Source organism: Ahaetulla prasina, chromosome 1, assembly GCF_028640845.1.
Source record: "Ahaetulla prasina isolate Xishuangbanna chromosome 1, ASM2864084v1, whole genome shotgun sequence".
NCBI classification, from domain to species: domain Eukaryota; kingdom Metazoa; phylum Chordata; class Lepidosauria; order Squamata; family Colubridae; genus Ahaetulla; species Ahaetulla prasina.
Genome location: NC_080539.1, coordinates 229,816,437 through 229,888,525, shown reverse-complemented (window position 1 = coordinate 229,888,525; position 72,089 = coordinate 229,816,437). Strand labels below are relative to the sequence as shown.

Genomic DNA, 72,089 nt, shown 5'->3' with positions numbered 1-72,089 from the left:
CAGATTTAAAAATATGAATAAAATAGTAATAATATTTGGAAAAATGTTAAATGATGATTAAGTCTTAGGACCGGGGTACCTACGAGACCGCCTCCTGCCGCCGATAGCCTCCCAACGACCGGTGCACTCCCACAGAGCGGGCCTCCTCCTGGTGCCGTCAACCAAGCAATGCAGGTTGGCGACCCCCAGGGGGAGGGCCTTCTCTGTGGCAGCACCGGCCCTGTGGAACGAGCTTCCTCCAGGGTTACGGCAACTCCCAGACCTCCGGACCTTCAGGCATGAACTGAAGACTTTATTATTTCAACGAGCTGGACTAGCCTAAGAATAAAATATTTTAGTTAATTTTAATGGGTTTTAACCGGTTTTTACCGTTTTAGTTATTTGGCGATTGAAATATTTTGTTTTAATTGGGTTTTAAATTGCTTATTTATTATTGTTGTATTTTAATATGCCTGTGAACCGCCCTGAGTCCTACGGGAGATGGTGCGGTATAAAAGTATAAAAATAAATAAATAAATAAATAAAATAAATAAAGTCAGCTTAGAGTAGTTAAGACTACATATACTCAGGAATAAGCCCCCTTGAAAGCAAGGAAAATTACTATGTGAGATGTAAAATCAGAAGATCTTTATACATTCAAAAACAACGAAATATTTTATATTTTTGAATGTTGATATTACCACCAAAATCAATGGTTTTTCCCGTTTTTTCTTAAGTCTTAATATTTTATGCATTTGAAAACGTATTCTAAATATTATACCTGACAACTTCAATTAAAATGGTAACAAATCAAAGTCATTTGTAAAATAACAACAAAACAGTATTTCTGATTATGTTCCTACTGTCGTTATTGATAGTTCAATTTCCTGTTCAATAGCTATGTTATCAGATAGCTTTACCTGCAGTTGTTATAAAACTCCCATTATCATTGACAGTCAAATCATTCTCCAAATATAGATCTGTGGCACTGTACCCACATAACATGAAGGCGATAACAGTAGACTTTAGATAGTTCCAAAATTTGAAAGTATAAAGAATGTATATATGACACACAGACAATAAAGGAGATGTACGTAGACAAGCCCGTGACAGTTGAATATACTTGTTAGTCATGAAATGACTGGTTGATTGTTCAGAAGAATAAAAGGAAAAACAGAGAGAACAGACTGAAGTATCTTGGAAAAAAGATACTTCGGTAGTTTATTCCTATTCCTGGCACCGATTCTTTTAATTTAAGCCATTAAAGCTTTGGGACTCTGGAGAGAAGTTTTCCTTCCAAATCTGCTGAAGCTGAGAAGTAGCTTAGTACAATGTTTCTCAACCTCAGTCATTTTAAGATATTTGGACTTCGATTCCCAGAATTCCCCAACCGGCAATGCTAAAGTTATAGTTAAAGCCCACACATCTTAAAATGGTTGAAGCTGAGAAACACTGGCTTAGTAGAACTGAAATTTCTCAGAAGACATTTTCTGACTAAATTTGTCTATCTTCTTCCCTTTCTCTCCCCCCCCCCCGCATCCCTCTAGAAAATGAAAACCAGGTTGAAAAAATGCGTACCAGATGTCAGGTTCTTATTCCTCCAAATGCATTGTGTGGAACTCTGTAGAGGTTACAAAATGATAGCTAGAATGCCAGTGAAATTACTAGCAGCTTGCAAACTAAGAAAAACAGGGTGGGGAAAATGTAGCGAAGGGGAAAGCAGTTGTACGCCGTCAGCATTGCTAACAATGAATCGCATCCACATCACCAAAACTGGAGAACTTCATAAAAGAAGGGAAAATGCTATCCGTTTATGTTCAACTATGAACTCACCAGCTTTATGGGACTTTTTCCTAATTTGGCAATCATTATTATAAAGACTTAATGATTGCATGTACTTATCTGCCCAAGAAATTTCATTGTCTCTCCTAACCTTAGTAAACCATTTTGGTTAGTTCTTTGAAATAGTGCCCTAAGAAGATATTGCAGTTTTAAAAAAATATGTCATTTTTAAAAATACTGTCAAGCAATTTTTTAAATTATAGACAATACCAACAATATAAGGAGTGTTAAATAAATTTTGGGCAACCCCAGAAGCAGGAATAATTGAACAAAATAAAGGCACCTTTGTTCCTTAAATGAGGTTTAAAAGGGCAAGGAAAAAGGAGGGGGTAGACTCTGTTGATTATGTCAAAATTTGTATCGCTAGCTGGACATTTCTAGGCCATTATTCATCTAGAAAACGCAGTGTCCTCATAGCCACCAAGACTGCAACCTTCATTTAACGCAATCATGAGTAAGCTACATTGGGAAAGTCAATTTAACACTTGCTGAGCAGTGTGGCTGGCAGTGTTTAATCATGAAACACAAACACATCTACTTAGATTCGTATTTGCCAGCCATCCTTTTGTCCAGTGACATTTCCTATACGATTATGCTCCAGGCTTTTCTGATGCTCAGATGCTTGTGAACACAGTGTCCCGTTCAGCATCCATAGTGAGTATCTGTTGACATTCTGAAAAGATGTAATGCCATCTAAACCTGGATTCATAAGCTGGGAAGCAAGAGTTTCTGATTTAATAAAGCAGACAAAATATTAATATATCTTTTGAGCACTCCAGCCATGTTTATTATAGCACCATCAATGCTATAAAAATGGAGAAAATTGATCTGGGGTGATGGTTAGTGATAAACTTTAAACTAAACACACTTATAGCATATTTTCATGAAATTCAGCAGAAATTTAAATTGGACCCTGCAACAATACTGTGACAGATATCAAATATCATGTACTTTATTAATAAGGAAGGGTCCCCTCGTTCCCATATTCTCTTTGACCAATTCTATCATGTATCATCCTAATCCTTAAATTCCAACGCAATTGGTTGTTGTGCAGTGGTGGGTTGCTACTGGTTCTCCCCGGTTCGGGAGAACCAGTAGCAGAGATGTTGATGTGACAGTGAACTGGTTCGCTCCAACCGTCATCTGGGCCCTCCCGCCCGCCCCTGTGCTATACCAAACTTTATTCCTTCATTTTTAGCCCAGCTGAAAGGCATGGCAGAGTGGATTGCAATGCCACAGCTGTTCAGCAATTCAATGCACTTGCGCAAAGCGATCATGTGCAAAGCCGGTAACACTGGTTAGAACTCATCACTATTGCTGTGTCTTGCTGATGGACACGGAGAAAAGGACCTCAGTTTGGCATCTTCATTTAAGCATTTTGTGATTATTTAATACACATTATTCTGTCTCATTCTGGGATGGTCTTAATGGATGCATGGAGCAATTCCACTGATAGATGTGTTTCTCCTTGGCTATTCAGAAAGCTTGAAAGTGAATAGAAACACATTCATTTCTGATGATTATATGGAAATAATTATGTCATTTTCTTGGTTATCTGTGGAAGTGGTCTGTCCCTGCTCCTTCTGGGATATTCTTCAGTCTAGCCCAGGGGTCTCCAAACTTGGCAACTTTAATACTTGTGAATTTCAACTCCCAGAATTCTGCAGCCAGCCATGCTGACTAGCCTACAGTCCCGGTATTGTCAGCCAAGTACTAACCCAGCCTGACCCCAAGTTCAAACCATAAACAAGATAAACAAGATTATTATCTGCTAATAATATCACTCTGCTAAACAAATTCCCTCAAAATTATTTATGAAGTCTGCACTACTATTAATCTTCTCATCGTTCCCATCACCCATCTCCTTCCACTTATGACTGTATGACTGTAACTTTGTTGCTTGTATCCTTACGATTTATATTGATATTGATTGTTTCCTGGTTGCTTATTTGTACCATATGACTATCATTAAGTGTTGTACCTTATGATTCTTGATGAAAGTGTCTTTTCTTTTATGTATACTGAGAGCATATGCACCAAGACAAATTCCTGGTGTGTCCAATCACACTTGGCTAATAAAAAATTCTATTCTATTCTATTATCTCCTGAGATCAAGGATAGGAAAGGAGAAAAGAGAAGGAATAAAAATTGACTCGTTTCTAAGTATACATATTAAACCAGGAGAAGCAATTTCACATAAGGATAAAAAGCTGATTGAATTATCTTAACCCAAAGAGATGCCCTCTAGAAGCAATTCAGAGTTGTTTTGTTCTATAACTTCCCTTTCCATTAATGGGACGCTCAAAGCAGTTAACAGTAATATCTGTGACAGTTAAAATCCACTTGAGAAAAAAAAACAACCCAAAACTAAAACATGACTATACTGAAAAGATCTGAGTGAAGAAGATTTATATTCTTTCCTGAAAATCATAAAAGAGAGCAAAGAGCAACTCCCGAGGAGGTTTTTTTTAAAAAAAAATAACCTGATACACTGTTTCTGAGGACAAATACCTACAAGAAAATAGACTTATTTTTTAACAATGATTGGAAAAGAAGAAGGATGAAGGACAGAGATAAGGGTAAGAGCTGAGCAACTTCAAGAACAACAAAGGATGGTTCAGAACAAAAGGAGGACGAGCCTCTCCTTTCCAGCAGTGAAGTGTTCCATTAAACTTACATATTTTAGTGGTCGTTCTACTTTTCCCTTTTAATTTTATTATGTCCAAATCTTTCATTCTTCTTCTGCCATTTGATTGTTAGTTTGTTCATTTTGCAGCATTGCTACAACAGCCCCAGCAAAAATGTTTACATTTTTTTCATGGTTTCTTGTACGGTGGCTTTTCTTTTTTGGAATCAATGAGTTTTGATAGTGCTTCCTGTATGATACCCAATTTAGATTTCTGATCTATCATTATACCCATAAGAAAAAGAACAACCCACTACAGACCTTTTTAATGTGCATAAAGAGGGGAAGTATGTATTTGTGAGCTCCATGATTAAAAAAAAAAAAGCCAACACATCTGACGTGAGTATCAAATCAAGCATTTCTTTAGTATAAGTTATGTTAAAAAAAACCCCAATATATTTTCAAACACAAATGTACTTTCGTTATTATAATATCCCAGACATGGTTTGCTTCCAACAAATCCCATGATCTAGCACTTTAATGAAAAGTTTATAGAAGTTATTATTAGCTTCTCTATTGTCTATTCTGCTTTTCTTAGATAGTGGTTCCGTTCCTAGGACCTAATATTTAATCTGTCTATTCATTCTTAGCAGCCTGGCATAGTTCTGATACATGAGTTTTGGCAATGCATTCTTCATTGGCTGAATTCTGAAAGGTTTTGCTGACTGCTTGGGATCTGTTCCAAGACCGTCTTCCTACTGGATTCATCTTTAAGTTAATTTCTTCTCAAGACAGGACGTATTGGGCAGTAATCACTATGCACTATTTCTAATGGTATTTACAGTCTTGCTGCAGGGCTGTGAGTCCATTTGGGTAGCAGTCTAGTCGATGTGGTTAATTGATGAAAATTGCCATCAAAGTAAACCTTCCTCTCAAAGATAGTAATGCACACTTTAGTTTTCCACCCAACCCCTCCCCTTCAGGCTACATCCAATCTATCCATTCCCTTTGAATGCATATATCATGGCTTCTAGCATTCCACAAATACAAATATAGCAGTTTTCAAGATGATCACACGCTTGATAGCATACCGCATATATAATACATTGGTTGTGCTGGCTTCAAAAACAATTCAGAAGACACACTACGAGACTCGTAAAGCATAAGTACTGCATATCTGTTCTTTAAAGTAGTCCATCTTTTATCAAGCTTCTGAGCCCAAGACATTTTTCTTCTGAAGCAATTTAAAAGCTTGCACAACCTTACTGTGTTACATAGACATAAAAAGATGCAAACTTATAAAAGTCAGCATATTTTAAAAATGCAGTACAAACATCCAATAAACTCTCTCATTGAAATTAGGCAAGCCAGGTTAACCCTGTTTAACTTGCATTTTGAGGACTTCTATGTATAATTGCATTTTTCAGCTCCTGATTTTTCAGGTTTTTTTAAGGTTCCCCAGATGTTTTTGGCTTTATACAATTGGTACAGGGGTGAAATGCTACCGGATTGGACCTGATTGCATGATCCAGTAGCGATCACGGCCGGTAGTTTGGCGATCCGGTAGCGATGGTGGAGCAAAGCTCCGCCCACTCGCCCGGGTGTCATTATTTCCTGGTTTTAACTAGGAAGTAATGTGTTTTTTACCTTCTGTGCATACGCAAAAGGTCTGCATATGCATGTGCCACGTGTGGTGTGTGCACTCCTGAGCCGGTAAGGAAGGTAAGTAGATTTCACCCCTGAATTGGTACATATGTAAATGTTGATGAACTTCTTCTTTTGTACCCATTTCCCTATATCTGCTTTGAAGAATACAGTATGCCATAATGTTTTCTGCATTATATTGGGCTAGGCTTCCTGTCCTTTTGATTTGCATTATGAATCAGTTGAACATCTGGATTGGATGAAGTTTCTGCAACTGCTTTCAAAAGGAGTCCAATATCCAGCCTGTTGCAATAACCCAGGTAGAAGAGAATTAACCCAATGTTCACTGCAACTAGATTATCCAACCAGCTCCAGAGCAGTTAACACAATCTTAATTTCATGGAGGCCGCTCAAACATCTAATGATAATGATAGATTCAAAAGCACTCCAAACTGCATACTAAGACGGGTGTGTGTGTGTGTCAAACTCACAACATCACAATGTCGTCATGTGACATATCATGACTTTTTCCTCCTTTGCCAAACCGGGGGTGGGAGTGGCCAGTGCATGACCGCGAGTTTGACACCCCTGTACTAAGAGTACTGTACTAAGCTCAAGAAGAACGCCATTGTTGAGAATATTGCGCAGACCTCCACTGAAATTTTATTTGAAAGTAAAATTGGTCTATTTCAAAGTAAAGTTGAAAAGGATTGAGCTGCCTGTTTGAGCAGGTTTGCTCTCTATAGAGATGGGGTTAATAGGAGTGTCCTGGATGGATTAATATAATATAAATCATTACCTGTACTGTAGCTTCTCTTTAAAAGCAAAAGATCACCTGTTTGTGATTCTCTGTTGCTGATTGAAATTGATTATTCACTGCATGGTGGATGAGAGAATAGGTAAAATAATTCAAAAGGTCCACAGGAACTAAAAGTGTCTCATAGATCATTTGATCCTTTAAATATAGCATAAAGGTTGATAGCCTCTTTCTTTTCTCCAGCCATCCTTTGAGTGTCAATGGCTCAAAAGAAACTGCATGATTAATGCAGTTTGGTGAGTATAGGAAATTGAATTAGATGATAAAAAATGGGTGATTATGATGTATATTACTAAAATAACTCAGAAAGAATTATTAGATTTTGAAGTATTTCATATCTGAGCAGATAAATCTCATGCTCAGTTAATACAGTTGGGTTGTGACATGTCTAGAATCTAATCCAGGACAATCCAACTACTGCAAACAGACGAAGTCTACACTGACAACTTTAAGACCTGTGGAAACTTCGACAACTGTGGACTTCCACTTCCAGAATTCTCCAGCCAGCCACACGTCATAAAGTTTCCAAAGTTGGACAACCCTGGACTACATTATGTTCCACCCCACCTCTCCCCAATAAAAAGATATTCTATATGGGAGGAAGGGCAGGGACGTGGTGGCTCAGTGGCTAAGATGTTGAGCTTGTCGATCGAAAGGTCAGCAGTTCAGCGGTTCGAATCCCTAGTGCCACATAATGGGATGAGCTCCCGTTACTTGTCCCAGCTTCTGCCAACCTAGCAGTTCAAAAGCACGTAAAAAATGCAAGTAGAAAAGTAGGGACCACCTTTGGTGGGAAGGTAACAGTGTTCCATATGCCTTTGGCATTTAGTCTTGCCGGCCACATGACCATGGAGATGTCTTCGGACAGCACTGGCTCTTCGGTTTTGAAACGTTGATGAGCACCACCCCCTAGAGTTGGGAACAGCTAGCACATATGTGCGAGGGGAACCTTTACCTTTACTTATGGGAGGGAGAAAAAATATTCTGTTGAATTTGATCTTTGGGCTGTTTTCTTCCCCTTTAGAATGCCATGTAATTTTTGGGATACATTAGAATTTCTTTAGCTGATATTGAGTTAACATTATTGCTACAAAAAGGTGAAGGTAGCTTTGTTTCTTTTCTGTTGTATCTCTGTCTGTCCTCTGGAGTCTCCATGTCTTTCAACAATCTCTAGCTCGAAAAAGCCCTTTAGAAGAAATTCCTTCCTGCTATCTTTCTTTGGGACCCATCTGAAGTATATTAAGACTATGAAACTGTAGACTGCTAATCAGATGATGGTAGAATGACAGGGCATTCCTACACAGGACAATAAGGCAAATGGCATATCCAAACCATGATAAATTCATTGAATTTTTTTTCTTGTGTTCTTCTCTTTTTCATGCTTTTAGAAAGTTTCAGCTGAGTATTTAAATCAAATGTTAATGTATGAAATATGGTTATAAATAGAAAGAAATAAAGATGATAGACAGATAGATTGAGACATAGATAGATAGGTAGCAAAGACAGACATAGATAGATACCAAAGACAAATGGACGGGCAGAGAGAAAGAGAGGTAATAGATACAAAGAGAGATAAGAGAGAGGAAGAGAGAAAGAGAGAGAGAGAAAGGGAGAGAAAGAGAGAGAGAGAGATACATACAGTATAAAATAACGTACAAATATATATGTGTAAGTAAAATACTACAATCTCAGTATACCAATTTAGTATTAAGATCTTCTTCTTCTTCTTCTTCTTCTTCTTCTTCTTCTTCTTCTTCTTCTTCTTCTTCTTCTTCTCCTCCTCCTCCTCCTCCTCCTCCTCCTCCTCCTCCTCCTCCTCCTCCTCCTCCTCCTTCCTGCTCCTGCTCCTGCTCCTCCCCCTCTTCCCCTCCTCCTCCTCTTCCTCTTCCTCTATCCCTTCTCCTCCTTCTCCTTCTCCTTCTCCTTCTCCTTCTCCTTCTCCTTCTCTATCTGACATTTTACCCTTGTTTGTTTCTGACCAAATGCTCCAGGGACAAGTAGAAACCAAGCAGGAGTAATTTAAGAGTTCACTGAGTTAAGTGGTTTTTTCCCCTCCATGTTTCATTTACTTTATTTGAATAATATATAAAAATTCAATTTCAATCAAACATCTTTCCTGCGTATTGTCTTTTAAAAGCTGAGATTTTAGCCATCTCAGCCAAATTAATAACTTTCAATATCCATTCTTCTATTGTAGGTATCTCTTCTTTCTTCCAGTATTGTCCAATCAACAGTCTTGCTGCTGTTATTAAGTTCAAAATCAATTTAGTCTCAATCCCTGTACAATCCATTATAATTCCCAAAAGGAAAAATTGTGGCAGGAACTTTATCTTCTTCTTCAGTACATTTTGAATAATCCACCAAATTCTTATCCAAAAGACCTTAATTTTCTTGCAAGTCCACCAAATATGAAAATATGTAGCATCATCACAATCACACCTCCAACATTTCGCTTGGATATTAGGATACATACATGATAATTTTTTGGGATCTAAATGCCATCTATAAAACATCTTATAAAAATTTTCCTTAAATTCTGTGCTTGTGTAAACTTAACATTTCTAACCCAAATTTTCTCCCATGTTTCCAACATTATTGGTTCCTGAATATTCTGTGCCCATTTTATCATACAATCCTTTACCAAATCCTTTTCGAATCTATTTCAAGCAACACATTATACAATCTCTTTATATGCTCCTGGGTCTGATTTCTAATTTGCTTTATTAAATTTTCCTCCTTTGCATTATACCAATTTTTGATCTTCTTTCCATCTAGCACTTATTTGCCCATATTGAAACCAAGTATAATTCCTCCTTCTTCATTTAATACCTGTAATGATTTTAATTGCAATCTACCTCCTTCAGCATACAAAAGTTCTTTATATGTAATCATTTCCTGTTTCTGTTCTATATTTATATTCTCTATTGCATGTCTAGGGCTCGCCCATATAGGAATCTTGTAATCTAATTTATAGGAATATTTTTCCAGACCATAAAGAGCACTTCTCAACACATGATTCTTAAAAGCCCTATCCACTTTTTCCATAAAATAAATCGCATGCCATCCATATAACAAGTCATAACCTTCTATATTCAAAATTCTTTCCTCTGTTAAGTTAAACCAATCACTTATTACTGAAAGGGTTACTGCTTCATAATATAGTTTAAAGTTAGGCATTCTTAAACCACCTCTTTCCCGTGAGTCCTGTATTATTTTCATTTTAACCTCGCCTTTTACCCTGCCATATAAATTTATTAATCCCACTCTGCCAATCTTCCAAATTTTTATCCTTTTTAATTATAGGTATCATCTGGAACAGAAACAAAAATCTAGGTAACACATTCATTTTAATAGCCGCAATCCTTCCCAATAGGGATAACTGAAATTTCTTCCAGCCACTCATATCATTCTGAACTTTTTGCCATAGCAAGTCATAATTACTCTTATAAAGTTTCTTGTTCGATGAGCTAATATAGACCCCTAAATATTTAACATTTTTTACTACCTCAAATCCTGTCATTTCCTCTAGTTTTTGTTTCTGTGGTATAGACATATTTTTAATTATCACTTTTGTTTTATTCTGATTTATTTTAAATCCTGATACCTTTCCATATTTATCAATTACTTCCAACAAAAATCTACTTGAATTTATAGGATTCGTTAACGTAACCACTACATCATCTGCAAAAGCTCTAACTTTGTACTCATATTGTCTAATCTTAATTCCCTCTATTTTCATTAATTCTCGTATTTTATCTAATAATGGTTCCAGAGTCAAAACAAACAATAATGGTGATAAGGGACATCCCTGTCTTGTTCCTTTCGCAATCTTAATAACTTCTGTCAAACTACCATTTACTATAATCTGTGCTGTTTGCTCTCCATAAATCGCTTTAATTATTCTAATAAAACAGTCTCCAAATTGCATTTTCTCTATTAATTTAAATAAAAAATCCCAATGCAATCGATCAAAGGCTTTCTCTGCATCCAAAAAAATAAGTGCCGCTGAAGTATTCTTCTTTTCCAAATATTCCAATATATTAATAATCTGTCTAACATTATTCCTCATCTGCCTCCCTTTTATAAAACCAGATTGATCAGTATGAATTCTTTGTTGTAAAACTAACATTAATCTATTTGCTATTATTTTTACAAAAATCTTATAATCATTATTTAAAAGTGAAATCGGCCTATAGTTACCAGGTTTAGAGCAGTCTTGCTCCTCTTTCGGTATCAATGAAATAAAAGATGTTTTCCATGACGGGGTATTCCCACTCCTAATTGTATCTGATTAAATAATTCTTTAAGTGGGCCTAATATTTCATCCTGTGTTTTTTTATAATAAGTTGCTGTAAGACCATCTGTACCAGGGGTTTTCCCCATTTTTAATTGTTTAATTGCCTCCACTATTTCTCCAGTAGCTATCGGCCGGTTCAGCTCCTCCCTCTGTTCTAATGTTAGAATATTCATCTTATAATCTTTCAAATAATCATAAATGTCCCTATCCAATATTTTGTCTTTTGCATATAGTGCAGTATAAAATTCTGAGAATGCCTTTTTAATTTTATCCTGTTGGTATATCTCTTTACCTTTATATTCTATTTTTTGTATGACACGTGCTTTCTGTTTCTTCCTTAAATTATATGCCAACCATCTCCCAGGTTTATTTGCATTACAAAAGGTATTATGTTTAGCATATTGTATATTCTCTTTTTCATGCTTTTAGAAAGTTTCAGCTGAGTATTTAAATCAAATGTTAATGTATGAAATATGGTTATAAATAGAAAGAAATAAAGATGATAGACAGATAGATTGAGACATAGATAGATAGGTAGCAAAGACAGACATAGATAGATACCAAAGACAAATGGACGGGCAGAGAGAAAGAGAGGTAATAGATACAAAGAGATAAGAGAGAAGAGAGAAGAGAGAAGAGAGAAGAGAGAAGAGAGAGAAGAGAGATACATACAGTATAAAATAACGTACAAATATATATGTGTAAGTAAAATACTGCAATCTCAGTATACCAATTTAGTATTAAGATCTTCTTCTTCTTCTTCTTCTTCTTCTTCTTCTTCTTCTTCTTCTTCTTCTTCTTCTTCTTCTTCTTCTTCTTCTTCTTCTTCTTCTTCTTCTTCTTCTTCTTCTTCTTCTTCTTCTCCTTCCTGCTCCTGCTCCTCACCCTCTTCCCCTCCTCCTCCTCTTCCTCTTCCTCTATCCCTTCTCCTCCTTCTCCTTCTCCTTCTCCTTCTCCTTCTCCTTCTCCTTCTCTATCTGACATTTTACCCTTGTTTGTTTCTGACCAAATGCTCCAGGGACAAGTAGAAACCAAGCAGGAGTAATTTAAGAGTTCACTGAGTTAAGTGGTTTTTTCCCCTCCATGTTTCATTTACTTTATTTGAATAATATATAAAAATTCAATTTCAGTCAAACAGTGTGTTGTCTGGATATAGTTGTTTTTAGATAATCGTAATCAAAATATTTACAATAACATTCATCACAATAACATTGATACTATAATTACAATAATATTTTGTTTGTCTATTTTATCAAATTTTATCTTTTTTATGTCCCTGCATTTCTAACTTCTGTTTTTATTGTCTAACCATTGGTAAAATAAGTTCCATGTCAAGAAGTATTCAGTTTCTTCTTTGTCCTTAATAGTAAGCGTTAGTCTATCCATTTCTGCACATTCTAATATTTTCTTAATTATACTCTCATCTGTCGAGATCTCATCACACTTCCATTGTTGAGCATATATTTATTTATTTATTTATTTCATCAAATTTGTATACCGCCCTATCTCCCGAGGGACTCAGGGCGGTTCACAGGCAAATAAAAACATATAAATACAAATTAAGATCACAATTAAAAAACTTATTCTAAAGCCAAATCAATTAAAATGATATAAATATTAAAACCAATTAAAATCAATATAAATTTAAAATCTAGTCCAGTCCTGCGCAAATGAATAAATGTGTTTTAAGCTCATGACGGAAGGTTCGGAGGTCCGGAAGTTGACGAAGTCCTGGGGGGAGTTCGTTCCAGAGGGTGGGAGCCCCCACAGAGAAGGCCCTTCCCCTGGGTGTTGCCAGATGACACTGCCTAGCTGACGGCACCCTGAGGAGTCCCTCTCTGTGAGAGCGCACGGGTCGGTGAGAGGTAGTCGGTAGCAGCAGGCGGTCCCGTAAGTAACCCGGCCCTATGCCATGGAGCGCTTTAAAGATGGTTACCAAAACCTTGAAGCGCACCCGGAAGGCCACAGGTAGCCAGTGCAGTCTGCGCAGGATAGGTGTCACACGGGAGCCACGGGGGGCTCCCTCTATCACCCGCGCAGCCGCATTCTGAACTAACTGCAGTCTCCGGATGCCCTTCAAGGGGAGCCCCATGTAGAGAGCATTGCAGTAATCCAGGCGAGACGTCACGAGGCGTGGTGACCGTGCATAGGGCATCCTGGTCTAGAAAGGGGCGCAACTGGCGCACCAGGCGAACCTGGTAAAAAGCTCTCCTGGAGACGGCCGTCAAATGATCTTCAAAAGACAGCCGTTCATCCAGGAGGACGCCCAAGTTGCGCACCCTCTCCATCGGGGCCAATGACTCGCCTCCAACAGTCAGCCGTGGACTCAGCTGACTGTACCGGGATGCCGGCATCCACAGCCACTCTGTCTTGGAGGGATTGAGCTTGAGCCTGTTCCTCCCCATCCAGACCCGTACGGCTTCCAGACACCAGGACAGCACTTGATATAGCTTCGTTGGGGTGGCCCGGTGTGGAAAAGTACAGCTGGGAGTCATCCGCGTACAGCTGGTACCTCACACCGAAGCCACTGATGATCTCACCCAGCGGCTTCATATAGATGTTGAACAGAAGGGGCGAGAGAATCGACCCCTGCGGCACCCCACAAGTGAGGCGCCTCGGGCTGACCTCTGCCCCCTGTCAACACCGTCTGCGACCGATCGGAGAGATAGGAGGAGAACCACCGATAAATGGTGCCTCCACTCCCAATCCCTCCAACCGGCGCAGCAGGATACCATGGTCGATGGTATCAAAAGCCGCTGAGAGGTCTAATAGGACCAGGGCAGAGGAACAACCCTATCCTGGCCCTCCAGAGATCATCCACCAACGCGACCAAAGCCGTCTCAGTGCTGTAACCGGGCCGGAAACCGGACTGGAGCAGGTCTAGATAGACAGTTTCATCCAGGTGTAAGGAAACTGATATGCCACCATACTCTCTACAACCTTCGCCATGAGCGGGTTGGAGACGACGATAATTACCTAAAACAGCCGGGTCCAGGAAGGCTTCTTGAGGAGGGTCTCACCACCGCCTCTTTCAAGGCGGCCGGAAGACTCCCTCCACCAAAGAAGCGCCAGAATTGCCTGAGCCAGCCTCGTGTCACCTCCTGAGTGGCCAGCACCAACCAGGAGGGGCACGGGTCCAGTAAACATGTGGTGGCATTCAACCTACCCAACAACCTGTCCATGTCCTCGGGAGCCACAGGGTCAAACTCATCCCATACAATGTCACCAAGACCACCCTCAGACACCTCCCCTGAGTCACCGCAATTTTGGTCCAGACCGTCCCGAAGCTGAACGATTTTGTCGTATAGATAACCGTTAAACTCCTCAGCACGTCCCTGTAACGGGTCATCCCGCTCCCCCTGGTGAAGGAGGGAACGAGTCACCCGAAACAGGGTGGCTGGGCGGTTATCTGCCGACGCAATGAGGGAGGAGGCGTAGCAACGCCTCGCTTCCCTCAATGCCACTAGGTAAGTCCTATTATAGGACTTCACTAGTGTCCGATCAGCCTCCGAACGGCTAGACCTCCAGGAACTCTCTAGGCGTCTTCTCCGGCGCTTCATCCCCCTCAGCTCCTCGCTAAAGTTAATACATGTAAAGTTAATACATGTATTTAGTCCCTTTGTCATATCTTTCCAGCAGAATGCCCAATGGAAATATTTCTGGTTTCATGTATATATGATGTTTTATCATTTTTTTCCAACCAAGTTTGTATTTTCATCCAGTATTTTTTGGCTTTTGGACGTAACCGCCACATATGGTAATATGAACCAGGTATTTGGTTGCATTTCCAACATTTAACAGATCTATCCTTATACATTTTAGCCAGTTGGTGCAAAATGCCATCTATGGAACATTTTATACAAATTTTCTTTATATGCATCTGACACAGTTAATTTAACATTTCTATCCCACAATTTCTGTCATTTGTCTAGTTTTAATGCATATCCAATTTTTTTTAGCCCAAACAATCATTGTCTCCTTTATCTGCTCACTTTCAAGTTTGATACCTATTAGTAACAATATGTTTTCTTTATAAGTTTTTCATCGTTTCCGGTTAATATCTGGTCCAATTCTGTTAACTCTTTATTGAAACCATACATTTTAGAATCTTTCTCATATCGAGATTGTATCTGCATTTGTGGCCACTATGCGAAGTCCATCCCTTGACTACTAAGTTCCTGCTTTGTTTTTAATTCCCCTTTTTCATTCAAAATATCTTTATATCTTACAATTTTTTCCATGCTCATAACATTAGGATGTATCAATGCTTCCATTGTCGAAAGCCAGACTGGTATTTTCAAGTAGTGTTGTTCTTTAACTTTAAGCCATACTGCTAACAGTGCATTTCTAACATAGTGTCTTTGGAAGTAATTATGTATCTTATATAGAGGGACGCGGTGGCTTAGTGGGTATGAGACGCTGAGCCTGTCGATCGAAAGATCGGCAGTTCAGTGGTTCGAATCCCTAGTGTTGCGTAATGGGGTGAGCTCCCGTTACTTGTCCCAGCTTCTGCCAACCTAGCAGTTCGAAAGCATGTAAAAAATGCAAGTAGAAAAATAGGGACCACCTTTGGTGGGAAGGTAACAGCGTTCCGTGCACCATTGGCGTTGAGTCATGCCAAGCACATGACCATGGAGACGTCTTTGGACAGCGCTGGCTCTTAGGCTTTGAAACGGAGATAAGCACTGCCCCCTAGAGTTGGGAACGACTAGCACGTATGTGCAAGGGGAACTTTTACCTTTACCTATGTATCTTATTCTTCCCATACCATAAAAGAGCATGCCAACCTAGTTGAAGGTCATGTCCTTCTAAAGTTAATAGTCTTTTATGTCTCAAACTGATCAGTAAAATTCAAGAGAATGGGCAGGGATTGGGGGAATAATTGTTTTTACTCTACCTTTACTCTACCTTTCTCACTGTTCCCCAGGATAGCCTGACTTCCCAATGAAAAAAGCAGCAATTTCTTTGTGGTTATGGGATGGAGGGAGTGAATGGTAATCTCTGATTACTACTTCAGGTTTGATCTTCAGGCTTTGCAGCCCTTCAGCATACCCGTATCTAATATGACCAATTGATGACCTGAACCAGGTTGACTGAAATCTTTTTTCATTACAGATAATTGTCTAAATGTATGCCTGGAGAGAAACCCCAAACAACTAAAGCCAATTAAGGAGAGTTGTGACATCAAAGAGGCCTCAGCCAATTTAGAGAGAATCATTTTTTTTTCATCGATGATAGTCCCTGTGCATATGGAATCTAAAATCTAAATGTATTAACTATTGAGTAAATGTATATACTAAAATCTTTCTATGTTACCTGAATCTAAAAGGATGCTTAAACTCACAGTACTGTAATACAAAAGATCTGCTTTGCAGCAGCTGAATGATAAAAATCCATCTTTAAGGAAAAGATTTGCCATGTTCCCCCTAAATGTGGATGTGTAATTACTTCCTATAACTAAAATGGACTGCTATATAAATGTTTTAAATAACTAATGTCAATGGTAGGGGAAAGCGCCTGCTCTTTAAAAGAGAATATTTGTACCTCAGGGTTGAAATGAGAGGTACTTGGTGCTCTCTGAGCTTGGTTTTTTTCTTGCAGATGTTTCATTACCCAAACTAGGCAACATCATCAGTGCTAGTCCTGATGATGTTGCCTAGTTTGGTTAATGAAATGTCTGCAAGAAAATAACCAAGCCCATATGTTGATGGAGATTCTTAGTCATCCAGGTCACGGTTGTCCCAAAGGTGCTTTTTCAAGAGGCAACTGGACTATCTTGTTTTTCTTTGAAGATGTTTCACTTCTCATCCAAGAACTGAAGAACTCTGAGATAACCAAACTCAAAGAGCACTAAGAACACCCTCCACACCAACACACCCACCAGCTTTCGTATTTTTGAGCTGAGAAATCCAGATCCAAATAAACCATCATGGTAACCATCTTGTCTCTTCCAAACCTGAACTAGAATAGCTTTATAGAACACTGATGTTAACATCAGCCTGAAAGAGAATCATTGGTAGAGATTCATCCTCTGTCTTCAAATATCAATTATCTTCAAGAGATGAAGAGAGGCCAAGATACTTCTGAAAGTTAGACTATCAGCACTAGCTAGGAGGGTATACAATTATTTCCTGGCTCATTAAATCTGTATTTTTTTTAAAAAAATGGCCCTATTTATAAATAATGCAGAATTGACAAATTAATGTATAAATTCATATGATTTCGTCACTTTGTTAGGAGCAAAACTTTCTGAATTCAATTAAACATGTCTATAACAGTTCATGTGTAGAAAAAGTCTTTGTGTAATTTTGGATACTACCGGTAGTTTATATTAGATCTAAATGTATATATGTGGAATCATGACGTTCCTATTATCTTCCTATCAGGGAGAAATTATTTAGCTCTCTGAGTTGTTTGTCTTGTAAGACTTCAATGTGACTAAGAAAAGAAAGTCAATGCACTTTGGCCGTTGGTCAGCAATTAATTATATTGGAAACCACTTTGAAAACAGATCAAGCTTATTCAGCCATAATTTTCCTGGCTCAAGCAAACAACCAAAAATGCATCTTGCTGGACAGGCAGCTGGAGGACCAACTAGGGCTGTTACGATAGTCCTCAGATGACTTCCAATTGTTGGCCCCTATAGTTATAACTCCAGATAAGAGACTAGGAACAAACATTAGGCAATAATATTCCTCTCATATGATTATGATCTTCCCACCAACTTCTGGCCACTTACTGAAGATAAAGAGTTGGCTACGTAGTACCTTGTTTGATCCAGTAAAACAATAAAAGAATCAGACGTGAGTGCATAAGAAGGATGTGTTCCTAGCACAGTTGTTCTCCTTAGCATTAGGAAAACAAGCAGAAAAACAAAATCATGACGGGTCCCTCAAGGCTAAAGATTGCACTGGGAATTCTGGAGGTCTCATTTTCCAATTCCTGACAAAGGAAAAGGCAAACACAATGCTTTAATTGCAAGTTTGCACGGGAATCCCAAAATCAGTCTAGCTTCTCATGTTAAAAATAAAAATGTGTTTCTTGCATTTCTTTATCTTCTCCTAAAAATAGTTTTTTGTTTTTTTTAAAAAAATGACAGGTCATTCAGTTGGAAGAAGAAAATTAAGCTTCCCCCCCCCCAACTTTTAAAGCAGGGAAATGGTTGATACTATAGCTTCTTCTATGATTCCCCTAACATAGAACCAAAAAAATAATAAAATAAAATAAGGCTGAAATAGTTTTTCTTGACTTGACAAAAATATTTCTGAGTTTCAAAGAATCCACATAAACACTTCATAATTCAATTGTTGCTTCTCTGATTTTCTAATTATAAACAATTAGCAACATTAAAACAGTTGGAAGTTTCAGAAAATTCTAGTATTGTAGTAATTGTGATTCTTGTTATAGAACTCTTTCCATTTGTAAGCAGAGTATGTTTTAGAAAGCAGGTCAATACATTATAAAAACTCGTTGACCAAAAATCTCACAATCTGACTGCCAATGTCAATTTCCCATGTTTATGGCATATCAATTCTTTCAGATTTAGAATAAAAAAATAAATGTGCCTGTGGACTGCATTTTTAAAATGTCAGTGTGCTTTTCTGTGAAAAGTGAGTGAAACAATGATTAAGCTTCAAACCTTCTTCTCTTTGTTTTTATTTTACAAGATTGAGGTGCTTTGCTGATTGAATCAAGCATAAAATATAAAAAATAAAGAGAAAGATAAAAGAGAACCAGTTTGGTCCAGTGGTTAAGGCACCAGGCCAGAAACTGGGAGACTGGGAGTTTTAGTCCCACCTTAGGTATGAAAGCTGACTTGGTGGCTTTGGGCTAAACACACTCTCTCAGCCCAATTCACCTCACAGGGTTGTCATTAAGGGGAAAACAGGGAGGAGGAAGGAATAACTAGATATGTTTCCCACCTTAAGATACTGATAAAAAATAATGGTGGGATAAACAAGAAAATAAATAAAATATACAGTAGAACTCAAAATCTAAAACTTCTAGAAAAAGCACATCCAGTGACTGTTCTAAACACCCTTCATCTTAAAAATCCTTCCAAATCAAAGCCTAACGTGAGGTCTTTTACAGCCTGAGGCAAAAGGCAAAGTGGCACCAACTCATCCACTCCATCTATAGAAACTGACTAGACTGCTAGCTGAATGTTATGTCAAGATTGGTGGCACCACAGCGTTCACCATTACGCTTCGGTCTAGCCTGAAGAAGATAAGGTATAACCCAAACACTCTTATTTCTCAACACTTCCAGTATTACCCAACCACATTTTGCTGGTTGGTAGGACCTGCCCTGACCAATTGAACAGTCTTCTTCCTCTTTCTGCTCAACCTCCATCCTGGTATACAACCAGTTTCCAAGCTTTCTTCCTTGTCCAGTTGGTTTTCATACACGCTCTGCTTTAAATCTCCTTTTCCCTCAGGCTGCATATCAACTCTTCAGGTCCTTGGCTTTTATTCACCATTTTGCTCATTTCTTGTTTTTATGGCTGAATTGGCTCCTTAATGGGAAACAGCTTCAGGTTAAGAAGATGTTATTTCCTCTTGTTCTATTTGTATTCTCTCTGCCAGTGGCGTAATTGGGATATAGCTGTTTGTTTCACAAAGCACCGTAAATCTATTTCCTTGAAAGCCTTTGTGTAGAGACAGTATGGTCTTTGCCCTTGGGATCAGACTTAGGATTTTGTTTTTTTGTCCCAAATGACTCAAATAGAAAAGGGTAAGTAGCAGACCTGAAAGTGTCTTATCAACAGGCTGTAACTAGATCAGATTCAAAACTCATAATAGGTTCCAGGGCTGACAATAGGATTTGGGAAGAATATTTTCCAAAACGTTTCCATCGTTTCATCCAAAGAAGTGGCACCTGATGGAGTCTGTTCTTATTTAGCCAGAAGCATCCCTTGGTTACTAAGCAAAGTAATAATGTCTGGTCATCTGTGATCACCTATGATTATGCAGTCCCCCTATAGATTATGATTAATTGGCCAACACACAACTGCTCTACCTAATACTGCATCTGGTGATGGAAGCTGTTATGATGGTAATAGTGCCGGTCCCCAGAGTTGGCAAGCTTTCCTGTTTTTATATCCTTTTGCTTGATGCAGATTTAGGCTGTAAAATCTGGGTGGCAATCCACTTCCTTGCAAGGAAATCGATGGAATGGAATCCCAAAAGGTCATTTCTTCCCCTTTGTAGAAGAGTAGGCAGACCTGGGGGGAGGGGCGGTGTTAAGCACACCGTTAAACTAATTTGCATTCTTTCAAGCGCTCCATATCCAGCCTCTTCTGGATTCCGTTGATCCTTATCTAGCGTCCATTTAGCGTTGAACTTTAGTTGCTCAGATTCTTGTGTATAGACTTGAACAAATCTATTTTATTTTTATTTATTTGTATCCCACCTTTATTATTTGGGCAAATATAACATACACCTTTCTCCTCCTATTTTCTTCATAACAACAACTCTGTGAGACAGGGTGGGCTGAGAGAGAATGACTGGCCCAAGATCACTTAGCTGGCTTTCATGGCTAATGGCTAATCTTTCATGGCTAGTCTTCTGTGCTGCAACCTTATACACAGTCCTGGTTCTTTGGGCTTGACACCTTTCTTTTCAAAGAAATTGACAGACTAAATCTCAGTAAGTCTTTTCTGTCCCTCATCCAACTCAAAATCATTAAATGGGGATGGGGGAGGGGAAGAAGCCTCCATCAAGTTGATCTAAAAAATATAAATTAAGAGAATGGGTTTCCAGTGAGAAATCATCCCTTCCATTTACAACCAGCAATGGTTCACAAGGACCATTAATCACCTTAAGACTTAAGGCAGGTGGGAGTTGTGATTGAGCACATCTGAAAGGGCCAGTTTGGACAAGGTGATCTTGACATTTCAGGCATAATAAGTATTATTATTTTAATTACGAAGGTCAATTATGTGTAATAGCCATTTCTAATCTTTTCAATATGTAAGTTACTTTTCTTGCACGGATGAAGTAAGTCATGAGCAAAGTAAATAAACTGAAAATTTGCAACAGATCAGCAATTTTTTTCTTTTTCACTAGCCAGTCTTATTTCATAATACAGCCATACTACTAAGCCAGCCAAGACAATACATAATTCATGCAATTAGCTGAACATTTTCTAAAGGTAACTTTAGGCTCAGTATGTTCAAAGCAGCTATTCAGGAAAATTACAGCTTCTCAAAATACTATTGCGTTTGCTGTCATAACTTCCCCGCTCTAAAGTTCCACCACTCAGCTTAGTAGAGCTAGGATAGCACAGAGGTAGCACTGTCTTCTGCCTTGGGAAATCCCACAGTAGCAAAATAATCCTTACATAATCCCGTTTTTACAGAATTGAAAACTTTTAATGTTCCCTGGAAAAAGATCCGAATCCACTTGTAGGCTTGGTTCTCTACCTTTTCCCAATGTGACTGTCCTTCCTTTTCTTCTTTCTTTCTTTCTTTTCTTTCTTTTTTCTTTTTCTTTTTTTTTCTCCTGCCTGTGTCTTTTCAACAGCATCTATAAAAATCCTGTACCAAGCTGCAGCAAGTCAGGCAAAAATGCCAGGCATTTACCACAAATGAAGTAAAGTGTTCTGGTGCCGTCTAAACATTCTTACATAAAGTAACAAGGAACCAGACTGCAACTGTTCGCACCCATCGTCCTGACCTCTCTCCAAACACTGAAACATGTACAAGTTTCCCTTTAATCACTGATCCAAGATTTTTATCTCCGGGTCATCCAAATTACTCTTTCTGTTCTTTGCCCCTCAGAAATATCAGTGGTGGACAGTACAAAATAACATAGGAACACAGATGTAATCAACGACTAAACATTTTTTTTTTATTTAAAAGAAAAATAAATACTGCAGAAACAATAACCAAACATACAAAGTGGCCAACAATTGTTAAAAAGTGATGTTCTGCTGAAACAGTTACCTTATTTCTCATTTTACAATACTTAAATACGGAAAGCACTTGCCAGCTTTTGTGTTTATTTGTTTTTAATACTGCCATAAGCATACCATTGCATCAGTCAAAAGCGTTATCACGGTGGCAATAGATCTGGACCTTTCGTGTGGAAGTACTTCAAAAATGAAGCATTGGAGAAAAACACTGGCTTTTTGACAAGCCAGAGAGACCTTCTCGGCAGAGCTCTGCAGTGTCTTCCAAAGAGCAACAACATCTGCAAACTATTTTTGAGATTGGCTTAGTGGATGTAACAATAGTCATCAGTCAGGGAAAAGGAATTTGACAGAATCTGGGTCACCCAAGTAATGTTTAATGATCACTGTCTGGATATGCTTGCATTAGACCTTCAGGATTAATGCAATATCCTGTTTCCACATGGGACCTGTTAAGGCTCCACCATTCTTTGGGTCCCTCCTCCCCCATTTCCTCAGAGTGCTCATTACAAGTAAACAGAAATGTGTAATAAGAGACGGTCATCCATACGCAGCCATTTCTCTCTCTTTCTCTCTCTCAAGATACATTTTAATGGAGCTAATTGGAGAAGGTTGGCTCATGTGCTAGCCGAAACAGAAAATACCCAGGACAGAACTGTAGAAAAGGTCATATAGCAAAACAGCACTTACTCTCTTACACACAGTGCTGTGGTTGGCCTCCTTCATACTAAAAGAGCGGGTTAAGAGGGCAGTAAGACTAAGCTCCTTTATAACTAACTCTTAGCACCATTTGTTGGATGTTACTTTCCAACTATGCCATTCTTGTTGCAGACAACTCCTGAAGAAGCCATTGAAATCCAAGTTAATTTTCAGCCCATTATCCAAAATGATGGGTCAAGCATGAAGGGCAAGATGTCGTATCCAAGATCTGCTCTGAAAAAGAGATTCTTAAAACCCTCTTCCTTATCCATCCGTGTCTTCATAACAATAGCTTTTAAAAAGTGTTTAATTTCTTCCTTCACTCTAGTCCTCTCACACAACATATATTTTTAAAGTCTAAGAGCATTCTTCTCCAGAATGACTCTTCCTATTTTTAAGATTCAACTAAAAGGCAAAGATATATTCTTTGGAAAAAACTAAAACTGCATCACAAGGCCAACATTCACAATGAAAGGAGTAGGAAAATCTTGACTTTAGATCTGAGAGTATTGTTTAGAACGTAATCAGAATTGAAGTTGGTATTCAAAATAGACTGAAAATAAGCTTCCTCCAGAACATCATTTCCTTGGGTGCTACTTAATCCTTTAGCCACGTTAGCACATTCAAATAGCTTCATTCATATTTGGTATTTCATCCAAGTAGCTTCAACAACCCTTCAGGATCCAACTTTTCCCACTGATTCCCTACATACTGACCCCTCAAGTACAGTTCTTGCCTACTAAGGGGAAACTGTGGCCTCTAAGCATTGGCATGCCCATACAATAGGCCATTTTCACTGGGCACTTCTTGTTGAGTTATCATCTATCCCCCCAAACACATGGTCCTTGGCCATTTTGAGTGAGAAACTTGAGTCTTCACATCACTGTACAGCTCTTTGCTTTGTCCTTCCGCAGATCTGTGGTGACTGTGGTGAGTTCTGGCCGTCCTGGCATGTGTGAAATTCGTTTTGTTGCCCTCTGTGACTTGTTCCGCTTAACATTTTTATTAGTTTTGTTCACACAGGCTAGGGTCGCCACATGAAAAATGTCTCGTACGCTGTTTTCGGACTGCAAGGCTGAGCATTCAATGTAAGTGGCTGCTCCAATCTGTTTGGCCATGTTTGCACCCTAGGTTGAAAGACAAAGGAGAGGCAAATATTAGCACTTCAGTAAAAGTCAGTTCAAACCTAAACAAAGTCATATTTGCTTTTGGATAGAGCATTTAGCCAAAGAAAAACAGACTTCTACACCTGGGTATCATTCAGATGTGGTTAGGACTACAATTCCCAGAATCCCAACCAGCACAGCCAATTCTAGGAATATTAACCTCAATGAATTTGGAGTTCGCTCAACCGATAAAGGCCGATCCTAGGTCTTATTGTCCACATCACAGTCTTAAAGGATCTTTGACATCAATTTGGACAGTGGAATCTTTAAGCAGTTTGATAGTCCAACAATAGCCACATTTTTTTTAAAAAAAAAAAGGTCTTACTGAACCACAGCCATTTCAAGAGAATGTACTTATAGAGAAGTAACAGGGTCAGATGATAGTCAACAATCATCAGGTCCTAAATTCTGGTTCAATGGTCTGAATGTTTCATGTTCCTCTCAGCAGTCCTACAATGACATGTCTGTGTGCTCTCTCATTAGCAGAGCTTAAGGAATGGATTAGATATGACCGGCAACAAGTAATAGCAAGGGGGAAAAAAAGAACTCCTAGCACAATTTTGTATGATATACTTAAACCCAACACAGCAGACAAGACACATTTTCCTTCCCATACAGAGCAAATTGTTTTAACTACTGCGGTACAGACCGCTTTTTATGTAGCAACCAATGTAGGCTTTTGGGTTTGGACTGTCTGCTACCTTTCCCCCTAAATACAAGGTTGAATAGTTCAGCTAGTTTAAATTATGACCTATAGTTGTTGACTTAAAAAACCCAACGGGCTTCAAAAGACGAAGCAAGCCATCCAAATGTGGTGAAGTTAAGCCACCTTATCCGTTCTCTTAAAGGAATAGGGTAGAGCTCCTTGAGCTAAGGTTCTGGACAGCAGATGGCATCTTTTTGCATCGCTAGTCAAGACTTATAAAACCTGTAACCTGACTCTAAAACCACCCATATATGCTTCGACATAGAAAAGTCTAGCATTATACTATGTAGGCAAAGAAGAGTGTTTCTAGAAACCTTCAACTTTCACTAAGCCAACAATTAATTTAAAAAACTATATGTTGTTTATCAATCAGGTTCACAGTGGCATTCCTCTGAGCCATTTAGTGCCCTAAAGCATCAGGGAGGGATACAAGCCACTTAGAACTGGAAGAAAAACAAATATTTGACTTTCCTGTTTGGTAATAATGCTTATTTGCTCAACCTGGACAGGGGAAAAATGTTGTTCAACTAGAACTTAGAACAGTTTGCATATTCCGGTTGTACAAATACGCAGCTCACTAATGACGTTTGGAACAGTCTCTTGTACCCTGTCACTTCAAGCCTAATGGAAATGATCTGGAAGACATTCAGAAACCAAAGGTTGTTGGTTCTTTAGATAATAAAGAGCTGGAGCTTTGAGTTGACTCTCAGAAGGAAAGCTGGATAATTTTGTGCAAACTCAAATGTTTTGGCAGAAAAATAAATCAAGAGAATTAAATGGCTTGTCTCATTACAACTGAAGGGGCAACCAGATCTCTCCTGGATTATCCATGACAATCAATCCGCAGTGAGAAAGTTAAACTCACCAGCGCTACATGGGAAGCCACAGAGAAGTATTTGTTTCATATGTTATTTTACAAAACTCCAATTTGGTGCCCACAAAAATGTAGTCCTGAAAGGCATAAGATTGTGGTCATGCTGTACACCATAAAGCCCTGATTCAAGGCCGTATGATTCTAGTTTGAAACTACTATCAAGAGCAACCCACCACTATGAACAAAAAAAAAAAAAAAAGAGAGACCCTTTCTCCATTTTATCATAGTATTCATCTATGTTGTCAACTGAGGTGTTTACTCCTATTTATTCCTATAGATTCTGTATAGGAATAAATTTGTTCATAAGGCTCAATCGCAGCTGGATAAAGTTTAGAAAGCAAAGGCTGTGTGAAAAAACAAAAGCCCTCGACAATTCAAATGGAACTAATTTCTGTGTCTTCGGGACAAAAATGGTTTCATCTGTATTTCTTTTTTTTTTTAATAGGGAGGACTAATACATAAGCTACGTTATTGTTTTGCATCTCTGCTTTTAGCAGGTATCATTTTTGTAAACATTGGGGGGAGGGGAGGAAATGCCAACATTTCATGTGAAAGTTTTGTGAAAACTCAGCACCGTCTAACAAGTCCTTGTAATGATATTGCCAAGATCTCATCAGATGTGATAGACCTAAAGAAGGTTGACAAATATCCTGTGGCTGTAGGATTTGAAGAAACTGAAGACTGGCAGGGAACTATGTTGTTTTCCAGACATAGTTGGACTGCAGCTCCAAACATCATCATTATCAACCATTTGGCTAGGGTTGATGTGATTTGGCGTTCAACAACAAACAGAAATCCACATATTGTAAACCAGTTGTATGCCGCCTGAAATCAAGTTTTCTTAAAAGTATAATTACTGTTTTCAGTGCAGCTTGAATCCATTTGCCCTGGGGAAATGTTTTGGAAGTGGGTTATTCGATGCTTGTGTTACATCAAATTTAGGCTGATGCAGCTTTATAACAATACAGAAAAGTCTTCTGCCATCTTCATGGGGGAGAAGGGTGGTAATTCCCAGTTTGAGACATTTGTTAGACGTACTCCCTACTTTTTTTGCTTCTTTAAAGAAAAACAGCCGTTTCTGCCTTATTGCTTATCATGACAAAAGGAAATACACATTCTGTTCACTCTTTCCACAAAGGGAAAGAGAACCTTTTAAAGCCAAATGGACTCCTGCCCGGTTTAGCTATCCAGCTTGAGCAACAGAGAAAAGAGGGAGGGGGACAGAAAGCCTGCAGTTGTTGATAACATATTCTGCAGATTATACCCTGAGTTATCAAGGGGAGAAAACCCCATTCCTTTTGAAGTGGGTTCTGTTCACACAAAAGCTCTTCCGTGAAGTCCTCAGTTGTGAGTAATTGGATTCCAGTAGGATACATTGCAAACACATTTCTGCTATTTATCCTTCCTTTATATATTGCAAAGCTTGATTTCAACACGAGTTATGGAATAAGCAGCAATGGGTAGGCTCATATAAACCACCATGACTGGGTTTCACCTAACATGCTAATGAGTGTTGGCATAGCAACATGCAATCATTCACGCATAGACTATTTTATTTGAGCGTCACAAACTATGTAGCAGAGATGAGTTTCAGCAGGTTCTGTCCAGTTCTGGGGAACCGGTAGCAGAAATTTTGACTAGTTCGGAGAACTGGTAGTAAAAATTCTGACTGGCCCCACCCCCATCTATTCCCTGCCTCCCAAGTCCCAGCTGATCAGGAGGAAATGGGGATTTTGCAGTAACCTTCCCTTGGATTGGAGAGGGAATGGAGATTTTACAGTATCCTTCCATGTCATGCCCACCAAGCCATGCCACACCCACCAAGCCACACCCACAGAAGCGATAATAAAAAAATTTGAAACCCACCACTGCTATGTAGCGATAGTAACATTGTTCAAGTAAGTCCTTTCTACAAAAGATCATCCACTCATGTCTTCTGGTCCAATGTGGAGCCTATAGCATTGGATTGCCTTCCCTGAATCAATCCATTAGTCCATACTGGGCAACATTTCATTAGGAGCGTTTGGGGAACCTGAAGCTCAAATTTATTCTCCTTCAGGACTTTATTTGCAGCTGCCACCAGAATGAACAGGACCAAAACTGTAGACTTTCATTCATGTTTAGGGGAAGTCTTTAAAGGACAACAGGGGTACATACCCATGTCTGTTTCCCAAGCAGAACTCAAAGAAAATGTGCAAGTGCCCAGATGAAAAAGACTGTCTATTATTGCACTAATAGTTCAGAGTTCAGCTGGACACTCTACAAATTGAACCTGGGCTTTCTTAATTGCAGGGTGAGCTCTACAAGTAAGTGATGACTCTACGAGCACCATGAGTCAATAATTCCCAGTTTCCGGTTTCATGAAATTCCCAGTGCCTGTAGTAATTATGAATGGTGAAAATCAGTCTGGCATATATATCTGTCTTTGCTACACTGTATTACAAATATAGTGACGGAAAGCATCATTAGAAAAATCTGAAAGTAACAAGCAAAATATGGAATAGCCAGAACTTACCTGATCATATGACACTGGTGTCTGTCTGTGATTAGACAACTCTACAAGTGTACTAACATCTGTGCGCAGATCAGACTTGCAACCAACCAAAAGCATTTTGGTGTTGGGGCAAAACTCTTGAATTTCTCCTTTCCACTGTAAAAATAAGACATTCATGATCATGCCATAATAATGAAGTAGAGCATCTTGCATCATTGAGAAGTTTAAAGTGTTAATCCCTATCATGATTAGTTGTATATTTGAGGCGCTATGTAATAGTAAAGCATCCAATTAAAGTATTAAATAGTGTTGGACTGTAATCCTACACACCTTTACCTGTGAGTAAAATCATAGATAATAAAACCTTTTTTTTCCTGAGCAAACACGCATAGGATTGTAAGGGTTCAGCTCTATTTTGGACTCAAATCATAAATGTCTGCCTTGTGATGTTAGAATGCACATTCAACCATTTTTGCATCATTTACATCATCTGCATGTGCAGATGTCTTATCATTTAAATCCTTTTCTTCCGGTCAAATTTATACAAATGCTTAAATACGTATGGACCAGATCTCAGCTTTTCCCCCCACAGATTGAGCTTCTCAACTGCAGATATATAAGAGTGAATACAGTCCATGGACCGTATGTGGTCCATGGACTGTAGCATCCAAGATCAGAACTCAAGAGTAGTCCCAGCATGGTACATCAATATTCTGTGCTTTGTGTAATGAACAGAATAAACAGAGTAACAAGAGTTAGAAGGGACCTTGGAGGTCTTCTAGTGGTGGTGAACAAAGTCCCGTCCCTTTGGTACACGTATGTGAAAAGAGAGGCACTTTGATTTATTTTTTAATTCGATTTATATGCCATCCATCACATTATCTTGACTGACTCTGGTTGGCTTATAGTAGTATACTACTGGTTTGGCAAGATTTCCCTTTCAACATTTTTTTTACCTCTGCCCGCAGATGTGACCTTAATAACTTTTTCTTCTCATCCTCATCCTGTTCCTCCTTTCCCTCCTTTTTCCCCCCAATGTAAAACCTCCCAATCATGCACAATGCCAAATAACAGTAGCAGATGGCTCTGAAGCAAAGGGGTATATAAAACCTTTGGAAAAGTTTTCGTTTTTGTTTTTTTTAAAAAAAAAAAGCTCCCTAAAAATGAGAAACATGGACTGAAGGCAGCCCTGTATGATGATGTCATTATACCTCTTTCTTTTGCTCCCCTCCACCTCCCAAAGGGTGCAACCTTGGCTGAGTTTGACCATGCTGTATGTTGGAAGAACAAGCAAGTTCTGAAATGTGAATTTTGTTTCCCTAACCTTTGCCCCAGGAAGAAAAATGAAGGATGGCAAGAGGTCTCCATTGCATCATGATCTGATGAGAACCTTTAGATTAGCAGAAGGTTAGAGATATATACATGTGTGTGTGAGAGAGAAGGACAGAAAGTGGGAGAACTAGTCTATGATATCTTCCAGTTTCTTTAATTATCCTTAAGGCATATGTAGATCCAACAGCAGAGAATATACACATAGATATATGCTCAGGTTGAACTCTGAAGTCTTAGATGCTTACTATATCTAAAACGCTACCGTCCTATCTTGGTGCTACTGTATATAAACCGGGAGCAAATACCACACCTACTAATCCTGATAATGTTATCTAGTTGGGTAATGAAATGTCTACAAGCAAACAACCAAGCTCAGAGTTCACCAAGGACTCCACACACACGCAGTAGGCAGAGATGTGTGTGTATGATATTTGCATCTAGTATCTATATATCTTCGCTACCTGTCACTACCGCCGCCAGTGTGTTTTAATGCAGGGTTGTCTCTTATGGTTCACCAAAGATCAGAAGCCATCTTAAGGCCTGTCAGGACAAGCCTTACATGAAAATTAGTGCTGCTAATTTTAAACCCATCCAACTCCAGAGGGCTGAGAAGGGAAAGGCTGGCAACATGAAGCTCAGCATCCCCTGAAGATAGCCCAGCTGCCCTGCATTTGAGTCATCACATCAACCGACAGCACAGATCTAATCAAGGGAGTTTCTGAGAGAGCAGGTTTCAACTGCTCCCTAAATTTAATGTACCGTAATCGTTAGATTAAACTGTGGTCTTAACCTGTGTCACGCACATACACAAAATGCGGTCGGTACAATGTGAATACGGACTTGCTTTTTAATATAAAGCAGCTTAAGCACCAAGCCTAGGTGTATACTTCCTCCCACTGCAGCAGAAGGTGGAATGTGTTAGATCTGCAGCAATTCTAGAAATGGGCTACGTTACAAAATGCGTATCAGCAAGGCAGTGGGGGGAAAAAAAAGAATGTAATCCAATTTAGTCACAGAAAACACTGTTCAGGTACGCCTCGACTTACGACCATAGTTGAGCCCAACATTTCTGTTGCTAAGCGAAACATCTGTTAAAGCAATCTGCCCTGTTTTATGATCTTTTTTGCCTTGGTTGTTAAGTGAATCTGGCTTCCCCATTGACTTTGCTTATAAGAAGATCGCAAAAGGAGATCATGTGACCCCGGGACACTGCAACTGTCATAAATATGAGTCAGTTGCCAAGCATCTGAATGTTGATCCCGTGACCATGGGGATGCTGCAACAGTCCTAAGTGTGAAAAACGGCCATAAGTCACCTTTTAAAAAGTTCGTTGTAACTTTGAACAGTCACTAAGTGAACTGTTGTAAGTCAAGGATCACCTGTAATTGAATTGTATACAAGGCCTGGGCAGTTGTTCTTTTAATATATGTAGAAGATCATATGTGCATTCTCCTACTTCTCCCTATAGCTGAAGGTTTGTTTAAAACTAAAGGATAGCTACTACACATGAATATGTTGCTTTTTCAAATCCTTTAGTTCCTGGGATTCCCATCTACTTATATGTAAGATCTACTGAATATAATAGGCTCAATTTGCTTGATTACATTCCCAGTAAAAATATCTTCAACTGAGGGGGGTCATAACTTATAGGAGTTTAGCACTAACATTTCTCTAAATATTTCTTTTTGGAAAGTAACAAGAGATCTACTTTCCATGTAATATATCAGGCAAGAGGAACTTGGATGTTGGGTATTGAACTGGAATTCTTCATCATATTGCTTGGTTCAGCTTGCTTTTAGTGCTGTGGGAAGTTGAAATTCAGTATCATCAGGAAACCTCAAAGGTGCTTTTTTCTTCAAAAGGCAATTGGAACTGTTTTTTTTTTCCTCCCTTGAGGAAGAAGTTTTGCTTCTCATCCAAGAAGCTTCATCAGTTCTGATGGAGGGGGGGATGAAACTGAAGAAGCTTCTTGGATGAGAACCAAAACGTTTTCTTCTTCTTCCGCAAGGAAAAAAGACAGTCCAATTGCCTTTTGAAGAAAAAAAAGCACTTTTGAGACAACTATGACCAGGATTGCTGAGAATCTCAACAGAATATCATCTGGAAGAACAAGGGTTCTTAACCATTATCCTGATGCATTAATAAATATAGGGGAACAGTGTTCTTAGGCAAAAGCATCCAAGAAAACTAATGTTTCAAGTATTTCATTGGCTTGAGATCCCACCTTCATAGTTTTACAAAGGCTTGATTAGATATCCTCCTTTTCCTTATAAATAACACAGAGAAGAGGAGAATGTTCCATCTTTTTTCAGACAGGTTCTTCAAGCAGTGTTTCTTGGTCCCTCCATAATTCAAAGAAATAAAGATGGATCTTTCTAATTTTAGTCTCTTTCAATTACACTTCTGTCTGCTCATATCCTTTTTGTGTCATTTCTTCATTCATTTTCAACTGTTTTTAATAATCACCAAAAGCAGACATTCCTTAGTATGTTTTATTTATTCACACATTTCCAGTTAGCCTAATATTATATTAAAATGCCAGGAACAAGATAGGCATCAAAATATAGGAAATTATGAAATTCGGTGTATCGTCAATTTTTCATAATGTATGAGATGAGAAACAAGTCAGATCATACTGCAATTAAGAGATAAAATTCTACCCAAATCTAACAGTGATTAATTTGGGGCATAGACCGACCACCTTCTTTGAATCAACCAAATTAGTTCAGTTTCCGAGTCCTTAATTCATGAGTTATTTATCTGATTTCTGTAGCCACCCATCTGAAACAATGACTCTGGGTGGCACACATTATAATATATGGAAACAATTAAAAACAAATGTTATATTTAAGAAGGCAAGATGAAGAAGCAATTTTCCTTTAAGAAGTAAGCAGCTGTACAAAATTCACTATGTTAGTCAATTAAAAAAGACATGGGTTGTAATTTGATTAAGAGTCAGATATTAATTTCAGTATTCTCCTCCTTTTGAGGGCAGTGGCTCTTTTTGTTGTCAATAAATAGTTTAACAATAAAATTGCTTTTCACTAAACCAGAACCAGTAGGGAACCCGTTCCTCTTCAGATGTTCTTCAGGTATAATCTACAGCAGTTAGATCAGCCTGGCCAGTGGTGGGATTCAGCCAGTTCGCACCACTTCGGGAGAACCGGTTGTTAACTTTCTGAGCAGTTTGGCAAATTGGTTGTTGGAAGAAATCATTAGGGCTGAGAACCGGTTGTTAAATTACTTGAATCCCACCACTGAGCTTGGCCCATGGTAAGGATGCAGGGATTTTGACAATCTAATTTTCCAAGATTCAGATTATATATTCCTTTACTAAGATATGATTCCTGACCAACATATAGCTCAAAACATACATCCTTGACCCCTTTCGGCACTAAGCTCAATGTTTGAATTACAAGTACTATGATGGTAAATGCTTACTATCAAGAGCTGCTTCAGAATATGCTTGGGAAAATGATGAATTATTCTTTTTTTTATATTTTCAAAGTAGTCTACATAGTTGCTGCATTTTTGCAATCCCCAGCCTGGATGATATATTTAAATATATAAAAACGAAAACAGTAGCGTTTCATAGATAGGCACATTTCTAAAACACCTACCTTTTTCAATACGCTGTCAAGAGTTTCTGGACGGCTGATGTCAAAGCAAATTAAGACGGCATCAGAATCTGGATAGGAAAGTGGGCGGACATTATCATAATAAGGAGACCCTGTTAAGAATAAATTAAATCAGGGTTATACAATAGAAAAACACAAGCATATCACAAAAGTATTTGCCCCAAGCGTTTTAATCATGGCACATGACAATCATTTCTAATCCTGTGCTCCCCGAATGCATTAGATTTCAGCTCTGATGACAATGCCTACAGTTGCAACCCAACCCCAATTTGGAGAGATTACAGAACTCTCAATTGTCACATGTATCATGATTTCCTGATCCTCAGCTTGAAGTTTCTTTCATCCGTTAGAACAGGAGTGTCAAACTCGATTCCACTGAGTGCCGCATCAGGGTTGTGTTTGACCGCAGGGGGCCAGAATGGACGTGGCCATGGTGAGCATGTCCAGCTCGACATCACTCGTGTCAGGGGCGCCTGTGGTGGCCCGAGCACTCTGCCAGAGAAAACAGGCTCTCCTCCTGAAACCCTCTGCCAGTGTGTGGCCCTCCCAAGCTCTGTTTTTGCTGGCAGAGGCACCGCGGGCCAGTTCTTCACTGTTTCTAGGGTGACTCCATGGGCCAGATCTAAGCACCCCATGGACCAGGTTTGTCCCCTGGAATTAGAAATTAGAACCCCTGCATTAGAAATTAGTAGATCCCCATATTAAAGGTCCTTTCATTTAGGCTAGATTCAGATGAAACGACCACCATCTTTTAAACATGTTTTACATTTAGAGAAGGATTTAATAGAGAAGGAACATAGCCACATAAGGTAACCAATGGGTGTGCAGATCCTCTTCAGCCCATTTCTTATGGGTAAGTCACCTACCCATAAATGAAGCATGTGCTTACAGGGCTACCCAGAAACAGCTCTCACATACCATTTGGAAGGGAAACAACAATTTGAAATTGTTCTCGTCTCTCGGGAGAATTAAAACATGATTAAGCTCACTAAAACCTCTTACACTTATGCCAAGAGAGCCCAGGAGCTGTCTGCCTTCTTTTAAAAGGTCTACAGCTGTAGTAAAATGACACACACCTCTAATTTTCTGCTCCATGACTAATGTAGTAAGGTTCAGTTTGTTACCTCAGCGTTTTTCAGAACTTGATTGAACTCTAGATCTAAACACTACATTAGGTTCACTTCAAGCCTGAATCCTAGAGAAATATACGCTCAGCTTTACTTTCTCAATACCCAAGAGGGCCAATCACGCTAATGTTCCAAAATGGGAAAATATATACAATGCTTTAGCCTGTTCCCATAAATCCTTCCCAAGCATTATCTCCCTGTGAGATATCCAGCTACTAAACTTTTCATTACTCTGGAGATCTTTGTGGCTGCAAAGAAGAGTGCTGGGAGATCAGTTGAATGATTAATTAGCTATACCCTGTTTTCATGTTGAATGACCATTCATTCATTCAGTGACCATTCAATGGCGCTCAATGAGGGGTCCTGCTGCAGCAACCCACAGTCATGTGATTACCACTGGCAACCTTCACTGCCAGCTTCTGACAAGCAAAGTCAATAGGGAAGCTGGCAGGAGGTCACAAATAGCAATCACATGACCACAAGAGGCTGCAACCGCATGGGATTCACCTAATACATCAACGGGGACTGCTGCCACAACTGTCCTCATAGGTTGGTGCTGTCATTTACAACTGTGTTGCTTAAGTGACGGAGTTGCTGCTACCAGTTGCCACCGCTAAGCAAAGACTTTTCCTTGTAAAGCTCTCGGCACTTGCACCTTTAGCTTGTCACAACGTGTGACCCGATAATGCAACCACCAGAAACTTAATAAACAACTCATTTATGTTTCCTACCTATAACTGGTATCAACCTAACCAGAGACAATGTCTACAAAAAGAGAAAAACACTCTTGGATCAAAGCCATCATTCACTTAGCTGAGCATCCCATCTCCACAGAGTGGGCAAAAATAAGCTATGTGTTTGGGGACACAGACAATAGGACTTTTCTGCTGAAGCTCAGCAGTTAAAGTCAATCAGATTAGAGCTGGAAAGGACCCTGGAGGTCTTCTAGTCCAATCCTCTGCTCAAGACCCTATACCAGTGATGGTTAACCTTTTTGGTGCCGAGTGCCCAAAGCACACACGCACACGCATGAATGCATGCGCATGTGCCACAATCCCCAAAATGCAATGTGAGCACCCCTCCACGCATGCGCCCCCCACATGCACGCACATTCCCTGCGCATGTGCCCTCTGCGCATGTGCCCCAGGCCCCCATTTTGGCTTCCAAGTTGGTGTAGGAGGCTTTTCAGGCCCAAAACGAGACGCGGAGGGGGGGGGGCTCACGATCTCCAGAGTTTCTACCCCAATTGCGTCCTAGCTTTCTCCTGCATTCCTGCCTTCCACAATCTCCAGTTTCTCCCCCCTTCGAGTGATAGCTTTCTCCTGACGTCTGTGCCTTCCATGATCTTCACAGTTTCTACCCCCATCGTTTCCTAGCTGCCTCTTGCCTTCTGTGCCTTCCACGATCTCCACAGTTTCTACCTCCATCGAGTCCTAGCTGCCTCCTGCCTTCTGTGCCTTCTCCGATCTTTGCAGTTTCTACCCCCATCGCGTCCTAGCTTTCTCCTGCATTCCTGCCATGGAGAGGCACCTGCGGAGGGTGGAACCTGCGGAGATTGTGCCTGCGCGGCAGAGACCGGAAGACCAGGTGGCTGATGGGAAGTGCGCGCATGTGCGGTGGAGCGGGGCTGGGGCAACAGCTGGCGTGCCTGCAGAAAGGGCCATAGGTTCACCATCACAGCCCTAAACCATTTCAGACAGGTAGCTGTCTAGTCTTTTCTTGAAAAACCTCCAGTGGCTAAGCACCCACAATTTCTGAAGGCAAAGCTGTTCCACTTGTTAATTGTTCTCACTGTTAGGAAGTTTCTCCTTAATTCCAGTTTGCTTCTCTCTGTACAGTTGACTCTATACAGTCATCATGATAACACTGATAGAATTATCAGGCTACCCACAGCTTTGTGGGTCACCAGATATGCAGCAAGGGTATAACTAAGTCCCTACACTAACTATAGTTATCTGGCCACAGTCGCCATAAGTCTGGCCTGCCTTTACATGTAACTATTAATTTTCTCCATCCTATCTGTAGGGTCACTTCCATCATACATCAGTAAAAAGAATCCTCTGGAGCACCCGCAGTTTAATGACCTGCTCAAATCTATGATAGGTCATTAGAGAGAATTGGTCTTCTGGAATGCAGAATTCCACATCCCCTCCAGCCACACGGTCTTTGCAAGCAGCTCCCACTAAAAACTGGCTGCTTCTTGAAGAAGTCAATGGCTTAAGTATTTTTAAATGGTCGAGTGGTCTCTCTCTCTCCCAGGAATCTGAAGAATTAGACTGCATCCTTAAAAACCCATTTACTCCTACTTATCATTGACCTGCCACAAAACGGTGAAGAAACAAAATGTCCTTTTGTGGAGCTCAATCAACCAGCAGGATAATCAGTTCCATACCTCTCTCAGATCCTTTTCTTAAAAATAAATAAATAAATAAATGACAATCCGCATATGGTGATTACTGCATATGCTCATTCCTAGACCAGCTATATTTTATTTCCTGATGGATCCTTATTTTTCCTGATTATCTATCTATCTATCTATCTATCTATCTATCTATCTATCTATCTATCTATCTATCTATCTATCTATCAGTATAGTATAGCAATATATTTGTATAGCACACCCTAGGGCTTTTGAAAGCCAGCCAAACCTTAGCAGGGATGGTGCCGGGCTGACTCCCAGGGGGTCTTGTCTTGGCAGACATTCTCTATCCATGTGCTGGATAGTTGGCTGCATACTGTTTGCTGGAAGATGACACACAAACATTTGGTGCTCAGATCGCCTTTGGCTTTTTTGGGGGGACGACGAGCAATGTTTAATATTTTAAATCTGCAACATGCTACAGATGAGCTAGGGGTTGTATAAAATGATAACTGAGCAGAATAGAGAGGACTCTGCAAAATGCCGGCCCCCACCCTCCTGCTGGTTCAGGGTGTTTAAGGTAAAACTGCAAGAGGAACTCATCAGAGGAAAAAGGGGCAGCTGGACCAGAAGGAAGGAATTTGAGGAATGCTGCTTTTGAAGGAAACAGGAGCATATGGAGCAAAGCCCCAGCCAGGAAAAGCTGATCTGCAATTTCCTTTCAAGTTTAATTTTGGGCCTATGAATTGATTGGAGAAGGTTGCTAGGGAAGAAAGCCTATGCTAAAGTAACTCCAAAGGGGCCTACCACATTACAATTTTTAATGTGACAGAAATGTTTAATAGCCATTAAACATCTGTGGAATAATGTATTTATTTAAGCTTTAATGCGAACAGTGAGACAGACAAGTTGCCCCTCTCTAGGTATATTCTGTATATTCTAACATGCAAAGTTAAAATATAGCCCTCACCCCCAAAAAGTTATTTACTCTTGGAGAATACAGATTGTCTTAAATCAAATGAGATTATTTGTCCATCTAAACCAGGGGTGGGGAACTATGGCCTTTTTATGATCTGTGAACTACAACTCCCAGAATTCCTAAACCAACATAAGTTGTAAAAGGGCCATAGTTCCCCACTCCTGATCTAAAAAACATAACTAACCCTGCTTAGCACAAATTTATCCAGGACATCTTGCCAAGTTCTTTTCTATAATACGCCACCAAATCCTTTTCCCTGGGATATGAAAGTTGAAGTCTTTTGCAATTAAGTTAGTACTGTACTGACCCTACTTTTAAGACAAAAATGTTGTTGACTGGGCCTTCTTGAGATTACTCATTGGGTATCTGTAACTGACATACTATAAATGCTTATATTATATTCAGATGCACTATCAAACCATGGTTTCTTGTGATGAAGTAGAGTAGAGTAGAGTAGAATAGAATTTGTATTGGCCAAGTGTGATTGGACACACAAGAGATTTGTCTTGGTGCATATGCTCCAATCAGAGAGCAGAAGATCACTCTTTGCTCCTACCAAGGCTTTCTCTCAAGAAAAAGGCACAAACTGTTGGATTTGGCCATTACAATCTGCTTTGCATACCTTTAAAGCAGGGGTCTCCAACCTTGGCAACTTTAAGACTTGTGGACTTCAACTCTGGGAGTTGAAGTCCACAAGTCTTAATGTTGTCAAGGTTGGAGACCCCTGCTTTAAAGGACAAAGTCACTGTTCCCACCTGCCCTCTCCTGCTAAAAGAGCCTTTAAACAACGTACCTAAAACTCAATATTAGATATATTTTTCCTGGCAAGGCCATGGATTGGCGACCATTAATTGGCTGGCCAAAATCTAAGTTATGCTTTTATGGCACACCTACAGTCAATTAAAGAAGGTAATCAGGATCACAGATCTTTAAGCTGGTATTCCAACACAACTGTTCTCTCAAGTGCAACCCATTGATAACCAGATATTATGCTTTATCATCATGCTTTAAAAAAATCATCTAACTTTGGGGAAATGCACAATATTTTAATTTCCGGCCTACAGCTATTGTGTAGCTCTTAGCATGGGTGCCACCTTCTCTTCTCAACATTCTTAAGACAGGCACGGGCATGATGAAGCCTTAACTTCTAAGGTTCATTAAACTTTGGATAGAGATATTGCTTGCATAAGAGAAGAATGAAGTACCTCGCCCCAAAAATATAATAACAATTCTTTAGACACATACCTAAGTGTTCAGTCATCACCCAGGAGATTTACATACCATATATGTACATGTCTATGAATGATATACTGATATGCCAGAGTCACCTTATTTAATTATAAATTTGCTGAATCCAACAATAGTGGAAACCAATCTGGCGTTCTTATCTGGGAAAAAATGTGAGGGAATGACTGAGGAATGTTACTGTATGCTGCATCTTTTAAGAATATATAGTTACATTTCGTTTCCCAAGAAATGTATTTTCTTTCAAAAGCCATCTTTTATCTCTGCCCAAGTCAGTCAGCAGTTAGGAACAAAAGCATCAAGATGGAATTCAACAGGGCATTTTATCCTCCCAACCTTTTTACTTAGAACAAAATCCTCAGAGCTGAGGAATCTTGAGAATGTGTGCTAAATCTAAAAAGTCTCTTTTCAAGAGAGCTCAATAGCAGTCTGTTCAATCTTTCCCCAAGATGGTTTAAAAAAAACCCCTGAAACCCTGCCCAAAACAGAGAAATGGCACAGATTGAGATGATCACTGTACATCAGATGAATATTTGGATTCAGAATGTTTTATATCAATGAAGTTCACAGAGATTAGGGATCTGTGTTTGGTGTTGATATGGTCTTCTAAGGTCAAAGTTTACTGCTGGGAAGCTAACATTCCATGTCAAGCTTGCCTCCTTAACACATTTGTTTCAGTAACCATTTGGGGAAGGGGTTGGGGTAGGGGCTTGCTCCAGGTAAAAATCATTCTCTGTCCAATCTACATCATATACTGTAGACTACTTATTACAGGTAGTCCTCGACTTACAACAGTATGTTTAGTGACATCTCAAAGTTACAACGGCACTGAACAAAAGTGGCTTATGACCATTTTTCAGAGTTACAACCTTTGCAGCATCCCCACGGTCATGTGATCAAAATTCAGATGCTTGGCCATGCTAGATTCATACTTTGGACCATTGCTGTGTCCCAAGGTCATGGGATCCCCTTTTGCAACCTTCTGACAAGCAAAGTCAATGGGAAAGCCAGACTCCCTTAACAACCCTGTGACTAACATATCAACTGTAATACATCAACAAGCTAGAGTTTTCAACGTGTTCTGTAATATTTATCAGTCATTTTATCGGTTGAAACTGTTTTATCTAATGCTAAATTTTAAATCAGACTTGTACTTTGCTGTTTGGATCTTTTGCTCATAAATAAAGTTACTACCTGAACAATTTTTGATAGTGAAGTTGTCTATAAAGGGAAGGGAGACAAGGAAATGTGTCGTGGCATCACAGCACAAACTCTGTTCTTTATGCATTTGCATGCCAAGTTGCAACACAAATGCGAGAGAGCAGATCTTATGTCACAACATCTCAACATGCATTCCATATGTTGATATTCTTGTTATTAGGAAAGGATACTTAGGCTTCTCTATAGCTGAGACCTTGATCCCACTTGTCAACCTGATATGGCTAAATGCAGGTTCTCTAGCTTCATCCCAACCGTTTCTCTCTCAGGTTTTCCTTCTTGCTGCCTGATGAAAGTTTCCCTTGTTGCCTGATCAAGATTTCTAATAAACGTTCAAAAGCTTGTCCATCATTTTAGGACCATTGAAAAGTTGGTTTAATAAGCACAAGAGCAAAAGCACTTAGACTTATATACTACTTCACAGCATTTTACAACCCCCTCTAAGCTTTTTACAGAGTCAGCATATTGCCCTCCAAAATCTGGGTCCTCATTTTACTGACCTTTGGAAGAATGGAAGGTTGAGTCAACCTTGAACTGGTCAGGATTGAACTGCTGGCAGTGGGCAGAGTCAGCCTGCAATACTGCATTCTAATCACTGCGCCACCATAGCTAATTTTAAGCACAAAATGTAAAATGAGCACTAAGACCAGCAGAAAATACCATTGCTGTAGAAGTAGTGCCTGATAGTGTAACAATAATTTGTAATAACTGTTAATCACTATTTTGATCAGGGATCTGCCACTGATTTAGGAATGAAAAGCTGATCCATTGCCTCCAGTACCAGTTCCCTAAGCTGAGTGGTGATCTGTTTATATGCTTATCTCCCAGATGTCATTCATGAAAAAGCTTCTTAACCTCAATTAAGTTATCATGGGTGGCTTTTATAATGAAATCTAGCCCATATAACAATCCTGATTATTGCAAAGGAATCAGATGGTGTTCACCATATTCTTTCCAGGAAGCAGGAAGAGTTACCCAATTTGAGTTTATTAAGCCCTTTTCTTCAAGACTATGTGATAACATTTTGGAAGACTGACAATCCACAGTGATTAATGTTTTATCTGGGAAACTACTGGCTAATTGCTAATGTAATCAAGAAGATGAAATGTCCCCTGAAATTATACAATATTTGCAGGTTACTCCAACATTCCAAAAGGCCACAGAATGCTTCAGAAGACAAATTACTTTGACCTATGATAACATTCTTTGAGGATTTATGGAAACTGAAATCCAACCTATCTAGGAAGACTATGTTTGGATTTCCCTAGTAGATTAATATCAAAATCAATTAATCTGAAAGTTGTCAAGGCCCCTTGGTATGCCATCATGTTTTTCTTGTAATTAAACAATCAAAATTCACATATTAGCCACTTTCAATGGTTTAACACTGGGTAACCGTATAACTGTGAAATCTGAATGCCTGAAAACAATTTGAATAAGAGATTATAAAATACATCTGCTAGGTGTGATGGATAGGCTATTTAACATAAGAAAAAAAAAACCCAGTAAACATACATATGGTTTTCATTGGATCCCCCTTTCAGGTGCTTTGAATTCTTAATAAAATATAGCAAAATAAAGCTGCTAAAATGAGTTCATTTTCTGTGGCAACAAACTGTATAATAAGACTGTGAAAGAATAAATAATTTACTGCAAATTATTTTCCAGTAACTGAAACAACGAAGAGAGTCATTTGTCCAATCTGGCTAATACACTTCATGTGCAATTTAGATTAATGAGACAATATTATAACACACTCCTAAGGTGGGTACTTTGTGGAGTGTAAAATTAATATTTTAATGCATTTTAACACAGGTTTTTTGGGGGGTTTTTTGGTACCTTTGTATATCATGTTGACTCCTCATAACTGCCTGGGCAAAACTCTCCAGTTTTCTGGCAATATTTTGGAACTGGTTTGCCCTTATTATCTTCCTAAGGTTGAGAAAAAGAGTGATGGACCCAAGGTCACCCAACTGGCTTTGTGCCTCAAATGGGCCAAGAACTGAAGGGCTCCTAGTTTCTAGCCTTATGCCTTAACCATTACACCAAACTGGCTCTCATCTAACAGCATATCAAAAGTCAAGATTAGCAACTTTCAACCTCAGAGTTGTATGCAACTCCATTTTTTGTGGGGAAGTGTCCTCTGAGCAAGGTAACACAATTCTGCACAATTTTGAGTTGGGAAATAATGAGAACCTTAAGGTAAGATATAAAAGAGGCAGATTATGGTTTAAAAATAAACAATAGCATTCCCTTAAAAAAAAAACCCAAGTTCACCCACATGAATAATGGAGCCTCGTCAACTTTGCTATAGATATATCTCACCACACTTGGTCTCTTAAAGCATTGCCCACCCCTTTCATAAGTGGTCAATCCAAGTCAGGAACACCTAGTCAGAAGCTGGGATCCACCTTGATGGGAAGAGAGTTGCTAGGCTGCCTGCTCATATTATAGACGTTTTAAGTATATCAGAACACCAATGCTGCCTCTTCCCTAATTTACTAAATTTATGACACAAAAACACTATGAAGGCTGGACTGCACTCTCTCACATTTTAAAAATGGGACCCTGGCTTTCACAAAAATGGCTCTAAAGCAACTCCATTTGTTTTTATTTGAATGTTTGCAATCCCAGCAAACTAGGGATAGATTAAAGCATAAAACATTCAGATATTTATTGTACTTGTGGATTTCTAAACCTTTCCACGAATTTTAACCTCAAATGGATAGATTTGGTCAAACAGCAATTAACCCCTGTTAATTAAGAACACTACTCATTCAGGAATGCTCATCCCAAATGTACAGTGAAATAAAGTAGACACACTCACTTAATGAGAACACAAGAGACTAAGTCATATTGAAATGTTTTGGGAGCCTCAACCAACATTTGAAGGATGAGACTACCCAAGTGGTATAATTAAAAGTGAGGCATTATTTTTTTGAATTGTGCCCAATTTTATAGTAGACTAGTTCTGGTAGACATGAAGTCTATAAAAATTCACTGCATTTTAGCAATTTACTTAGTCTTATGCTGTAAATAAAAATACATAATGGAACATCGTATTTTTTTTCAATACATAAATTCATACCACCTATGGGATTTCCCAATGGGAAATTGTCCTTTTGTTCTTTTTATTCTGTTTTGCCATCCTTTTGCCCCAATTATCATCTATAGTCAAGTATTTCCCCTATTTGATTAACCAGGTTGATCATGTAGCCCTGTAGGTGCTGAAAGCCAGCACAGCCAGTGATAATAAACATGACGATGAAAGTTGGATTCCACTATGAGGATCAAAGGTTGAATACCTTCAGACTATTATATTGATATTTATTGCTATTCTGATGTTTGAGATATGTCCTACTCAAGCAATCACACTTTAATGCAAAGTTTATGCAGTTCAAAGTAGGCCGAGATTTTGACTCGGAGACATGCTGCAATCCTATAATCTCTAGATGAGAACAAGTCTAGTAAACAGAACAGTCCTTTCCTCTATAATAGGCTTGCAAAAGATATGCTAATCTTTAACAAAGATGAGAAGGATAATATCAGACTAAGGTTTCTCTACCCAGTAATTCACAGGTGTGAGTAATACAGATGAGGATTATCCCCACCCCCCAGTATAGTCCCTGCTTATTGTGCACCTAAAAAATTCCAGAGGGCAGTGTAGAAGAAATCTTAGGACACCGATGAGCAAAAGAACTCAAGATACAGAAACATAATAATTAAGAATCAAGGCAATCTCCTGAAAGTTTTTGAAGTCTGTTTCATCATATCCTGTTGGAATTGGAAGGCTATGTTTGATTCATGCCAGGAAGAAATTGTTCTATTTTGTTTAGTAACATAAAAATGCTGGGATAATTAACCCAGTAAATGCCAGATTTTTTAAACTGTTAATTCTCTTTACCTCCAGCTAATAGGGCATTAGGCCAAGAACAGTGGGAACCACAGCCCAGAATATCTAGGCAGCTGATACTTGACAACCAACTTATAACTCCAAGAATAACTAAAATATGTCAGTAGGATCCTAATCTGAAGTGGTTTGCTTAAATTTAGAATAAGGCCCATTGGGTTTAATGGAATTTAATTATCACTCATCATTAAGTTTAAAAATGCAATGTTTCTACAGACCACCCTAAATATGTACCATAGTTTAGGACAGGGGTCTCCAACCTTGGCAACTTTAAGATTTGTGGACTTCAACTCCCAGAGTTCCTCAGCCAGCTTTGCTTTGCTGGCTGAGGAACTCTAGAGAGCTTTGCTGGCTGAGGAACTCTGGGAGTTGAAGTCCACAAGTGTAAAAGTTGCCAAGGCTGGAGGCCTCTGGTTTAGGAGATCTCCCCCTTTGAATAAAAGCACAAGTTCTGAGATTTTTGTGTTAATTTTCCTTCACTGCCCTTCTCCATTTCATTCTCATTCTCCTGCTATGGGGTGGAAGGAGAGAATTTAATTTTGTTCTATCACAGTGGAGGGAGAATAGCAGCACACATTCCTCTGTAGGGGGAGGAGGAAAGAGAAAGAGAATCAGAGCTGCGGGCCTCCCAGCTGTCATCCACATCTGGAAGCTTGCATTCCAACGATGCCAACAGCAGTAATGTGCTGTGAAGATTGCTAAAGCAGAAAGGACTTAATTGTGGTGTCTTCAAAAGAGCTGTAGAAACATTGCCCAATGTACAAGACAAGCAGACTTGCCATTTGGGGCTTTTATTAACATCCTTTCCCCATCGGACCATCCTTTGTGCCACAATGGGATTTCATAATGTGCAACCGGCAGACAAACATTTGTTCTAATACTTAAAAGTGTTTTTAAAACCAGAAAGAACTTTGTACTTTGTGTGTTAGGCTGTAAAACAGGCGTCCTCTTCAGCCACTCTTTGGGTTTCTTTGCCTCAAAGAACGCTAACCCACTGGGTGGCCTTATACACACACCAGGCTCAAGACAATAGAGACAAGAGTTCAGGTTGTTTTGCCATTCATTCTCATCATCCTGTACCCTTCTTTGTCTCCCACCCCTTGCCTTCTTCAGTAAAAGCATCTTTTTTTAATCATCATAAATGAGAGTGAACCAGGAAGGTTTTATTTGTTCTGTACACGGAATTTTATAGGTCTCATCTCAGTAGTTGGATTTATATATAAAATCAGTCAGAAGAGAGGGAGAGAGAGAAGTATGGCTTTAGAAGAAAGCTACTCTGCTCATAGATCACCTGCATATAAATTTAATAAGAAAATACCAAAAGGAACAGATTCAAACATTCCCTGGTTTTGCTCTTAATGGAATGCTGTGCTTGAATGAATGTATTTCATTGCTAAATGGAGATGATTTTATTAGGCCATGACAGATTCTAGGATTTGCAGTGGTTCTTGAGAATACAAAATCCAGCCACTTCTTTTAGAAGAGAATTCAGCCTTATGCCAGTCCTGAAGGGCATCATTGTATCTGTGTACATTGCTTCTAGCATCTCCTTGCACAGTTCATTGCAAAGGTCTTTACAGATTTGGCCTGAAGGTCCAAAAGAAAGTTATAAATTTGCTCTATATTTACGTGAAATATACTCATTCAGCAAGAGACCACGGTGTGAAAACACAGATTATTCTCTTTATACGACTATTGTCTCAGTCTCTCAGAAATGATTACAATTTTTCTTTAATTTCTCCCACCATCTCAACATTATTATTGCCTTAGGATAGAACATGGGCTGAGATGACAGTATCTGCAAACCTAGCACTAAATCACAGAATGGTCTAGCGGAAAGGCAAACTCTCAAGGGGATGATTTATGGGGCAGAAAATTCATTTGGAAGACTGCGAGACAATCTGGTGCACAGCAGAAGGTGGGGGAACAGCAATGGTTTACACTGCTGTAATTTAGCAAGGTGGAGGGCAGGGAAAGAGAAGGGCTGTCATTCAGAAGTACAAACAATGGACGCTAGAGGCTCATGGTTCAAACTCTGATATCCCCATGTAGGGTGGGAATCATTTCTGTTTGAAAGCCACAGGATCATTGCTAGCCAATTCAAGCTATGTCAATCTGTCCTGCTAGAAAACAACAGTTCCCAGACTCAGCAAACAAGGATTCCTGGGCCTACTTTATTTTAAGCAGCAACTAAAAGTGACCAAATTATATCAGGTACACAACAATAATGGCTCAGTTGAGAGGAAATCCTGTCACTTATTTCCCTCAATAAACCTTACATATTGAGGTGAGCCGACTATGACAATTTCAAGTCTACATCCAAATTTCTAGAGATCCCAAGACAATTTTTACAGCAGGGTCCTCCTCTTAACCGTTGGTTAAACAACTAGAAGGTATAAAGTTTGTTCAGCTGCTGAAATTCAGCAACCCACTCCTCAATTATCTATCTTGTCACTAGCCCTTTTCTAGAATTACCTAGCTGCATCTTGAAGTATGCTCAGGCCTAAAATTCACTTTTTGCCTTTAAACTTCTTTCAGCTTTTTGTCAAATTCCATTTCAAAAGCTTTTCCACCCCCTGCTGGATGTATTGTCAAATCCTCCAGGGATTACACCCCCATGCTAAAATCACCTCATATCCACTAAATGAAGGACTTCCTACACATTTTGCGGTGGAGAGTATTTGGGGGAAGAAAATATGTGGGAAATGCATGCTGAAACAGCAAGGGGAAAAAAAATTCAGCGAGAAACACGTACACCCCCCCAATCTATGTTGGCATATGTGTATTTACTCATTTTCTAGCGGCTGTATAAATTACATATTACCAGAAGGAGAACACATGCTGGCTCCCCCCAGCCACGGAGGCAAATATTAAAATGAATGGCTCACAATAGGCCAGTATAACCTTCTCCCATCTGTTCAGCTAATTACCCTAAGACCCTTGAGAGAATTAAAAATAAGAGGGAAGTGGGGGGGGAGTCAGGTAAACATGATGGAAGCATTAACCACACTGCAGAAAGAGTTGCAATTAAAACAAAGGAAGGAGGGAGGAGGGGACAAATACTTTATGTCAAAATCTGACACATACACATAGACACGCACATATCCCGCTAAAAAAGGCAGCTTTCTAGATGGCAAGTAATTACTTCATCAACAGGGTGTTAACAGAGGTTTGAGTGAAGCCTTATAATTACGACACAAGGCAGCTATGAGTCACTGGAATGGCATGGAAACAGAAGGAGAGAATTCCTGCTGCACAGCTAGGCTCTTACCCGAAGTGTCCCAGAGGCTGAGCTCTATCCTCTGCGTGTCTATTTCAAAACTGGCGGTGTAATTCTCAAACACAGTGGGCACATAATTCTAGGCAACAAAAGAGAGAACAATGTTACGGTCGCTTGAAAGTGAACACCACATCGCTTTTAACATTTTTTTGTTTCTCCTTCTGGAAGATTCGCAGACTTGTGAAAGGGAACACAAATCTTTCCCTGGATCTCTCAGCCACCGGTCATGCCTTTAATTCAATACCATTTTCCTTTATTGCTTTAGAACATATGTACATCGCAGCATCAGGCTCTGTTCACCTCCCTCCAACCAAGTTTATACTTCTCAGATCCTGAAAGTCAACCCAGCCTCTCGGGTTGTTCACGCATGGTCAAAGGTCAGGGTAGATCCATGATGAACGTATCTTTTCTTTTATGTACATTGAGAGCGTATGCACCAAGACAAATTCCTTGTGTGTCCAATCACACTTGGCCAATAAAGAATTCTATTCTATTCTATTCTATTCTATTCTATTCTATTCTATTCTATTCTATTCTATTCTATTCTATTCTATTAGGAACTAATGGGAGCCATTCTTCAAAACGTTTCGTGGGCACCAGCTTGGGGAAGGACAAATTAAAATGGGATTCCGTCCCTGGATGAGAAATCTTGCCTCCTTTGCAGTAGCAGACGGGGCAGGGGCCTGGATCCCCCCCCCATTGTTCTTTGCTTCCCCATCCCTCACAAAATATCTTTTCAGGAAGGAAAGATAAATAGGTCTGTAGCTTGACAAAGTCCTGCTAGAGTTTTTCTGCATGCACAAGTATGCTTTAAACAGATTCTTAGGGCTTCATCCCCTCACTTAAACAAGTTAAATGTACTAAATCAAGGGGACAGGGGTCTACTAAATTTAACTCAACTTAATGCTATACATAAGTTCAGCAAAGCTTTACTCGGAGCATGGTTTCTAAAGAGTGGAGGAGGGATAAAGGACAGAGGCTAGAAGTTGCGGGCATCCAATCCATTTCCTCACTAGTGATTTATAAGGCAATGAACCAGTCCCGGGCTAATATATCAACCAAGGAGACAGGCTTTATGTCACCACCGGGGTGGCTGGGTGACACCATCAATCACGAGCGAGGAAGCGGCTTTAATCCGGACAGCACAACCAGGATCCAGAGCTACATTAAAAGTCTCTCAGAAGAAAGACTTGGGAGAGCAGCTTCATTGAAAAGCTGAGATCCTGAAGATCGCAGTCTTCCCTCACATCTTCACCATCCCCAACCCGGGTCCGGGACAGACTAATTTCTCGACCGTGGGATCCAGATCAGGTCGCATTTCTTTTGGCATTCCGCATTAACCGAGCGTCACGAGAGACCGTTCCCCGGAAAATCCAGCCGAAACGACGCTTAAAAAAAACAACCAAACAACTTCGAGCGGGATCCCCGAGGTTGGCGGGTGGCAACTTACCTCGGGAAAGCAGTCCTTGGCAAAGACGTGAAGCAACGCCGTCTTCCCACATTGCGTATCGCCCACCACCACTATTTTGCACTTCACATTCTGATTAGGGTCCATGATCGATTTGCTGGTTAATTTCTGGCTAGCTCTTCTTTCCTTCATTGAGATGTCCGTAATCTTTTGATTTCCTCCTCTCTCTCTCTCTGATTATATATAAAAAAACAACAAACAACCACGCAAGTTTGGAGGAAGGGGGCGGGGGTGGGGAGACGATCCAAAGGGCAAAAGGAAATCTCCTGCCGAACTAGGGCTCGCTCGCCGATCCTTTGAATCGCAGCTATTCGGCTCCCAGCTCTCCGCGCTGGATCCTTAAGGCAAACTGCTTTGTTTCACTCCGCCCTGCCGGAATTTATATGCCCCGCCGTCTTCCAATCCGAGGCTCAAGGAAAGAAAGGAGCGATCCGCCTCCTGCCCTTTTATGGTTGCTAGAAGCCGGCCAGGCACCGACGGCAACCGGCCGAGACGCGCCCTCTAGGGGAGAAACCACCGGGAGTAACCGGGCGACCGCGGGAAGGAGAAATGACCTCGGCCTGCTAGGAAGCGGCGATCAGGTGCTATTTGACAAAGGACCTCGCTCAGTTACAGGCGGTCCTCGACCACAGTTGAACTCAACGTTTCTGTTATTAAGTGAGACACTTAACATTGAGCTCAACATTTCTGTTATTAAGTGAGACTTTTGCCCCGTTTTACGACCTTTCTTGGCCACGGTTGTTAAGTGAATCACTGCAGTCGGTAAGTTAGTAACCTGGTTGTTAAGTGTCAGTGCGGCTTCCCCACTGACTTTGCTTTTTCAGAAGGTAGCAAAAGGGGATCACATGACCTTGGGACACAGCAACGGTCATAAGTGTGAACCGCCTGCCAAGCATCTGAATTTTGATCGCGTGATCGTGGGGAATGCTGTAACGGTCATAAGTGTGGAAAACGGTCGTAAGTCACATGTTTCAGTGCCGTTGTAACTTTGAATGGTTACTAAGCGAACGTTTGTAAATCGAGGATTACCTGTACCGATTATAGTTACCGGTTGTCCTCGACTTACGACCACAATTGAGCCCAAAATTTCTGTCGTTCAGCAAGACAGTTAAATGAGTTTTGCCTCATTTTATGATCTTTCTTGTCACATTTGTTAAGCAGACCAGTTCAGTTGTTAATTTAGTGACAGGGTTGTTAAATGAATCTGACTTTGCTTTTTCAGAAGGTCGCAAAAGGAGATCATATGACCCCAGGACGCTGCAATTGTTATAAATATGAGCCTGTTGCCAAGCATTTGAATTCTGTTCACATGACCATGGCAATGCCACAACAGTCATAAGTATGAAAAATGGCCATGTCACTTTTTTCAGTGCCATTATACGGGACTACCTATATTTTCTTTTTCTTTTTTTAAGTACTGATTTCAGTGACATTAACTCGAAGTACAACCAAGAGGGGTCACCTGTCTGCACTCTGGAGTGAGCTTACAGAAAGAACCCAGAGTTGAGCTTGAGTTCTTGGTATTTTTCTGGCAAAAAAAAATCCGAATCTGTTTGGTTGGAATCTCAATTTAAATGTTGTAGTATACAGCAGCAATGGTATGATTACCTTCCTTGCTGAGTGACCGCAGGTTTTGCTCTTCACCTTTCAGTGTGGATTTAGAGCAGTGGTGAAATTCAATTTTTTTTTACTACCCGTTCTGTGGGCGTGGCTTGGTGGGCGTGGCAGGGGAATGATATTGCAAAATCCCCATTCCCTCCCCACTCCTGGGGGAAGGATATTGTAAAAACTCCATTCCCTCCCCTCTCGTGGATATTTGCTGGTTCTCTGAACTACTCAAAATTTCCGCTACCGATTCTCCAGAACCTGTCAGAACCTGCTGGATTTCAACCCTGATTTAGAGACTTTGAGAAGGAGCTTTGTCTTGAAAGTACATGTCTCTTTACATGCAGTCACATAGAGATGAAAATAGAGGCAGTCCTTACAACTATTCATTAAGTGACCGTTTGAAGTTACAACCGCACTGAAAAAAGTGACTTAAGATCATTTTACCTGCTTAGGACCGTTGCAGCATCCCCATGGTTGTGTGATCAAAATTGGGATGCTTGACAACTGGTTCATATTTATGTCCAGGGTCACACGATCACCTTTGGTGACCTTCTGACAAGCAAAGTCAATGGGGAAGCTAGTTTCACTTAACAACTTAACAACTTAAATTCTTACTAGCTGAACAACTGCACTTAACTGTGACAAGGAAGGTCATAAAATGGAGCAAATTCACTTAATAACTGTCTTGCTTACCAATGGAAATTTTTGGGCTCAATTGTGGTCATAAGTCAAAAAATACCTGTAGAGATATAGATAATTGTTGATAGACCAGGACCAAAATCACATAGCCATGCATCCCAGCTGGCATCCTAGGCACAGTGGGGCAGAAGACACCTGACTTTTCAATGCTCACATATTACATCCCAGAAATTCCCTTGCAGAGAGTGTGCTCAACATACAGTGGTGCTTAAAGGTTTGTAGACTCTCTTGAATTTTCAATATTTTCTGCATAAATATGATATAAAATGAATATCGTTATCCACACAAGTCCTAAAACAAGTGGATGAAGAGAGCCTCAACTGAACAAATGAGTCAAAAATTATTATGCTTCTTCATTTATTTACTGAGAATGTTTTTTTCCAAAGCTACATATGCCGCTTTTCTGGACGTGGAGGGAGAACAATTTATCAAACTTCTTTCTATCTTAGACAAGATGAAAACCATACCTTAAAGGAAGGGATCCACAAAAATTGGAACTAATGTCATCCTTAAATGATTTCTAGTCCAGCCTCCTTTTCAGCTGCACCCAATAGAGAGAGAGACTCTTGCTAGAGGAAATTGCTCCTAGTAGATGACACTTTGAGGAAGTCATGTCCTTGGCAGCATTACAGAAATAGTTTGCCATTGCTTCTTTTCAGAATGAGTTTCCAGAATGTCTTTCCAGAATGTCTTTCTGGAAAACATTCTGGAAACAGCAAGAAGAAAATCACCAGTTTGATTTTGGGATAGTTCTCCCATGCAAATTCTAAGCCAGAAGCATCTTGCTTAGTTTTCAAGATCAGACAACACCAGCTAAATGAACCACTTGCTTAATAGGTACCAATCGGTGGGTTTCAAAAAATTTTACTACTGGTTCTGTGGGTGTGGCTTGGTAGGCGTGGCATGGCTTGGTGGGCATGGCAGAAGAAAGATACCGCAAAATCCCCATTTCCTCCCGATCAGCTGGAACTCGGGAGGCAGAGAATAAATGGGGGTAGGGCCAGTCAGAATTTTTACTACCGGTTCTCCAAACTACTCAAAAATTTTTCTACCGGTTCTCCAGAACTGGTCAGAACCTGCTGAAACCCATCTCTGGTATCAATATACAAGATGGTATTGTCATCTGCAGTTGATTTCTAATACACAGAAGTGGATGCCATAGCATATGTGTTTAAAATACTGTGTACGTTTGTTCTATGTACCTTGGTCAACATGCCTTTTGTTATAGTTGTAACAACTTCTAGACAACTTGTGATTACCATGTCCTGTCATCATTTTAAATTGAAGATGGATAAGGTAGATATTGTTCTCATTTGACTTGACTGTCCTTCATATTCTCTGTCTCTTAAGTTTTTTAGATTTTTTTTTCCAATTTTCTCTGCCCACAATCTCAGGCATGATTGGTAATCAATTCACATTGCATCTATTTATCAGTCACTAATTTTCATTTCATGAATAACTTCCAAAGACTTTTGAGAGAGGAATAAGGTAAAGGTAAAGGTTCCCCTCGCACATATGTGCTAGTCGTTGCCGACTCTAGGGGGCAGTGCTCATCTCCGTTTCAAAGCCGAAGAGTCAGTGCTGTCCGAAGATGTCTCCGTGGTCATGTGGCCGGCATGACTCAACGCCAAAGACGCACGAATGCTGTTACTTTCCCACCAAAGGTGGTCCCTATTTTTTCTACTTGCATTTTTACGTGCTTTCGAAACTGCTAGGTTAGCAGAAGCTGGGACAAGTAACAGGAGCTCACCTTGTTACACGGCAGCACTAGGGATTCAAACTGCTGAACTGCCGACCTTTTGATCGACAAGCTCAACGTCCTAGCCCTGAGCCTTTGAGAGAGGAATATGTGTCCTTTATTTAGTGATGCCTTGATTGCATTTTATACTACTGCAGTCTAAATCAGATTACTATATGCTACTGCAGTATAGGCAGGTACTCTTGATTTGCCTTTCTGTTCTTCGATCCTAGTCTGAAATAGTGCCGTTCGATCTGTTCTGGACCTTCTGGGGTGTTATTATGTTTTTGTTACATCACAAGGCTGCCTATTTAAGCCAGAACCCAGTTCAAACTTCTTGCCAAATTCTTCGTTGTCCCACCTCCATAAAAGCAAGATTTTTTTCCCTAGGGTTTCTTCTCCAAAATTTATTGAAAGAGGATAGGTTATCGAAATGTCAGCAGTTGGATTGTTTCCCCCTTTAGAATTCAATTTACTGCCTATGTTCCTAAGGCAGAGACTTTTCAATATTTTATTCATGGCTCCTGTGTGAAGTATGAAGATCACAATTCTGGAACATAGGTTAAATGTCAAACTATAGCTGATTCATTGAGGCTGGAAGGAAAAAAATAGCTAGCATTACACATAATATGAAGCCATTGATAATTCTGCCTGTGGTTCATTGACTCAACCACAATAGCTAGATGCACACTTTGGACTAAAGCCATCAAACATGATTTAGAAACCACAATGACTAGGTTTCCAGAATAAATTAAATCATATTCTTAGTATGATGTGGAAATCCTGTGTGTGTGTGTGTGTGTATGTCTGCACAGGATGGAAGAGGAATGCTTCTTCTGGTGCAGACCTTTGCCTAAGCTTACAGTTGGGGAGTGTAAAACTGCTGGATTTAGCAAGAAGATTATAAAGCCGGGAAGCTGCTACAGTATTAGATTTTAAAAAGAGAAACTGGAGTGTGTGGTTATTACTTTAAGGGAAGCCAATCAGGTATATATAGGCAGATAGCTCTGTTTCAGGATCCCCTCTGGATTAGAAGATAAGGCTTGTGAGAGGAATTGGGAATATGTATGCAAAGTCTCTTCCAGTTATTGGATTTACTGGAGGAAATAGAACAGGGAAATGGGAACTACATGACCATTTCAAGATCGGTTTCATATCAGAAGTACACCCTGTGTTGCTTCATGAAACAAAAAAATAAATAAAACAAAAAATAAAAGGAAGTAAAATCTCTTTCAGGTCAGACAATTCTTGGTGACTTCATGTTCATATCCATGTTGTTTTTGCTGGAAGAATTACAAAATAAGTTTGTCCTTCAGTTTTCCTGGGATTTAGTCCAGGAATTTCTAAGAGGTCTCTCATGCAAATACCAACCAGGCCTAACCCTGCTTAATTTCTGAGTCCAGACATGGTTGGCTAGATGGTGCACCTACAGAGATGTAATAAAATTTCCCTCAGAGAGCTGCAGAGCTGTACTATTTATATGTGATATGTAATGCATTAAATTAATCTAGATATTGAAGGATGGAGAAGAATAGAATGAAGAATTACAAGGAATGAATTAACAGTTAGCATTAATAGGCCAATGTAGGTGCAAAAAAATCAGGAACCAAAGCCATTCAAGTGAATACAAATTTAATCCATATTAGTTCACCATAAGAATCTGATTCCTTCCTCAGTTTCAGCCTGGTAATCTCTTATAGCCACATTACTATAAATTTAAAAGTATAATTCAATCCAAAATTAATTGGAGGATATTGGAGACTTTAGGGAAAAAATTGGTAGATTTAGCTCCTGGAATGTTATGGAAATATAACATTGGTTTTTGTGATATGCTTCTTTCCTTATAATGGTTCCCTTTTGAACATGCCAAAAATTGAGAAATGAAAGAGGAGATAACATAAATGCATATTGTATGCTTTTGTGACTGCAGTAAATATTATATGAATACAGTGAGAGGTTGTCTGTTTTCTGTCAAGCTCACCTCTACATATTTAAACAAGAATTCTACAGCTCAGAATCCCATTTGGAGGAAATTAAGGCAACATAAACTAATTTGTAGATTTGTTTTCTTCTTTTTGACTATTTTTAAGATAACTGATATGAGAGAGAGAGAAGGAGAAAGAGAGGGGGAAGGGGAGAGAGAGAGAGAGAGAGCTTGCTTTTATGGATTTTTCTCTTCCCCCCCCTCTGTTTCCATATCATAAACAAATTAAAACAAAAACTGTGGTCAAAGGGGAAACATGAGGTTTGCTGACATATATGCTAGAGGGACTCTAGCAATTGAAAGTTGCCATTCTCTGTCTACAAAAGTTGAACTCAGTGGGAATGTTTCCGAAAGGATAAGATTGCATTGTTGGTTTTGAATCGAGTTCCCATATCAAAAAGAATTGAAGTTTGATTATGGTCCAAAGCATGAGAAACGCTGTAAAATGCAGAGGGAAATCTTATACGGAAGCTGAAGATAGATTGTCTTTCTCCTCCCAGAGAAACAACTTTGAGAGGGGTGGGTGGAGTACTCAAGAGAAACCACTCTGCTTCATTTCCAAGAACTGTTTGCTTATTAGTTTTTAGTATTTGGAGGAAGCAATCTCGTTGGCATGACAATGCATACAAGAAGCGCTGCCAAGATGAATGAAAGGAATCAACTTTGCTGAAGATAAGGAAAAAAACGGTTGGCTTCACCCCATCCAGGAAGTGTCTTCAGATCACCTCCGACTATTACAGATCAAACAACAAGCTGGAGTTCAGTTCTGTCAACTTGTTTCTGAAGGATGTTTCACAAGAGGCCAATTACAGATTCACTGGGTAAATGCTGACATCTTAGTACTCTGCTTTGAATAGCCGTACGATGTAGGTTTATTTATACATGCCCACGAGTGGCCTCACAGATGAGAATGTGGCCTGTTTAACGGACAGGTGGGGGAACTCTGGTCCTTTTATGATCTGCGAACTTCAACTCCATGCTGGCTCAGGAATTCTGGGAGTTGAAGTCCACAGGTTGTAAAGGGGGCCTCGTTGCCCACCCCTGCTTTAAAGCAATGATGATGTCTTTGTGTTCATACTGGGAGTGGGGAACCCCACACTTCACCAGATGGCAGCATGATTCATGGGGTCCTTCATCTTAAACCTTCCCATATAAGGAGAACTTTAAGCATTACCTAGGAAGGAATAGTACCCTCCTTTCTCTTATTTACTTATTTATTAGATTTTCATCCTGCCTTTATTACTCCACAGGTAACTCAAGGCAGTGAACACCCGTAATGCATACAGGTAGCCCTCATCTTATGACCACAATTGAGGCCAAAATTTCTGTTGTTAAGTGAGACATTTGTTAAGTGAGTTTTGCCCCATTGTAAAATGGGGCCACAGTTGTCACAGCTGTTGTGACAACTGTGGCACGGTTTCTTGCCACAGTTGTTAAGTGAATCGCTGCAGTTGATAAGTTAATAACCCGGTTATTAAGTGAGTCGGGCTCCCCATTGACTTTGCTTGTCAAAAAGTTGCAAAAGGGGATCACGTGACCTTGGGATACAGCAACGGTCATAAATATGAACCGGTTACCAAGCGTCTGAATTTTGATCATGTGACCATGTTTGCAACGGTTGTAACTGTGGAAAACAGTCATAAGTCACATGTTTCAGTGCCATTGTAACTTTGAACAGTCACTAACCAAACTGTTGTAAATTGAGGACTACCTGTATCAATTACAGTTACAAGGAGTCCTTGACTTAACGACCACAATTGAAGTGGTAACTATGAAAAATGGTCATAAAATGGTCACTTTTTAGTGCTGCTGTAACTTTGAATGATCAGTAAATAAACTGTTGTGAGTTGAGATACTACTGTATTATGTTGTAAGCCACTCAGAATCACCTCGAACCAAGAGATGAGCAGCATATAAATTAAATAAAAAATAATCTCTTTCTTCTTCCTGTTTTCCCCACAACAAAACCCTGTGAGGTGTTTTGGCCTGAGAGGGAGTGACTAGCTCAGTCACCCAACAAGGATTTCATACCTAAGGCTGGACTAGAACTCATGTCTCCTGGTTTCTAAAGCCAGCAATTTTACTACTACACCTGGCTGACTCACTTAACCATGAAGTTTATTGCTTTAGGATAGTTCAAGTGGTGTTTTGAATGCTGCATTTTCTGAGATACTTGTACTACCTTTGTACAGGTTCCTCTTTAGCATGGCATAGAATCCAATTCTTGAATCATCTTATTCTATAACTACAGGTTTTCTCGCATAAATTCCCCAGTTCTTATTTTAACATATGTAATACTAATTTAATCAAGGGAAATGCCACTAATTAGGTTAATAACATGTGGCCGCTAATACATACCACAACATATTCTGTATTTTCTTTGTATTACAACACAGGTCATATACATCATCCTGAATACATTCTTCCAGTCATTTCTGGCTTGGTGTTAATGAATCATTTCTAAGATAAATAAACTGGTAACAGAATCAGTCACCATTTGAAACATGCCGGCGCTTTGTTTTTCACGTATGTAATGTGCAATCTGTTTCTTCAGCCACTTCAAAAATACAGACTGCATTCTTGTTGTGCAACAATTGTCTTCGAAAAGGGTAACCAATAAATCAGTCGCAGAATAATTCATGCTAAAAGAAAATCTATGTTTTGGTTTTTTTAAAAATACTCATTAGTTTTCATTGGATGTGAACAATATTTTAAGTGCTTTAAAAGCAGAGTCTTCCTTAATTCAAACCTGTTACTAAGTGACCTGATGGATATAGACATATCCATGGCATTCATAACTAACTGCAAGATGCCAAATGTGACATCATATTTATGCCAGGATATTTGAGTCCCAGCATCTGACATAAGTACTGTACGCAAGTTGTGCATTTGCGTGAAAACATCAGTCACCATTTGCCTCCTGCAGTCACCCATATAGACACATACAGTTTTCTTGCCAATGTTCCAGAAGTTGTTTGCAATGGCCTTTTTTTCATCTTCCTAATCAGCTGCAAAATATAATATTCTCTAGGGGTTTCCTAGCTAAATAATAAACCAGGGTTAACTCTCCGAGTCCAGAGAACACTTCCAAGTTTTTGACCTCTGCTGAGATCTTTAATTGCCCTAGACAATTTTTTAAAAATGGATAACTCTTTTAACATTATCTTTCTTACTTAAGAAAAAGAAATTTCACCAAAAATTGGTTCAGACGAGATAGGATAAACTGCATAAGGTCAGCTGCCAAAGAATTCACACATGATTTATTTCAATCATGGTTTGTTGAAGGAGCATTACATTACCTACAGTCAGTGGTGGGATTCAAGTAATTTAACAACCGGTTCTCTGCCCTAATGATTTCTTCCAACAACCAGTTTACCAAATTGCTCAGAAAGTTAACAACCGGTTCTCCCGAAGTGGTGCGAACTGGCTGAATCCCACCACTGCATACAGTTCTGTTATTTATATATATATATATATATAAATATATATATATATATATATATATATATATATATATATATATATATATATATATATATATATATATATATATATATATATATATAAATAACTTATTTATATTTAAATAACTTATTTATATATTTATAACTTATTTATATATAAATAAATAAAACGAGCATATGGAGGATAATGTGGCTTGTTTAAATATGGTTTATGGGTTAGTGCTATGTGTGCACACATGAAAAACAAACACAGATTCGATTGTCATTATTGACAACCTTGATTTTGCCGTCTACTTCCAGGCTTTCAGCATTCTGTTACTATATCCTGCAACAATAATGTCAACTCATGCCTTGACCGTGATTCATTTATAAAATACCAGTTATTCTGGAAGTTTGTTGGTTTGGTAATTTTTTTAAAAAGAATCTAAGTAAAAAAGAGGGCTGGTTGTGGGTCCCAGGACTGGGCTTTTTTAACTGATGCCCAAGATCAGAATGATTTTGAAAAGACGTTAAGAATTTGGCTCTTCCAAAAGTATGCTTGTATGTACATGTGATTGGAGTCTTTGTTCCCTTCAAGGGAAAAATTGTGAATTGGCTACTGCTGAGTGTGTGATTGTTAACATTTAGCATTGCATTATAGACTCCCTTTTAACCTTTTTTTTGTTATATCTGGACTGGTAAGCTTCTCAGAGTTGCTTTTAATTGAAGCTGCATGCAAGTCTGAGTCAATGCAATAAATAACCAGGATGTCTTAGGCAGGTAAGGGTTTTAAGGCTGTATCTCAAGCCATACCATTGTAGCCAGATGCTTTCTGTGTTCATTAGATTACAAGTCTCATCCTCCACGGGAACCTTGAACAATAACAGTATTACATGGGGATAATGGGAGCTGTAGCTTCCCTGAACAAATGTTTGGAAAATTTGTGGAAAGTTTGCCTTTGATTAAAAAGAAGAAGTAGTTTCTTGCATAAACAAAGGGCTAATGAGAGTTCTCCTTGGTCTTTTGGATCTCAGTGAATCTTTATTAATTTTAGGTGTCCAGAATTCATGTTTAGAATATCTCAGGTGTAGGCATTGGGAATGGGAGAAGGAGAGGGGAGGAGGAGGAGGAGGAAAGGAGGGAGGGAGAGGGAGAAGTCTGTTGTGGAATTTTTTCCACAATAAAGAGAGCACAGACAAGTCTGACCGGTGAAACAAAGACTTTACTGCATCCATCCTGTGATTTCCTGAGTTATATAAATTACAAGCCAAAAAACCTTGGCCCTGGATTAGGCTAAGGAATGTGAAAATGGCATGATATGCAGATATGGAAATTATTGCCTAGAGTGTATTTAAAGGGAAAAATCCTATAAAATACATTAAGAGAAATGGGTCCTTAAGCATAATTACATATTTACTTTCTAGGCCTTTCCCATTTTTTGGCAAGGTAGGCTTTTTGGCTTTCTCCAGAAGTATGCTATTGGCAGTCGTATGTAGGCAAAGAATATTTTCTTTACAGTTTTCATTTTGCATATTCATATACACCCATATGTGTGTACAATCAAATTTTATTATAGACAGTCTCATTGTGGAAGTCCCCCTGCCTGAATCATGCTGGGGAAGCACACAACAGTATTGGTGGACAGCAGTTCCTCAGATCTCTCCTCAGGAACCATGCATTTAGCTCAGTAACATCAGGCAGGCTTTTGGTTCTCCATCAGGGCCTACAAGAAACAACCCAGAAGGATACCAGAAGATGCAGCAGGTTTACAGCTGCTACACAGCAACCATCTTGAGGATGTGATAACAGGGTGTGTTTGGTGTGTGGTGGAGGCAGGCCAATGTGCCTATCATAATAAGATTTTTGGTTGCCTCTTGAGTTTGTACATGGTGCTGTCTCTTGTACAGTCTCTAACTGGAAAGCTAAACCATAGTATGGTTTCTAGGGACACTAAGAATGGATCTGGTGTTTTTTTGGAAGGCTATATGTATTGTCTAGTTATCTCAGTATGTACACATTGGATGCAATGGTCACTCTGTTAAAAGCGCAGCAGTATATCTCCCTATTGATCTTGACACAATGCCTAGGCAGAAAACCAGCAGAATATTCACAATTGTTGACAGTCCACACCTACTATGGGTTGTTGGGGCTCACTTCAGTGAAGCTGCACATAAAATTGGGGTTCACAGGCTGCTCTCGTAGATCCCCTTGGATGTTCATATTATTTTGATATGACTCAATTAAAGCCCCATCTACCAAAAGGGAAGTTAAGATTTCTAGCAAGAACAGCCAATCCCTACCCTAATAAACAGGCACATGGAGAACAAAGGAGGAAAAGTCTCTGAAGGAGAAAAAAAGGAAAACCAGGTAGATGGACTTCAGCATGAGTCCGAATGCTCGGAAGACAAAACCTCTGGTCCCCGTAACCAACCCAGATTGGATCCTGCAACCTTATCCTAGGACATGTATGTTCACCTTCAAATATATGTCGGAAGTATGTCGGAAAAGTGGAACTATTGATAAATGAATGACTTTGAACTTTTTTGTTTGGGCTCTACCTCCCACTTCCATTCAGCAATTGAATGGCATTCTCAGAGAGGCTGTTGGCCAAAATACATTAAAAAAAAAAAATCTGGCCACCCATGACATAAAGAAATAACATCCCAAACTTTAGAAAGTGAATTGTTATGAGACTTTGGCAAAAAGTAGCTTTCTTCTAGATCCTCTTAACGTCCCAAAATTGCTCTTTCTTTTAAACCTCCCCAAATATTCTGTGTTGTCCTGTAAAACCCCTCTAAAGGGAGGGGAAATGGACTTGAATTTTTGAGAAGAAATTTAGGGGATCTGAAAGATTAAAATGAGGAGGGGGTCTTTAATGTCATTTGCCCTAAGCAGCCCCTTCCCATTCCTGGTCATCTGGTATTAGATGTGCATCCACAGTAATCCTTCCCTGTCTTCTTCTTCTTTTCTGAGCTGATTGATGATACAGAACACTTCTGGAAGAAACAAAGGCATATTCAGAGAGAAGCATGTTTATCTTCAGAGTGTTTGGAAAAAGTAAGGAAATAATGCTCACCAAAGGTCATCCTTGAGAAATTTTCATGTGAGGCACAGACAGAGAATTCCAGAGAATGCAAAAGGTTTGTAGAATTTTTCAAAAACTTTCTACCTTTTAAATGAAGTCGCAACTCAACTTCATTCCTCTACACCCGAGGTGATCAGACATCTCACAGATGGGAGTTCATTTAATATTTTTTGGGCTAAAATATAAAATGGCTACTAGGGACCATGATGTAAAGCAGCAAGACCTGATTGAGATTTTCTGGGCAGGCAAAACTTAGAAAGAATGGTTTGTGTTTTAATTGGGTTTTAAGGTGTTCAACCAACAGTTGTCCTATGTTTCTTATTAATTTTCATCAGTTGCACCACCACAATTTGATAGTATCCTCAGAAGGACACGAGGCCTACTTTGGCCTCAATACTGTGTGCAGTCCTGATCTCAGCACTCAGTCCCATATTACAGGTAGACCTTGACTTATGACCACAACTGGCACTAGAATTTTCATTGCTAAGCAAGGCAAATTAAATGAGTCATGCTTAATTTTGCAACCATTTTTGTCATGATTGTTAAGCGAATCACTGCAGTTGTTAAGTGAATTATATGGGTGTTCAGAAATGTGGAATTGTGCAGAAATCCTGACCCCGACTGTGGTCATAAGTCTAGGACTACCTGTAGGTAATTCTCCTTATTTGGATGAATAATATTTATTGATGATTGCTTCTTTGGACAATAATTGTAAGGTTTAGTACCCATTGACACGCCCAAATTTTCCTGGCTCCTAAAAAATTTTCCTTGGAAATCCTACTCACTGATAACAAAGCTGCTAGTAGAAGACTAAGTACCTCTAGTTTGCATCTAAAATCAGTATAATCAATCCTCCTGTATTCACCCTGTGCACTCGGAAAAGCAAGAAGCAAAAGCTAAATAATGAAGGAACTATTGCTATTTAATAAGAAAAAAATAGTATTCTGCTGGCATTAAAAGCCTAATTTTCATTCATTGGAGATTTGCAATTTTTTTAAAAAAAAATGATACATTTATAAAGATAATGGAACAATCTACCAAGAATTGCTGGAAGAAAAATAATTTAAATGTTTTTCTTAAGAAGAATCAGTTTAAAAATAAGATGGATGGGATGAAATACAAAATCATTATTTTTTTATTGAAAGTGTTGCAGAAATAATAGAACTATCACAAGAGTAAAGCAATATTCCAAAATTCAAAGGATTATTTTTTAGTGACGTATATAATACAATTTCTGTTTCTTTTCTTCGTTTTGTCAATTACTGTTAAAATTATTGTGCAACTTTGAGAAGCATTTCTGGCCCCTCAACAAATCCCTTTGGTACGATGAAAAATATGGCCTTCATTGTAGCCAGAGAGTATATTCTTGGCCAAATATATAAATCACCTATGTTTTGTAGAATAATACTGGCTATTATTTTATAATTGTAGGAGATGACCCTGACAGTTGTTATATAGGAGGATCCTAATGAAATCAAGCTTTCATCATCATTTAGATGAATATAACTAGAAGTAAAGGTATTGAATTGGTTTAAGCTTATTTGACTCTGAAGTTGACTCTTCCTTTGGAGGAAGATCAGTCTCACAATGAGAAAATAAGATTACGGTACTTAATTAAAAAGGAGAATGTACAAAATTCCTTTATCTTGCTTTCAATAGCCAGAAATAAATCATTCAGTAGCAAAGGTGATAAAACTACAGGATGGTTAAGAGCACAGATTATGACATCAAAAAATTTCCTGTAGAAAACTAAGAAAATTAGTTAATTTTCTGGGCAAACTCAGGGTAAAGTTCTAGAACGGTGATGTTGAATCTTTGACATCCCTGTGTGCCAGCCTACGCTGGCCTTCACGTGTGCAGGAGCGCCGATAACTAGAAGAGCGGTGGTTCAGCATGCATGCAGAAGCCGGTACCTGAACACCCGGATACTGGCATGGAGGAGCGCCCGACAAACAGCTGGCCATCGCGTATGTGCGCAATGTCAACCTGGAAGGTCGGGTGCCGGCCTGCACATGTGTGACAGAATACCATTGTTCCAGGTTCCGCCACTCCCGCGCACACGATGGCCAGCTGACTGGTGCACATGTGATCACAGGAATGCAGAATAGGAGCCAGTGAGGCTGTGCATTCTTCGCGGGATGGTTTCGTGTGCCACTTCTGGCACATGTGCCATAGGTTCGCCAACACTGTTCTAGAATCTAAAGAAATTCGGTTGTAAAAAGGTTCCAACTTGCATAAAACTACACATTTTTTTTTCAACTTGTACACGGAACTCTAAAATATCAGAGACCATTAAGCATTAACCAGCAGAGACAGAAAAGAAATTAAGCTTAAGGCAGTTCTTAGTTAATTTCTCCTTGCTTCTTTAGAGAATAGATGGCCCTTGAAACAGATATACCTTATGCTAATTTTACTACCTGGAAAATCCTGCTTTCCACAAAATTCAGGTTAAATTGGAGGTTGAGTTGAAAAAGCCTACTAGTGGCCGGCTTCTTGTCAGCTCCTCCTGCTTGATTTTTAAAAGCTTTTTCTATTTAGGAGAAAGAAGGGGGTTGGGAAATGCCGGTTGTGGAGGTGCCAAACCTCAACTGTTTCTGCTTGAGATGCCTGGCCAGAATTGGCAGGCAGGATGCTGAGAAGGGGAGGAGAACCAGCCCATCCACTACCACTAATAAAAATAATGATAACAGTTGTCTCATTAAACTCACCACTAATGCAGTTTAGTGAACTGCATTCAATAAGAGAAAATGAGGATTTATTTATTTATTTATTTGTCACAACATTATATATAAGCATAAGCATGAAATAACTATATGAATCAAAGAGAACATTAGGACAGGAATGGTAGGCACGCTTGTGCTCTTATGCACGTCCCTTACAGACTCTTAGGAATGGGGTGAGGTCAATAGTAGACAGTCTTTGGTTAAAGCTTTGGGGAGTTTGGGAAGAGACTACAGAGTCAGGTAGTGCATTCCAGGCATTAACAACTCTGTTACTAAAGTCATATTTTCTGCAATCAAGATTGGAACGGTTCACATTAAGCTTAAATCTATTGTGTGCTCATGTATTGTTGCGATTGAAGCTGAAGTAGTCTTTAACAGGAAGGACATTGTAACAGATGATTCTATGAGTTAAACTCAGGTCATGTCGAAGGCAGCGGAGTTCTAAATTTTCTAAATCCAGGATTTCAAGTCTGGTGGCATAAGGTATTTTGTTGTTAACAGGAGTGGAGAACTCTTCTTGTAAAATATTTCTGGACACGCTCAATCGTATTTATGTCAGAAATGAGGTGTGGGTTCCAGAAATTCAGAAATTCCTGAAGGAGTTTAGCTGGAGGGAACCTTAAAAACATCCCTAGCATTTTGTAAACAGCCAGATCCTTTGTACAATGTTAGTGAATATTAGATACATTCTGTCATGATTTCACAGGCAAGTCCAGACAACAGAATCTTGACGTTTCGGTTCTTCTCCGTTGTATTTTATAAATTTTCACTTGGATCTAAATCTCGTCTCTCGCAGACTTCTTCTTACCTCTGGAACTTATTTCTTACTCATTGGGAGCCCTTGATGAGACCTCCCTGATTGAAATCAAGACCTTGAACAAAGATATTATATAATAAAAAAATGAAATTTTGCATTATCTTAAGCATCCTCCCAGGAAACTCTTTAAGATAAATGTATTTATGTGGTAAAGCCTTCAGATTCAAGTGGACTGCGGTTGTCATAGCGATCTGGCTCTTCAAATGGAAGTAAGAAAAAGGAGATGACATTTCCTAGGCCAGCTTCTGTCCCATATCATCAGTTTCAAAATTGGATTTTAAAGAAGGTGGGGGAAAGGAACAGTTGTAGATGGTACACTATCTGAATCTTCTCATGGCAGGGTAACTAAAGATGTCACCAGCTTCATCAGGCAGCAAATATTTTATATATAAGTATATCTAGGAGTTATAAAGAAAAAAGGAAAATAATTTGACTTGTATTGTTTATTGTCAATACAAGTCAAATTATTTTCATTCTCTGATGGCCTACATCATATGTACTACAAATAATTAGCTAATTAGGTAACAGGTTGCAGCAAGAAAAAGAGATCTTGTTGTATTTGGGAATTTCAACAGGAAAAGAAAAAAAGGAATTAATTTGAATTATTGTCCCTTTCTGTTAATGACCCACCTAAAATTTTAATGTTTTAAAACTATCGGTTAAGCTAGGAAAAAGACGAGTGTGTTATGTCGGAAGAAAAACAAGATCTTATCTAAATTAGATATCAGAGATAGGAATTTGTGCAAGTTAAAGCGGTGAATCAGGTGGAGAGCTTGCCAAGAATCCATTGGCACCTTTGAAAAAATTTGAATAAGCTTTGATACTTAGCTTCTTCATTGTAGCATCATAGCCTCCGTATTGGATTGCCCTTCTACACTTGGAAGAATTTGCGTATTATTGGACAAATAACTTATTTTTTTGGAATCCAGATGTCTCTGCATGAAACTAATGATAGTATCTTATTGTGACATTTATCATTATGATGAAATTGAGGTGTAAGGACGTAACAGACAGGAAGCAGCAGGTGAAGCTAAACAGAATCACATCAGATACCTATACAATTATCACAGGGGCCCCACAAGGGTGCATGCTCTCTCCACTTCTCTCTATATACCAATGACTGCATCTCCAACGATCCATCTGTTAAACTACTGAAGTTCACAGATGACACAACAGTGATCAGTCTCATTCAAGACAATGATGAATCAGCATACAGACGGGAGGTTGAACAACTAGCCTCGTGGTGCAACCGGAACAATCTGGAACTGAACACACTCAAAACCGTAGAAATGGTGGTGGATTTAGGAGAAACCCTCCCATACTACCACCGCTTACAATACTGGACAACACCGTATCAACAGTAGAGACCTTCAAATTTCTACCATATCTCACAACCTAAAATGGACACCCAACATCAAAAAGTCATCAAAAAAGCACAACAAAGAATGTTCTTTCTGCACCAACTCAGAAGGCTGCCCAAAGAGCTGCTGATTCAGTTCTACAGAGGAATTATTGAGTCTGTCATCTGCACCTCTATAACTGTCTGGTTTGGTTCCGCAACCCAACAAGACAGACACAGACTTCAGAGGATAATTAGAACTGCAGAAAAAACAATTACTACCAACCTGCCTTCCATTGAGGACCTGTATACTGCACGAGTCAAAAAAGAGAGCTGTGAAAATATTTACAGGCCCCTCACATCCTGGACATAAACTGTTTCAACTCCTACACTCAAAACAACACTATAGAGTACTGCACACCAGAACAATAGACACAAGAAGAGTTTTTTCCTGAATGCCATCACTCTGCTAAACAAATAATTCCCTCAACACTGTCAAACTAGTTACTAAGTCTGCATTACTATTAATCTTCTCATCGTTCCTATTACCCATCTCCTCCCACTTATGACGGTATGACTGTAACCTTGTTGCTGGTATCCTTAAGATTTATATTGACTGTTTCCCTATGACTATCATTAAGTGTTGTACCTTATGATTCTTGACGAATGTAACTTTTCTTTTACGTACTCAGAGAGCATATGCACCAAGACAAATTCCTTGTGTGTCCAATCACACTTGGCCAATAAAGAATTATTTTCTATTCTATTCTATTCTATTCTATTCTATTCTATTCTATTCTATTCTATTCTATTCTATTCTATTCTATTCTATTCTATTCTAAGCATAACGACATCTAAGATACTAAACTACCAAAAATTCAATTGCTGTCCAAGCAGGGGGTGGATGTAAAAACAGACGGCAGGCAGAGCATCCCAATCACAGCCCTACCCTTTTTAACATGTCAATACCTGTAGAGAAGAAGCAGGGCCCAATCATGATGCTATGGGGGCCATTTTGCCTGTTTCAATCCTTCCTGCAGATGCCACCGCTTACAAGCACCAAGGGTTTGGCACTGCAAAATGTTTATAAAACAAAAACCAATAACTTTGTTCAGATTCTCTATCATATTCATTTGCCATTATGTGGGCAGTTTACATGAGCTATATATAAAGGAAATACTGCATTATGGATTTTATAAATAACTCAGATGACTAATGACTGGCATTAAAAAAAAATCACTTCTCATCCCTATGGATGATCTGTATCTTCCTTGATCTAGGGTCCTCTACAAGAGGCCTGCAAGCTTGAGGGTTCTATGTAGGATCTTAAACTGTTCCTAGCATTGCAGTATATTGGACAGAGAGCTCTGATGCTATTCCTGGGATCTGTTGGAGCCACTTTCTGAACCCAGGAGAGTATGTATATTTGTGTGTACGTGTAAAATTGTGTATGTGTATATACACACACACACACATACATACATACAACTGAGATGTGGATTAACCCGGTCTCTTCAATTAGAAAATTTCACTTCAGTCTAGCATCCCCTGGAAACTAAACACATTATATGTAGGTGGCCATGTGTGGGAGAAGGTTGCTCATTCGATACCAACAAGGTTGGAAAAGATACTTCTGAGATCATGTGCCCTTATTTTGCAAGCCTATTTTTTCAGGTTATGATCTACCGATCTGTTTTTCTCAATGCCCACTTGATGCAATTCTTGAAGATCAGAGATTTCCATAAACAAGTCCCACAGCAGACATGAAGCTTCAGGCCGAAGCTTTGCGTGGGACATGATGGCCTTTTATTTCTACTTGCTTCAGTTTATGTTAATGCTCAAATGGAGAAAAATTATGAGAGTTCATTAGGGAGCAAAACACATTTTTGACTTCTTTTGTGCAAATGCACCAACAAAAATTCACAAGTACTTCCAGGAAGTAAAAACAAGAAAATAATGCACAATATACTGTATTAATCAGCAAAGTTTGATATAACATGTCAATTTCTAACATTCAAAGCCTTGTGTTTCAAACTAATCCCACACCAATATATACATGGCCTTACCCACTTTAGAAGCAACTGGAAGGGAGAAGTTATAAAAGGGGTCACATTCCCTCTACGCTGGCTTTTCTCCACCTTACTGTTGTTCAACCATGTCTGAGCCCATGGCCTATACGTGTTTAATGGAGCTTACTTTAGAAGCACTCCTCACAAAGTTTGCACGCAGAGATAACTGCACAAAACAACATTAGAACCTTTGCCGAAGAGTAACGGGGGGATGTATTCAGTGTGTATTTCAGGATTTCACCCTTGGAACTGATGCTCTGAGCCAGGTCACTGGCCTACAAATTTCTCCCTGAAGGTGTAGGCCGAGAAAGCACTAAACTATAAGTTGTACAAGTTTCTTGGGCATGAAAACCGGCTGGGTGATTCTGACCCATTTGTTCCCTCTCAGCCCAACCCAACCAACAGGGTTCTTCTGGTGGAGGCAGGAATATAAGACATGTCCTCAGCCTTGAGTTATACAGAAAATAAGATGGGATAAAAAAATATTGTAATAGAAAATGAAGGAGCTAAGATCCTCTGGCACTTTAGAATTCAAGCAGAGAGTTATGCCACATAACACACTAGATTTAACAATTGTTGATAAGAAAGATAAAGAAGTCTGACTAGTGAATGTTGCCGTTTCTGGAGACAACAAAATAAGGAGAAAGAACTGGAGAAAAAAATCACAAAATATAAGGAACCTGCAAATAGAAGCTGAATGTGGCAAAAGAAAACAAAGATAGAACCAATAGTCATAGGTGCCTTGGATGACAATCCCAAAACAAATGAGGCACCACTGGAGGATCATTGACATTAACAAAATCAGTCAATTGCAAAAGGCAGGTTTATTTGGAACAACTTACATCCTGATACGAGACCTTTTAACACCAGCAAACAAGATCTATTTATCCTAGGTCCTTGAGAAAGACTCGATAGGTGGACAAAGTGCCAAATCCAGCCTATACATGTGATTGACTGTGCAACCAATCATAATAATAAACTGTTTCCTGTCTGAGAGCTTCACAGGGATTGGTGTGCAATGCCCAGGCAGGCCTCTAGCATCCAGAACTAGCTGATGCATCGTGACAATGGCCTTTTGGTGTGTGACCTTTTGACATTGATTAAGTATCGGATGTAGAATTTGGAAGTAAGAAAGAAAGAAAGAGAGAAGAATTAATTCATAAAAAAATAAGTAGAAAGCCTTTCAAGTGTTTTGCTATATCACCCTGTGACATAGGCAGGAATGTTACTTCCTCCCACATTCACTGTTGTGTTCTATCATAGACCTTGTCACTACTTTCTCCCTTTGTCTGGCTTGTCTGAAGAAATTGCTGAGGTGACCTTGCAATTAATCATTGTGGAATGAAAGCTTATCATGCACTCTGCGAGGGCCTAGTTCCCAAGGCAATTATGATCCCCCTGTGACAAAGATCTCCATAGACCTGTTTGAATTATTCTGTCAGGCTAGGCCCCATGACTGAAAACCGTCTCTGGCATCGTAAGGGAAATACCTTTCTAGATCGGCTTCATTTGTTCTTGAGAGACTACCTGGGAGGCACCGACTTTAAAACATGCCAACTTTAATGTTATAACACCTGGAGAAACTTGGCACGATTGTTTTGTGATCGGTCCCGATTATTCTACCTCCAACTCTCTGAATGTAAATATTAGCATGTGAGCTGCACATACCTGGCCAAGCTTGCCTTGAATTAACTAGGAAGTTGTTTGATCGAAAGCCAATTCCAGGGATGAAGGACCTGGGATTCTCTACATGTTGCTGAACTTCCAGCATCCCTCATCTTTGGCTGTAGGCTTGAATTTCAATAGCCCAGCCTTATACGGGAAAGTCAGGTCTTACTCAAAAAAGGCTAGACTTATTGCTGAATCCATTTTCCCTACAGGTACATCCTCTCTTTTAACAAGACGAGTAATTAATTTATGTGGCTTTCTTCTTCTTGGGATTGGCCCTCTTATTTCCCAGTTTATATATTTGCCACATTTTCCAAATCAAATTTAGATATTTGTACTGCTGATAGTTATTATAGATCACTCAATTATTCTTTCCCTCTCCTTCTCTTTCTCTCACCCTTGCTCCCTTTCTCTCTGTCTTCCTCCTTCCCTCTCCCTCCCTCCTGCTTTTTCTTTCTCTTTTTCCCTCCCCCTTTCTTGCTTTCTCCCTCTTTCTCTCTCCCTTCCTCTCTCCTTCCCTTTTCCTCCCTCCCTCCCTCCTCCTCTCTTTCGCTTTCTTTCTCTTTCTATCCCTCTTTTTTCATCTCACACTCCCTCTCTCCCTCTTTTTTTCTCTCTCTCCCTTCCTCCCTCCATCTTCTTTCTCTTTCTCTGCCTATCTGTCTGTCCATTTCTTTGACATTTTGAGATAGGTCCAATGCCTTCCCCAAATCAAACACTGTATCCTTCTATCATTTAAAATAGTGATTTGCAAACTAGCATATTTAATGATGCATCATTAAATGCATAGGAGTAGTATAGGAGGAGATTATGTTTTAGATTGCTTTTCAAATGTGCTTTTCGTCTCTATACTGCCTAGGTGAGAGAGTGTATCTCCTTTTAGGTAACCATGGGGACTATAAGCCTTATGTAAATAACCAATAAGGAAGTGTAAACCTGCATTTTCTTTTAAGGGATGATACGAATTTCTCTGCGAACAGGATTCATAGGATGGTGTGCTCTGCCAAGAATCTACAAATCCCCCAATATATGCCTGGGATGGTGTGTTGCACAACTACTGAAATGTATCTAAGCCCTGAAGGAGCTATTAAAAATCAAATGGGATTTATTCTTAGTTTACAAGTCAAATGAACCAACATTTGGAATTTTCTGTTTTCCACTGAACAGAAACAAGCTCAGAAATGGAGGAAAAGCAGCTATGCTTTTTGCAACTATGGCAAACTTACATTGGAGTTAAACCCCATTAAGGATGGTGAAATGGAAATAAAGGTCTTTGAAGAATGTAATTTTGAAGACAGTCTTTCAGTAAGCAAGCTGAATGTTTTGCTAGGTACTTTTAATCTCAGTTGGTTAAAGGGTGGAGTGGGCTCTTTAGAAGGGCTCAAAGTAGTCAGAATTGTGAGCTTGACCATTAATTCAAAATCCTGGTCCTTTTTCATGAGTCACATTGATGTGAAAATGGACAGGGGTTCAATTGCTCAGTTATGCCTACCATCTTGGCTTTGTTGGTCCATCCCCCTGGACACTCCTGGGGTGGGGTAGACTTGGGAAGTCACAGATCCAGCAGATATTTTAGGCTTAAGCTTTCAAGGCATCGTATTGCAAGGATTCCTTATTACAGTTTCTTGTGGATAATCCCAGCTGCAAACAATGGATAAAACTAGACAGTTTCAGAAATGGCTATATTTATTGGTAGGGTCTTTTCAGAGAGAAACCGAAATGAACTCACTGGGGCTTACTTAAAGTAGAAACATGAAATTCAGGGCATGCACACTACCACAGGTTCCCCCCGGGTCATCAACCAATGTATCGCAGTGAACCTCCCCCCTCCACTTTCTGAAAGAAAAATAAACAGGTAAATGCATTAAGCATCCAAAAACTTAACGTTTCTATTTTACCAAAGAAATAAAAAGGCTTTTAAAATTCCAGTCCTGCCATCCTCCAGCGATGGCACTCACCACCACATCTCCTGTGACCTTGGTAGCTAAAAAAAATCAATGCAGCACTTGGTTACAAGAAGATTGCCTGCCCCAACCTTCAAGTTAATATATACCAACTCACAATGCTCCTTGCCATGATGTTTCTTTAGAAGGAGCTTGGGGTTGTTGTTTTTTGTTCTGACTGTCATAAAAAGGAAACAGATCCTCCTGCTGAGCAAACTTGATGGTTCTTGATTTGTTGTCTTCTTGAGATTCTGTTGGTTACACCTGCCCTCTCCTGCTTGTCTCCCCCTTCTTTCCAAACCCAGAAAAGTAATATTTTAAAGGGCTAGGAGGAGGATTTGGTATCGCATGATTCTGTCAGG

At 39.4% G+C, this 72,089-nt stretch overlaps 1 protein-coding gene across 1 annotated transcript; it reads right to left on the bottom strand.

Annotated features, from left to right (window-relative positions):
- Nucleotides 1-22,033: 22,033 nt before the first annotated feature.
- On the bottom strand, nt 22,034-48,944 carry RND3 (Rho family GTPase 3). Its single transcript, XM_058193089.1, has 5 exons — nt 48,594-48,944; nt 47,135-47,222; nt 33,008-33,117; nt 28,077-28,211; nt 22,034-23,942 (listed from the first exon to the last, which is right to left on the bottom strand). The coding sequence occupies exons 1-5, from the start codon at nt 48,741-48,743 to the stop codon at nt 23,691-23,693; spliced, it is 735 nt and encodes a 244-aa protein (XP_058049072.1). The 5' UTR covers nt 48,744-48,944; the 3' UTR covers nt 22,034-23,690.
- Between the last annotated feature and the right edge of the window lie 23,145 nt (nt 48,945-72,089).

What these genes read in the sequence shown, in the direction of transcription:
- RND3 (XM_058193089.1), bottom strand. Translation starts at nt 48,743, where the DNA reads ATGAAGGAAAGAAGAGCTAGCCAGAAATTAACCAGCAAATCGATCATG. An exon ending in TTGACAGCGTATTGAAAAAG is followed by an intron (nt 28,212 to 33,007) that starts GTAGGTGTTTTA and finishes TTATTTTTACAG; the next exon opens with TGGAAAGGAGAAATTCAAGA. An exon ending in CACCAGTGTCATATGATCAG is followed by an intron (nt 23,943 to 28,076) that starts GTAAGTTCTGGC and finishes CTTTCAACCTAG; the next exon opens with GGTGCAAACATGGCCAAACA.